The 72089-nt window shown below is 39.4% G+C and overlaps 3 protein-coding genes across 9 annotated transcripts in view; 2 read left to right on the top strand and 1 right to left on the bottom strand.

Moving 5' to 3' along the window:
• Window positions 1-26978, top strand: part of LOC133647072 (helicase ARIP4-like) — a 44881-nt gene extending 17903 nt beyond the window's left edge. For all 3 annotated transcript variants that reach the window (XM_062043158.1, XM_062043139.1, XM_062043148.1), the window contains exons 15-22: window positions 951-1050; window positions 1143-1348; window positions 1452-1627; window positions 7388-7584; window positions 22226-22410; window positions 22568-22657; window positions 22730-22822; window positions 23878-26978. In XM_062043158.1, the coding sequence (XP_061899142.1) occupies window positions 951-1050; window positions 1143-1348; window positions 1452-1627; window positions 7388-7584; window positions 22226-22410; window positions 22568-22657; window positions 22730-22822; window positions 23878-24815 (1985 nt within the window). In that variant the 3' untranslated portion in view covers window positions 24816-26978. The remainder of the gene's footprint in view (window positions 1-950; window positions 1051-1142; window positions 1349-1451; window positions 1628-7387; window positions 7585-22225; window positions 22411-22567; window positions 22658-22729; window positions 22823-23877) is intronic.
• Window positions 26979-30552: 3574 nt separating this feature from the next.
• LOC133653002 (transmembrane reductase CYB561D2-like) lies at window positions 30553-38973 on the bottom strand. Of its 3 annotated transcripts, XM_062052081.1 has the most exons (4): window positions 38792-38971; window positions 37527-37671; window positions 37396-37433; window positions 30553-31430 (listed from the first exon to the last, which is right to left on the bottom strand). In XM_062052081.1, the coding sequence occupies exons 2-4, from the start codon at window positions 37657-37659 to the stop codon at window positions 30927-30929; spliced, it is 675 nt and encodes a 224-aa protein (XP_061908065.1). In that variant the 5' UTR covers window positions 37660-37671; window positions 38792-38971; the 3' UTR covers window positions 30553-30926. The 3 variants fall into 3 exon arrangements, with proteins under 3 accessions (XP_061908065.1, XP_061908128.1, XP_061908001.1); XM_062052144.1 differs by lacking the exon at window positions 37527-37671 and having other exon boundaries at window positions 38792-38973; XM_062052017.1 differs by lacking the exon at window positions 38792-38971 and having other exon boundaries at window positions 37527-38113.
• Window positions 38974-41839: 2866 nt separating this feature from the next.
• LOC133652754 (ras association domain-containing protein 1-like) lies at window positions 41840-69320 on the top strand. 3 transcript variants are annotated; one of them, XM_062051912.1, is made up of 7 exons: window positions 41840-41977; window positions 45430-45831; window positions 56406-56530; window positions 56734-56838; window positions 62539-62743; window positions 62818-62933; window positions 68816-69320. In XM_062051912.1, the coding sequence occupies exons 2-7, from the start codon at window positions 45564-45566 to the stop codon at window positions 68963-68965; spliced, it is 969 nt and encodes a 322-aa protein (XP_061907896.1). In that variant the 5' UTR covers window positions 41840-41977; window positions 45430-45563; the 3' UTR covers window positions 68966-69320. The 3 variants fall into 3 exon arrangements, with proteins under 3 accessions (XP_061907896.1, XP_061907807.1, XP_061907816.1); XM_062051823.1 differs by having other exon boundaries at window positions 62461-62743; window positions 68816-69318; XM_062051832.1 differs by having other exon boundaries at window positions 41908-41977; window positions 45495-45831; window positions 62461-62743; window positions 68816-69318.
• The last annotated feature ends 2769 nt before the right edge of the window (window positions 69321-72089 follow it).

Below are 72089 nucleotides of genomic sequence, written 5' to 3'. Positions count from 1 at the left end.
CTGTGACTCACTTTACTTCCGATACGATAACGATCTTGAAACTTTGATTACCTGCCTATACCGACATTGATCCAATAAACCAGAGCAAAAATCATGCATACTTTAATTATTATGTGATTTGGAATGTTAGAAAATGTTTGATCAAGTGAAATTAGTCAAAGAGAGAACAATGGTAGGTATGAAAAACAATAACCTATTCATTATTAACCGTCTGGAATGGACTTATGCTTTATTTAAGTTGAAGTGGAATGGCAATTTTTTTTGTAACAGTTAATTTAGTTCAGCTTTGACGCAGTAAGTTAAATGATGCAGACACGTTTGCTACTGTATATTTTGTACCACACTTTTCTGCCTTGAAGACTTTGTATGTGTAAGTAATATGCAACTATAATTACTTGATACTTGTTTATATTGACACATTTCAAATATTGATTTATGAGGGACACTTACCACGTATGTCTATCTTGTGTGCGTAACTGTTGTGTAGCTGCTAGCTCCTATATTTACTTTTTAGACATCAACTGACTAAAATACAAGAAAGGACCACCAACCTTCTGTCCTTATTGGAGGACATTTAGATGTTAACTGGCTGTCCAGCTTTGCACAAGTAAACGCGCTGCAGGACTGCTTGAGAATTTAGATGGATTATCCGATACTTTTTCTTGTGCTGGTATCGGAACGATATCAATGTCGGATCAGGACACCTCTACTTACTGTACTAAAGTTGTATAACACTAAAAACTACAAACACAATAATTCATACAGTATCAATCAAAACCGAGCAAAGTTAAACGTGTCATAGCTAATTGTAGTCTAGTATTTTGTTTATTAGGTACAGTATGTTCCTAATGGATGTTTCTGCTATCTGTAAAGCTTCATTATCGGTTAATCTTAATGATTGGCAGGATTGGCTGCCGCTTCCATGTTAAAAAGACATGTTTTGCTTGTAGGACTGGATGGGAGTACATCTGCGTCAGAAAGAGAGCGGCTAATCAATCAGTTCAATGACCCAGAGAACAGCAAAGCATTGCTCTTCCTGCTTTCTACCAGGTGTGTGTCACAGTTTTTCTTGCAACATTTTATTCTACTAACAGGAACATAATCTCGTCACATAAATAAATCTACTTTTGTCCTTCTACCAGAGCGGGCTGCTTGGGAGTGAATCTCATAGGAGCCAATCGCGTTGTTGTGTTTGATGCCTCCTGGAACCCGTGTCACGACGCCCAGGCGGTATGCAGGGTGTACCGCTATGGTCAGAAAAAACCTTGTTACATTTATCGCCTGGTTTGTGACTTCACCCTAGAGAAGAAGATCTATGATCGACAGGTCTCCAAACAGAGCATGTCTGGTAAGAAGTTGCTGCTAAAGAGGAGCAGAATTACTTCCTGCAGATAACAATTTAGATTGACTCGATAACTCTTATTAGATATAACACATTGTCATGGTTACAGACCGCGTGGTGGATGACCTCAACCCGGCACTGAACTTTACTCGTAAGGAAGTGGAGTCACTGTTGCACTTCGTGGAGGAGGAACCTCAGTCAAACAAGATCGACCTAAGGGCTTTGGCGGACTTTGAGGGAGCCATATATGGAGTGTGTCAGCTTTATCCACACCTCATCACCAAGGTACAATGCTAAGATTATCGTACAGTAGTACCTCAACTTGCCAGCTTAATTGGTTCTATGACGCAGCTTGTAACTAAAAAAACTCTCAAATAACATTAAAATGAATTGAAATAAATGTAATCAGTGCTTTGCCCTGCCCCCAAAACAGCACAATTTAACATGCCTTTCAAAAAGAAAAACAAACTTTTAAATAAGAAATATTGTTTAAAGTACCAGTAGAGTGAAAAAACAAGTTGACTTTGTATGCTTATTTGTGTTTATTTTGCACAGGGGGGCCAAATTTACAGAAAAAACTGTGTCTGGGGGCCGGTATATCTATCTATCTATGTATACATATGTATGTGTATGTGTATATATAATAATGTGTGTGTGTATGTATGTATGTATATATATATATATATATATATATATATATATATATATATATATATATATATATATATATATATATATATATATATATATATATATAATGTATGTATGTATGTAAATATGTATGTAAGCTGTGAAAATATGCTGTACAGCAGGGGTCTCAAACTCAATTTACCTGTGGGCCACTGGATGCAGAAACTGGGTGAAGCTGGGCCGCAAGAAAAGATTTCTTAAAAAAATCTAACATACACTTTTTAATTAATTCACCTTCTTTGAATGGCTATCCCGCCCTAGCAACATACTTGCCAACCCTCCCGATTTTTCCGGGAGACTCCCGAATTTCAGTGCCCCTCCCGACAATCTCCCGGGGCAACCATTCCCCCGAATTTCTCCCGATTTTCACCCGGACAATAATATTAAGGGCGTGCCGTGATAGCACTGCCTTTAACGTCCTCTACAACCTGTCATCGCGTCCGCTTTTTACACCATACAAAACAGCATGCCGGCCCAGTCACATGTTGTATCAGGCTTCTGCAGACACAGTAAGTGAGTGCAAGACATAGTTGATCAACAGCCATACAGGTCACACTGAGGGTGGCCGTATAAACAAGTTTAACACTGTTACAAATATGCGCCACAGTGTGAACCCACACCAAACAAGAATGACAAACACATTTCGGGAGAACATCCGCACCGTAACACAACATAAACACAACAGAACAAATACCCAGAACACCTTGCAGCCTTAACTCTTCCGGGCTTCAATATACACCCCCGTTACCACCAAACCCTGCCCCCGCCCACCTCAACCGACGCACGGACGGGGGGTGGTTGATGTGTGGGGGCGCAGGGTTGGGGGGCCGGGGTTTGGTGGTAGCGGGGGTGTATATTGCAGCCCGGAAGAGTTAGGGCTGCATGGGATTCTGGGTATTTGTTCTGTTGTGTTACGGTGCGGATGTTCTCCCGAAATGTTTATGTCATTTTTGTTTGGTGTGGGTTCACAGTGTGGCGCATATTTGTAACAGTGTTAAAGTTGTTTATACGGCCACCGTCAGTGTGACCTGAATGGCTGTTGACCAAGTATGTCTTGCAGTCACTTATGTGTGTCAGCAGAAGCCAAATACAACATGTGACTGGGCTGGCACGCTGTTTGTACAGGTTGTAGAGGGCGCTAAAGGCAGTGACATCACGGCACGCCCTTATTATTGTTGTTTGGGTGAAGACATTCGAGAGAATGGTTGCCCTGAAATTCGGGAGTCTCCCGGAAAAATCGGGAGGGTGGGCAAGTATGACGCTGTCAAGCGGCATTCATATAAAACTTGCGTGCTGCACTAACATTAAATTTTCATATTAAGGTGCGGGCCGCAAAATAACGTCTCGCGGGCTGCAATTGACCCGCAGGCCGCGTGTCTGAGACCCCTGCTGTACAGTATGTGTGCTTGGGTCCTATTTTTAGGAACACTAATACAAAACCTCACATTAATGTCTGATTAGCTGAGATAGGCTCCAGCACCCCCCGCGACCCCGAAAGGGATAAGTGGTACAAAATGGATGGATGGATGGATGGATAAATGCTAAAAACGTTATGACAGACCACCTTAAAAAACAGAATGGAATTTTAAATTTTTTTACTGAATGAGACACCCAGAATGTACATGAAAATAAAGAATGTGGGATTTACAATATTAACTATGAAGGATAAAACACTGAATATTGACAACATATGAATGTCACACCCCTTCTCAATTGACATATTTTACAATCAAGTGAAACGCAACAAAAATGCAAAAACACAGCGAAATATGAACGTGAAGGGTAAAAAAAACCCACCTACAGTCTGATATATCACTAAGCTTTAGAACTTTGTTGTAAACATCTCCTTCCGTGTCTGTTCCTGACACCCGCATTTCAGGCTGGCCGCTCTGGAAACACTCTGTGGAAACGCTCCCCACCCACACTGCTTGGTGCCTCGTCTGAGCTGCTGTGATGTAGATTATTACCATAGTAACTACAAGCCCTGTTTCCATATGAGTTGGGAAATTGTGTTAGATGTAAATATAAACGGAATACAATGATTTGCAAATCATTTTCAACCCATATTCAGTTGAATATGCTACAAAGACAACATATTTGATATTCAAACTGATTAAAAAAAAATTTTTTTGCAAATAATCTTTAACTTTAGAATTTGATGCCAGCAACACGTGACAAAGAAGTTGGGAAAGGTGGCAATAAATACTGATAAAGTTGAGGAATGCTAGTCAAACAGTTATTTGGAACATCCCACAGGTGAACAGACAAATTGGGAACAGGTGGGTGCCATGATTTGGTATAAAAGTAGATTCCATGAAATGCTCAGTCATTCACAAACAAGGATGGGGCGAGGGTCACCACTTTGTCAACAAATGCGTGAGCAAATTGTTGAACAGTTTAAGAAAAACCTTTCTCAACCAGCTATTGCAAGGAATTTAGGGATTTCACCATATACGGTCCGTAATATCATCAAAGGGTTCAGAGAATCTGGAGAAATCACTGCACGTAAGCAGCTAAGCCCGTGACCTTCGATCCCTCAGGCTGTACTGCATCAACAAGCGACATCAGTGTGTAAGGATATCACCACATTGGCTCAGGAACACTTCAGAAACCCACTGTCAGTAACTACAGTTGGTCGCTACATCTGTAAGTGCAAGTTAAAACTCTCCTATGCAAGGCGAAAACCGTTTATCAACAACACCCAGAAACGCCGTCGGCTTCGCTGGGCCTGAGCTCATCTAAGATGCACTGATACAAAGTGGAAAAGTGTTCTGTGGTCTGACGAGTCCACATTTCAAATTGTTTTTGGAAACTGTGGACGTCGTGTCCTCCGGACCAAAGAGGAAAAGAATCATCCGGATTGTTATAGGCGCAAAGTTGAAAAGCCAGCATCTGTGATGGTATGGGGGTGTATTAGTGCCCAAGACATGGGTAACTTACACATCTGTGAAGGCGCCATTAATGCTGAAAGGTACATACAGGTTTTGGAGCAACATATGTTGCCATCCAAGCAACGTTACCATGGTAACCCTGCTTATGTCAGCAAGACAATGCCAAGCCACGTGTTACATCAACGTGGCTTCATAGTAAAAGAGTGCAGGTACTAGACTGGCCTGCCTGTAGTCCAGACCTGTCTCCCATTGAAAATCTGTGGCGCATTATGAAGCCTAAAATACCACAACGGAGACCCCGGACTGTTGAACAACTTAAGCTGTACATCAAGCAAGAATGGGAAAGAATTCCACCTGGGAAGCTTAAAAAATGTGTCTCCTCAGTTCCCAAACGTTTACTGAGTGTTGTTAAAAGGAAAGGCCATGTAACACAGTGGTGAACATGCCCTTTCCCAAGTACTTGGGCACGTGTTGCAGCCATGAAATTCTAAGTTAATTATTATTTGCAAAAAAAAAAAATTAAGTTCATAAGTTTGAACATCAAATATCTTGTCTTTGTAGTGCATTCCATTGATATGGGTTGAAAAGGATTTGCAAATCATTGTATTCCGTTTATATTTACATCTAACACAATTTTCCAACTCATATGGAAACGGGGTTTGTAGTATATGATGCAAAAGCGCAGATTCCAACCATTTTAAATACTTTGTATATTGTTGTAGACTTACAGTAATTTTGAAAACATCACAGCTACAGTTTCGATGTTAAAGATCTAAAACAAATATTTGGGAATTGTCCGGCGGGCCAGATTGAAAAGCTTAACGGGTCGCATGCGGCCCCCGAGTCTTAATTTGCCCAGGTCTGTATTAAACCATTTTCAAAAGTATTTACAATCCGCAAAGTATGTGAAAACACTGTTTAAACATCACAAAATGCCACAAATTCAGTCAGCCATTTTGAATATTACGCTCCGAATACCTTCGGCTATTTTCGGAGATTGACATCACAGTAGTAACTCTTTTGCACTCTGACAATGTTATCAGATCAGTCATACTGGAAGTATGCAAAAATTGGAAAGAGATGTGGTGTTTATCATTCACAATCCTTATATAAGACAAGAACACATATGCTTATCTTTTTTATGCATTCAAAATTGTAAATAAATAGCCTAAAAACAACCAGAAACTGCCAACAATATTCCATTTACATGTTGTGACCTAAAAATTAACCAAATATGAATGAGTTATTTTTAGTGCCAATGCAGACGGACAATTTTGGCGGTGCATTGATAGCAGTGAGCTAATGCTAGTTTACGCTGCTATGGTTGACACACTGAGACGACAGCTGCTTTTGCTTTGTCTCAAACTTGCTAAAAGTAAATTCTAGATTATGATTCATGCAGCTCTCACCTGGTAGTAAACACATGTGGCCATAGTACGACATGGTGGTCGACTTTGACATCCCCTGAGATGGCGAAATAGACCCCACAAGACGCTTTCTGCAGGAACTTTTTTTTTTTTTAACCCTTCGTGAGGATTGCAAGGATTATGAGGATTATCTTTATCCAAACGGAATTACGTGAGCGTCCCGTCGGTCGGCATCCTAGCGAGAGTGGAAATATTACACTGTTGGTTTCATTCTGGTTTGTTATTGTTAGTTTGTATGTTTAGCACATAGCAATGCTGCGGATGCTCGTGTCACAATGAATTATCTCTCATAATGACTCGGGAATCTCCGTGAGATTGATACTATTTTGATCATATATAACTATTCGCAAACTTTGGAAATCTTTCAGTCATAAATCAGACTTATATGATAATAGCTTCATTATACAAGCAACTTGTTTTGTACTGGTACTTTAAAAGCAATACAATATTTCACAGGACCTCAGAAAACATTTGGCTCTCCAAGTACCACCATAATGACCAACATTTGTACTACAAACAACTACAGTAGTTTAGTTAAGTTAATGTAGTAACAATGTACAGCATTTACCTTGGAGAGCGGACTTTTATGGTATGTCCTTCCATCTGCTTCTCCAAATTTTTTTTAACGGATAAATGTCTGTCGATTTACTGTTCCATTAACGTTCCTACTCTCACATATGGGCACAAGTGTAACGCTTGTTGTTCTGTTGTTTAAAATAAAATATAATTGCTGACTAAGCAGCTAGTACAACATTGGTTCTGTCGCTGTTGTGTTGAACAACATATTGTTAAAAAATGACCATGAGAGCTACCTTTTACTTTTTAATTTCTCATGCACTCCTCATCATTATTATAGGTGAAAAAATGACTTGTGTGTATATAATTACTTTAATTTCATCGTTCCTGTAGTTTATACCCCCTGCTTCCAATTAACATCCTCTTTGTTGTAGATATTTGGAAAAAAATACGATATTTTGGGTCGACACCATTTGCTTTCAATAAAATCCTCAACTGTTTTGTTCATTGTGTCCCAATAGCACCCGTTTCACCACGAGTCCCTTTTAGCGGACCGGAAGGAGACCAAACTGACCAAAGCGGAGAAGAGAGCAGCCAAAAAGAGCTACGAAGACGAGAAACGAGCCTCCGTGCCGTACTCGCGTCCCTCGTATGCCACTTATTATCCAACCAGCAACCACACGCTTGCTAACATAGCGGCGTTCAACCAACGTGGCTGGTGAGTTTCACATCACTCTTGGAATTATGTTTATGTCAGCTGTATACCATAATCAGACCCTGCAGGAATTTGCTGTGTCGCAATAGCGCCAATTCACCCAAATGATGCGCGCCTGTGCAGCTTTTATTTACCCTGGATAAATAAATAATCTCTCATCGTGTCTCAACAAAAACGCTCTTAACAGTTTACAAATGCTTTCAAAGCATGGCAGTAAGTGTGTTGGAACATACATGAATGCTTCATATAGACAAACACTTTTCAAGTGTAAAACATATACGGAGAATGTCTCCAACTTGTAGACGATAGAGCAGACAGTGGACAATAAGGAAGCTTTTGGTGGTGTTTATTTTTATAATTATAATGAATTATAACTATTGTTAGTTATAATGAACTCAAACAGCAATTTGGCAATATGAGCTGTGAGTATGTGCTTTTACAGCGGCTACGTTTATTTGTGTGGTTTAAAAGGAGTAAAACATCAATACAGTATTTGTTTTCCAATGTGTGTTGAAATCTTTGTGTTTTTGAGGTTAAAACTATATAGTAGAGTTAAAACATTGATAACAAATCCCTTTAATCAAGTTCATTCAATGCGTTTGAAAAAAACAAAACTCAAAACATGGCACCTTTTGCCATGTCTCTGTAAAAGCTGCCACAAAGTCAGACATTCAAGGCCGCAACTATCGCAAAAAAAGCCAGCAAAATGCATAATTCTGGTTTGTCACCAATGCCATGGTCGTAACTGGCGTGCTAAAAAAAATTGATTCACATCGAAATCGTGATTTACATTTTTTTCGATTCTAAATAGATTCATAATTTTCAAAAATGTATTTTAAAAAGTAAATATATATATACACTACCGTTCAAAAGTTTGGGGTCACGTTGAAATGTCCTTATTTTTGGAGGAAAAGCACTGTACTTTTCAATGAAGATAACTTTAAACTAGTCTTAACTTTAAAGAAATACACTCTATACATTGCTAATGTGGTAAATGACTATTCTAGCTGCGAATGTCTGGTTTTTGGTGCAATATCTACATAGGTGTATAGAGGCCCATTTCCAGCAACTATCACTCCAGTGTTCTAATGGTACAATGTGTTTGCTCATTGGCTCAGAAGGCTAATTGATGATTAGAAAACCCTTGTGCAATCATGTTCACACATCTGAAAACAGTTTAGCTCGTTACAGAAGCTACAAAACTGACCTTCCTTTGAGCAGATTGAGTTTCTGGAGCATCACATTTGTGGGGTCAATTAAACGTTAAAAATGGCCAGAAAAAGAGAACTTTCATCTGAAACTCGACAGTCTATTCTTGTTCTTAGAAATGAAGGCTATTCCACAAAATTGTTTGGGTGACCCCAAACTTTTGAACGGTAGTGTGTGTATATATATACATATATATATATATAATATATTTTTATTTTTTATTTTTTATTTTTTAAATTATTATTATTATTATTTATTTTATTATTTTTTTTAAAGAATATATCTTGTATTAAAAATATTAAACAACTATTCTTGACATTACTTTTATTATTGATACTGTTGCTTTTATACATTTTTGGTTTTCCTGTTTTTAGCGTCATATTTAAAGGCCTACTGAAATGAATTTTTTTTATTTAAACGGGGATAGCAGATCTATTCTATGTGTCATACTTGATCATTTCGCGATATTGACATATTTTTGCTGAAAGGATTTAGTATAGAACAACGACGATAAAGATTGCAACTTTTGGTATCTGATAAAAAAAAGGCTTGCCCCTACCGGAAGTAGCGTGACGTAGTCAGTTGAACATATACGCAAAGTTCCCTATTGTTTACAATGATGGCCGCATGAAGTGAGAGAGATTCGGACCGAGAAAGCGACAATTTCCCCATTAATTTGAGCGAGGATGAAAGATTTGTGGATGAGTAAAGTGCAAGTGAAGGACTAGTGGGGAGTTGAAGCTATTCAGATAGGGAAGATGCTGTGAGAGCCGGGGGTGACCTGATATTCAGCTGGGAATGACTACAACAGTAAATAAACACAAGACATATATATACTCTATTAGCCACAACACAACCAGGCTTATATTTAATATGCCACAAATTAATCCTGCATAAAATCACCTGCGTGTTTGTTATGCTATCTCCTAGCTCCTCTGCTAGCTCCTAGCTCCATAGAACACGCCAATACAATTCAAACACCTGATCAACACACACAATCACTCAGCCCAAAAGACCGTTCACCTAACCCAAGGTTCATAAAGCTTATATATTTTAAAAAAGTTACGTACATACGCAAAAAAAAGTTGCGCACATACGGTCAAGCGATCAAATGTTTAGAAGCCAAAGCTGCATACTCACAGTAGCACGTCTGCGTCTTTGTCATCCAAATCAAAGTAATCCTGGTAAGAGTCTGTGTTGTTCCAGTTCTCTACAGGCGTCTGTGTATCGAAGTCAAAAGTCCTCCTGGTTAGAGTCTCTGTTATCCGAGTTCTTCCATCTTGACTGCATCTTTCGGGAATGTAAACAAAGAAGCGTCGGCTGTGTACTGTTGTTGCTGACTACGTTCGAAAAATACGTCCATTTCGCACCGACAACTTTCTTCTTTGCTTGCTCAGCTTCCTTCTCCATAATGCAATGAACATGATTGCAACAGATTCACGAACACAGATGTCCAGAATACTGTGGAATTATGAAATGAAAACAGAGCTTTTTCGTATTGGCTTCAATGTGGAAGGCATACCCGTGTTCCCCGGTCTACGTCACGCGCATACGTCATCCTCAGAGGCGTTTCGAACCGGAAGTTTAGCAGCAAATTTAAAATGTCACTTTATAAGTTAACCCGGCCGTATTGGCATGTGTTATAATGTTAAGATTTCATCATTGATATATAAACTATCAGACTGCGTGGTCGGTAGTAGTGGGTTTCAGTAGGCCTTTAAATATTGTATTTGTATGGCTTCCTCCATTGCTTTGTAAATTTTCTATCCTCTGTATTGTTAAGCAGAGACTGGGTTCAAGTTGGGGTTGCTCTATTATTTGATCTTTTATTAGATTGATTAACGGTGTGATTTTTGTAAATAAAAAAAAATTAAAATACCGTACTATTTTAGGCCAACACTGCACGTTTAAGTCGTACGTCAGCAACCAAGAGGAGCTTTTGTAACATGTGACCGTTTTTAGTAATTGATATATGGAATAGGCACTCTTTCAATCAATCAAAGTTTACTTATACAGCCCTTAATCACAAATGTCTCAAAGGGCTGTCTGATCTTGGACGTATTTTCAATATATTGTATGATGTTCCTGCTCTTAACATACCTTTAACAAAGTTTTATTTTACAAAAAACACAAACATCCATCCATCCTTCCATTATCTACCGCTTGTCCCTTTCGGGGTCGCGGGGGGGTGCTGGAGCCTATCTCAGCTGCGTTCAGGCGGAAGGCGGGGTACACCCTGGACAAGTCGCCACCTCATCGCAGGGCCAACACAGATAGACAGACAACATTCACACTCACATTCACACACTAGGGCCAATTTAGTGTTGCCAACACATTCAAAATGTATCTATGTACCTCAAGTAGAAAGTTAAATGTGCATATGAAAGCGACACAAGCATTATGAACAAAGTAATATGGCAGAAACAAAATAATACTATAAATAAATAAAAATAAATGTGAAAATTACGCAAGGTGGCACCCTTTTGACATAAGACGCGACTGCACTTTTTGTGCATATAGATAAAAATAGTGTTCATATGTGAGGATTAGTCTTACATATAGGACTGCACTATTATGGGCAAAATGTAAATGGTAAATGGGTTATATTTGTATAGCGCTTTTCTACCTTCAAGGTACTCAAAGCGCTTTGACTCTATTTCCACATTCACCCATTCACACACTGATGGCGGGAGCTGCCATGCAAGGCGCTAACCACGACCCATCAGGAGCAAGGGTGAAGTGTCTAGCTCAAGGACACAACGGACATGACGAGGTTGGTAGAAGGTGGGGATTGAACCAGGAACCTTCGGGTTGCTGGCACGGCCACTATCCCAACTGCGCCACGCCGTCCCACGCACCAAAATAATAAATACGATTATTTTTAAATCAATATTGAAATCAGGATTATTAATCATGATTATTCATAATGTTAGGTAAAACAATGTTGGGGTGTGAACGTGACGCCATCATGTAATTTGTAAAATCTAATAAAAATGCTCTAGATAAACATTATCTATATATTTAAAGACAAATATTTGTGTTTTTGTTCATTAATAGTAGCAGCGTGTCAGATTTTTCTTACATGATGCCTTTATCTCTATTTTTACTAGGGCTGCAACAACTAATCGATTAAAATCGATTATAAAAATAGTTGGCGATTAATTTAGTCATCGATTAATTGGATCTATGCTATGCGCATGCGCAGAGGCAATTTCTTTATTTTATTTTATTTTTTTAATTTTTATTTTTATTTTATTTATTTATTTTTTTAAATAAACCTTTATTTATAAACTGCAACATGTACAAACAGCTGAGAAACAATAATCAAAATAAGTATGGTGCCAGTATGCTGTTTTTTTTCAATAAAATACTGGAAAGGATAGAAATGTAGTTTGTCTCTTTTATCCGATTATTAATCGATTAATCAAAGTAATAATCGACAGATTAATCTATTGTCAAATTAATCGTTAGTTGCAGCCCTAATTTTTACATTTTCATAGCAAGAGGTATTTTTTAAGTTATGTATATACATTTACATGTACTAATGTGTGTACATGTACATGCTGTATCTGGACAGATCCATTGAACGTTTGAGCAGAAATCTGTCATGTAGGTATTAATTATACACCATAAAACCTTAACAAAATGCTATGTCACATGAATGGTTATTAAAGTAATTACTTTGTGGAATGAAAAAATACACAAGTATTGTAAAAAACATGGTGTTTACTTTTTGATAGCAATATAAAACACAAAGCAGTTTGGCTAATGAAGATAAAGTCTAATAAACAAGCTTTGTTCTTCTCCAACAACCATCTACTTCAGTGCAACAGTTTGGCCAACAAAAATAAAGTGGAGTGATACATCGAACACACAATCTTTGTGCCTCACTGACAACTCATCCAGCGTTCAATTCAATGAGATGACAAAACATTTGAGCTAGTATTTATGTTATTAAAACACTAACAAAGTTAACAGTTAAAATGCGTCACTTCCTGTCAATGAGAAAGGATGCAAAGAAAAAAGCTCCGCTTCTGCTACCGGAGTTTTTGTTAAGTCTGAAGATTTTGACCACTGATTTGACCACTGATTTGCGATCACAGCCACAGGAGAGTCACCTGGCATCTTCGATCTGATTTTGGTCAGTTGAGAGGCACTGATACGCTGAAATAAGGCGAGTGGAAGAGCCGTTAGCCTCAAGCCAAAGGCGCCTCCCGCAGTTCAAAGCGGTTGCCTAGCAACCAAAATTTACGGCGAGTTTACAGCTGTTTTAAAGTGATCCCGACGTCGCAGAGTGATATAAGTTGACAGGCTGACACCTCAAATTGATCTCTGAGCGGCGCAAGGTACGAAATTGTTGAAAAAACAAGTTAAAAGTGCCGCAAGTCGCTAAAGAAGTAACTGCCCTTAAGACATAAGAGGCGCTGACGTCAGTGACTGCCGCGATGCCAAAAGTTAAAGGATTGACTGGAAAGACTGATTTGAAGCTGGGCACAGGACATGATGGGATTCAAGAAGGGAAACTACAAAAAATACTCCAGGAATTTAAAGAAGAAATGATAGAAAAATTGGAAGAATTGATGGATGGATGGAAAGAGGATATGAAAGAAATGAAAGAAGAAATTAAAGAAATGAAAAAAGAGAACAACTCCAGAAATAAAGAAGCCACTGAAATGAGCAAACAAATGAAGATCCTTCAAGAAGACAACAACATGCTGAGGAACATCATAGATGAAATGGATCAGGATAAACGAATGAATGATATCATTGTGACAGGGCACCGAATTAAACCAAGATCCTATGCGAAAGCTGTGAATAATGAAGGTGAACCAGATGAAATGGATATGGTCTCAGCAGAACAGCAAGTGGTCAACTTTTTGCAATCAAAAGAAATTGAAATTGACATTAATACCATCGAAACATGCATCCCACTGAACGGAAGAAACAACAACGCCACTCCAGTCGTGCTTGTGAAACTCGTAAACAGAAAATCTAAAATGGCATTGCTGAGACAGGGAAAGAAGCTGAAGGGAACAAATGTGTACATGAATGAGCATCTCACAAAACGTAATGCTGGAATCGCCAAGAAAGCACGCGACTTGAGAAGGCAGGGAAAAATCCAGGGAACTTGGAGCGCCAACTGTAAAATCTACATCAAGCTGAATGGAGGTCCAGAAGCAAGAGTAATTGTTGTCCATGACATCAAGGACCTGGACAATTTTTAAAGTTTACACAGCTACCACAACAACAATGATAATGGACTCTGAAAGAAAACAAGCACCTAAATTCAGCATCGGCACTACTATGTTCCAAGGGACGACTAAACAAGAGGACCTAGATTCAGGATTGCATCCACCTACACTTATAGAGATTATTGAAACAACATCAAAGTTTGTTGAACAAGAAAATATGGAACTAAAAAATTTCTGCAACAAAGATCACAAAAACCAGGATTTGGAAAATGATATAGATCCAGATACAATTTTTTTCTCCCAAATCAGTAATAGTTGTTTTTATTATACAGATGATCAATATAATAGCAACATTGAATGTGATAACAAATTGTCAATTATTCATTTTAATAGTAGAAGCTTGTATGCAAATTACAACAACATTAAGAACTTTTTGGAACACATCAACGGACCCTTCAAAGTGATTGCTGTCACAGAAACATGGATTGATGATAAAAAAGGAATAGATTTTGATCTGGAGGGATATGAACTAAACTACATCAACAGAACCAACAAAAATGGAGGAGGAGTAGCTGTGTACGTGATGAAGAACCTGAACTACAAAGTGGTAAAAAACATGTCATTTGCCATAGATAATATCTTAGAATGTATAACCATTGAAATATGTCAGGAAAAAAGCAAAAACATATTCATCAGTTGTATATATAGATCACCTAAGTCAAGTATAGAAACATTTGAAGAATGGATCAAGGCAACTTACATGGACAATGGTCAAAGAATAACGTTCTTATGTGGTGACTTTAATATTGACTTATTGAACCCCAACAAGCAAAATACAATGTACAGCATCAGTCTATATCCTAAAATCACAAAGCCAAGCAGAATCACAGGACAATGTGCCACGCTTATTGATAATATTTTTACCAATGATTTTGATAATAACACTACAAGTGGTCTACTTATAAGCGACGTTAGTGATCATCTGCCAGTTTTTACAATATATGATGGAAACTACAAGAAGAACATGGAAGACAAAAGGACATTTCGAAGACTATGCACAGAGAAGAGGATGACTGCCTTCAAAATTGAACTACAAAAGCAAGATTGGGACAATGTGTATAATGAAAAAGAGGTTGATGAAGCATATGAACATTTCTTAAACAAGTTCATAATACTTTATGACAAACATTGTCCATGGATACAACTCAGTAACAAGCAGAGAAAGAATAATCAACCATGGATGACAAAAGGATTAAAAAATGCTTGTAAGAAGAACATTTATAGCACAAATAACTATAGAGGCAGAAATTAAGTACAAAAAGTATAAAAACAAGTTAACAGACATACTACGATCATGTAGAAAAGAATATTACAGTGAATTATTGGACAGGAACAAAAATAATATGAGAGCAACATGGGGCATCCTCAATAGCATTATTAAAAATGGAACTAAGAGGGACTACACTCGATACTTCTTAGATGAAAATAAAAAAAATGACAACATAAAGGAAGTAGTTGAAAGCTTCAATAATTATTTTGTAAATTTTGGACCAAAATTGGAAGAAAGGATTCCAGACCCAGTTCCAATTGAGGACTATAATGATACCATAGAGCGAAATCCCAACTCCATGTTCCTCAGTAATGTGACACAGGAGGAAATAGTTACAATCGTGAAAAAATGTAAATCTAAGACTTCAACTGATTGTAACGGAATTGCTATGGAAACGATAAAAAAGGTTATTGAAGAGATCTCAGGACCATTAATGTATATTGGTAACCTATCATTTCAAACAGGTACATTTCCAAACAAAATGAAAATAGCTAAAGTTGCACCAATTTATAAGACTGGAGGCAAACATCAATTTACAAATTATAGACCTGTTTCTCTACTTCCACAATTTTCTAAAATCATTGAAAAACTGTTCAATAACAGATTAGAAAGTTTCATAAATAAAAATAGAATACTCGAAGAGAACCAATATGGATATAGAGCTAATGTTTCAACTTCAATGGCTTTAATTGAAATTACAGAAGAAATTACCAATGCAATAGATAGTAAAAAATGTGCGGCAGCGGTTTTTATGGATCTAACTAAAGCATTTGACACAATTAATCACAATATTTTAATCAAAAAACTAGAACGATATGGCATCAGAGGGTTAGTCTTAAACTGGATAAGAAGTTATCTAACGAACAGGAAACAATACGTGAAGCTAGGCGAACACACATCTACAACGCTAAATATATCCTGTGGTGTACCTCAGGGATCAATACTAGGACCTAAATTATTCAATCTCTATATAAATGACATTTGTAAAGTTACAAAATATTTAAAGTTAGTATTATTTGCGGATGATACAACAGCGTTTTGTTCAGGAGAGAACGCACAGGAGATAATACAAATAATAACAGAAGAAATTAACAAATTAAAAAGATGGTTTGACAAAAACAGACTATCGTTGAATCTTAGTAAAACTAAAATAATGCTATTTGGTAACAGTAGAAGAGAAAGTCAAACACAAATACAAATAGACGGAATAGAAATTGAAAGAGTAAACGAAACCTAATTTCTAGGTATAATGATTGATGATAAATTGAACTGGAAATCTCACGTAAAAAATATACAACATAATGTTGCAAGAAACACGTCAATAATGAATAAAACAAAACATGTTCTAGACCAAAAATCCCTTCATATTCTCTACTGCTCACTAGTGTTACCATATCTGAGCTACTGTGTAGAAATATGGGGAAATAATTACAAAAGTACACTTCATTCATTAACGGTGTTACAAAAAAGATCAGTTAGAATAATACATAATGTTGGATATAGAGAACATACAAACCCTTTATTTATTGAATCAAAAATACTGAAATTCCACGACATAGTGAATTTGCAAACAGCTAAAATTATGCACAAAGCAAACTATAACCTGCTACCCAAGAATATACAACAATTCTTCTCAAAAAAAGAGGAGAAATATAATCTTAGAGAAAAACGTAATTTAAAACATTTGTTTGCACGTACAACACTTAAGACCTTCAGTATATCAGTATGTGGAATTAAATTATGGAATGGATTAAGCAAAGCAATCAAACAATGTACTAATATGATACACTTCAAGAAACTCTTCAAACTTAAAGTGTTTACAAAGTACAAAGAAGAAGAACCATGACAAACATTCTCAATTTATTTCATCCATCCATTCATTCATTCTTAAAGTAATCTTACTTATCTCATCATATGAAATATGACTTACTTCACCAATTATTATTATTAAATTCTTACTATTATTTATTTATTTATTTTTATTGTGATTACTTATGGAGTTTATTGTGAAAAAATTGTGAACCGGAAGTGAACAAAAAGTTTTGCAACTGTTATGTAAAGAAAAGGGGTAGGATTAAATAAGCTCTGCTTCTTCCTACTCCTTTTCGAACATGTTGAAAAGAAACTGGGAATTGTGATGTATCATGTTGTATGCTTGCATGTTCGAAATAAACTCAAACTCAAACAGTTAAATAAAAGATGAGTGAGCATCCCAGTAAATAAACTATAGATACCGTATAAACTAAAGTTTATAAACAAGTTGTGGCAACGTTCCCGACACATCGTCTGCTGCATGGTAACTCTGTCACAGCAGCTGACGGAAGGACACCAGCTGCACGTTCAAAATGAAACTGCAACATAAAATATTTTTGTCCTAAAACAGCATTGCGCTCTTAATCGCACACCGATACGCCACTGAAATAGAAGCGAGTGAAATGAAGTGAAACAAAGCGATCGGCTCTCCGTTACCTCGGAGGGAACATTTTTAAAGCAAAAGTCTATAAAGTCGGCGCCATGTTTCGCAAGCCGAACGGCTCTAGTGCACATTCGCAGACGCTGTGGCGCTTCAGTATTCAGGAAGTGAGCAGTGTTGCCTAAAATGCATTAATAAATGACTTTTTTTTTGGTAATTAAAAATGTTAACGTTATTACTACGTTAGTCTGGAATTTTACCGTGGTTTATCATTATAGACTTAGACTTAGACTTAGACAAACTTTAATGATCCACAATGGAAATTGTTCAACACAGTAGCTCAGTTACAATGATGGAAAGTGTAAGGATGGAAAGGACAATGCAGGTATAAATAGACTAAAAAAGCTATAAAAAAAATCTAACATATATACGAATATATACATAATATGTGTACAGAATAATTTATATACAGATATATTATATTATGTCTATAACATATATACAATATACACCAATGACCATGTACAATATTACAGTATATACAGTATATATGACAGCAGCAGCATAAAATAGAGAGTACGTCCAGCAGGAAATAGAAGATAGACATTATAAACATTATAAACGAGAAGTAGCTAACATGTCAGGTGTCAGGTAATAGGCAGATGTCATCTATTGCTGTATGGCGAGTGATTATACAGCTGGATGGAGTACGGAATGAAGGAGTTCTTGAATCGCACAGTGCGGGAAGGAAGTTGAAGGAGCCTGTTGGAGTATGAGCTCAGCTGTCCCTTAATTGTCAGGTGGAGTGGGTGGGCAGGATTGTCCATGATGGCGAGCAGTTTGTCCAGTGTCCTCCTGTCCCTCACTGACACAAACGCCTCCAACTGCGTGCCAATAGTTTGGCCGGCTTTCCGGATCAGTTTATCAATCCGGTTTGAGTCCCTTTTGCTGGCGCTGCTCCCCCAACCAACCACTACAAAGTACAGTGCACTGGCCACAACAGACTGATAAAAGATCTCCAACAGCTTGCTGCACACATTAAAGGACCTAAGCTTCCTCAGGAAAAAGAGTCTGCTCATGCCCTTCTTGTAAACAGCTTTGCAGTTGTCCTTCCAGTCCAGTCTGCTGTTCAAGTGGACTCCCAGGTACTTGTACTGCTCCACTACTGCCACCTCCCGGCCCTGGATCTTGATGGGTTCCACCGGGGTCACTCTCTTCCTGAAGTCGATGACCAGCTCCTTGGTCTTGTCCACATTAAGGACCAGATGGTTCGCCTGAGACCACTCCACAAAGTCAGCGATCAGTGTCCTGTACTCCAATTCCCGTCCCTCTCCGATACACCCGACCACAGCAGAGTCATCAGAGTATTTCTGCAGGTGGCAGGACCTTTTACCGTTTATCGTTACATCCTTAGTCCATTGACAAGTAAAAAGTAAAGGGGGGTCACGGCATACACTCGCCGTCGAGGCTGGTCAATTTTTTAGAGCATTACGGCAAGTGACAAGAGCGGTTGCGGCACTTGCCGTGGTTAAATTCGAACCCTGCACTCTTCTATACTTCCGTTTTTACGAAAAATCCAATAGTAAAAACTTCATTCAGAATTTTGGTTCAGTTTAAGCGCTATTTTGGTTTACAGATTATTTCTTGGTTTACAGATTATTTCTAGTCTTGCACCCATCACTGCTAACCATACTTTCCCTCCCTCTCTTGTCGATAGTGCCTTTTTAAGATGGTGAAGTCTGGGGATCAACATCATTAAAGATGTATACATTGACAACATTTTTGTTTCTCTCCAGCAACTCTGTGATAAATTTTCACTCCCTAATCAACACTTTTTTGGATATCTACAAATCCGCAGTTTTGTTCATAATACTTTTCCCAGGTTTCCAAAGTAATCGACTGACACAGTTTGAGATGCTTTTTTGACACCACTTCCAACTTTAAAAGGATCAATTACATGTATATCGCTGAATTCAGTCAAACCACTGTGGGAGGGTGACTTAAGAGTGACTCTATTTGAAGAGAGCTGGACAGATATTTTTAGTAGTAGACTTATGAAAGTATTCTATTTCTGCTAGACACAGCTTTATTCAAAGCAAGCTAATAGATCGTAGCTACTATACCAAAGTCCGGCTAGCTAAGATGTACGACGGAATATCTGTATTATGTGAAGTGTGAACAGTCTCCAGCTAACTTAATACATACTGTATGTTTTGGCTTTGCCCATCTCTGTGCAGTTATTGGACTGAAATGTTTATTAATTTGTCTTTGGTGATTGGCGAAAAGATCAAACCAAATCATTAGGCCTGTGCGATATGGCCTAAAAATTAAATCTCCGATTTTTTCCCAAAAATATCGATTGATCAAAAACAAGTAGATTGAAATGATGCTGCATACACTGCATCTTACTCTTAACAAAGTTCTAATTTATATAATGTTATTTTTAGACCAGATAGAAATTGTACTTTTTAGGCAACATTTTCAAAGAACTAAGTTAAGAGCTTCCTATGGGTGACAATACTTCTGTCTTAGATAAAAAATAAATTTGTTAAAAAAATTGTAGCATTGTACATTGCATGCCAATAAATAATAATCTTCAACATTGAGATCAATAAAGTGCAAACTTAAAACTTCTGTCTTGAAAAAAAATACTTCTCCAAATAAAAATGTAGCATTGCACATCACATGCTAGCGTCCTTTCTTTCTGCTGCTCGATCACCGTTTTCTGCTGCATATTTCACTACGTCCAGCTTGTAATCTGCAGTATATGATTTCCTTTTCGGTGCCATTTTTGTTCAGCCCTTCTCAGTTTTTATAAGTTATTGCTAATGTTAAAATTATCAATTTTAATAGCTACCGCAGTAGCATATAGCATATAGCAGTTAGCATCCAATGACCCACAATGCATTTCTGCCATGACCCTCCCCCGCCGAATTCTTATTGGTTGACGTGTGTATGACGATTGCTGACGTGTGTGTGACGATTGCTGACATTTGCTTCGTCTCTTCCGTGAATGAGATAAATAATATTATTTGATATTTTACGGTAATGTGTTAATAATTTCACACATAATTTGCTCCGGAGTATATGTCGCACCCACGGCCAAACTATGAAAAAAAAACTGCGATTTATAATCCGAAAAATACGGTACTGTAAGTAAAAATTTAGTATTGTACATTGTATGCAAATAAACAAGTAAAACGTTGAGATGACTATATAGTTTTATTAGGAAGGAAGCTCAAGGCGGCCAAAAAATATGCTGGAGAATGAGGAGAAAAGCATTGATTTTTTATTTTGTAAATCGTCTGCAACAAAAAACTCAAATTTATCGATAAAATTGATAGATATCCCAAAGCATTGATTTTTTATTTTGTAAATCGTCTGCAACAAAAAACTCTAATTTATCGATAAAATCGATAGATATCCCAGGTTTACGAATCATAAAAGCGGACTATTTGGGGTAGCCCCTTTGTCATCTTCTCTTAGCAAATTCCAAAAGAACCTGGTAGCATTTACTACTTTGTTGGCTAGATAACTCATTGTGCTAAATTGGAAGGCTGCAGCGCCTCCCTGCCACACCCGCTGGATTAGAGATATTCTGGGACGGTATAGCTCGGTTGGTAGAGCGTCCGTGCCAGCAACTTGAGGGTTGCAGGTTCGATCCCCGCTTCCGCCATCCTAGTCACTTCCGTTGTGTCCTTGGGCAAGACACTTTACCCACCTGCTCCCAGTGCCACCCACACTGGTTTAAATGTAACTTAGATATTGGGTTTCACAATGTAAAGCGCTTTGAGTCACTTGAGAAAAAGCGCTATATAAATGTAATTCACTTCACTTCACTTCACTTTATTTCCTTAAATTAGAAAATTAGGCTGACATTGAACGGTTGTTCTGTGAAGCTTCAGGAAAGTATGGGGTGGGTTCCTAAAATATGTTTTAAAAAAAAATCAAAAATTTAACCCTGATTGAAAAGTAATTGAAATGTAAATAATTGATGAGGCTTTTGTGTATTGCTGCACCATGTTGGGGACATTGAGGGGTGCAGTTGTCTGTGGCTTCATGTCAACATTTGCCTGTACTTCTTTGACTGATGCATGTGTTTTTTTGTTTATGTATATATATATATATATATATATATATATATATATATATATATATATATATATATATATATATATATATATATATATATATATATATATATATATATTTTTTTTTTTTTTTTTTTTTTTTGGGGTTTACTTGTTTGCGGGAGAAAAACAAATATTTAAAAAAAATAACAATAATAATTGATGTACCAAAAATATATTTTGAAAATCGGGTTGATTTGTTCTGAATCCAATCCTCACCCCAAGAATCGTAAAATGCCCCAAAATTCCCACCTCTAGTGGTAACTGATGTCGTAATAGACCAAGGACTTCCTGTATTCTGTTACGGCCTTCCTGACTCTTTCACTTCAAACAACAGCTCATTAGTTGTAACTTTTCTTGTTACTTCCAGGCGGCCTATGATTCGGCCCGACGAAAAGCCAGTAGCGAGTGTCAGGCCCATCCAGTCGACGCCGATCCCAATGATGCCTCGCCAGGTGGTCATGGGCGTGGCCGGATCCAGCTCTCCCGGCAGCTTACCTGTCAATTTTTTGCAGAAGGCCGGAGTGCACGTCCAGAGGATTGTCACCTCTACTGGTACCAGAACATACCAACCGTATTTATAAAGCCCTCTCACAGAAGGCGGTATATCAAAATATGTCAAACATAAGTATTGTTTGTCTCGCCGGCATGCCACAAATATAATTTAATGTTTTTGTTTTTTTTTTCATGTTCCCGTTATGCAAATTTGCAGACATCGTCATCCCAGGAGCTAACAGCACAACAGACGTACAAGCTCGAATCAGCGCTGGCGAGAGCATCCACGTAATAAGAGGTTCTAAAGGTACAGAGAAGTTCATTCTGTATTTATTATTTTAGTGTACTAAGTTCCTCATCATTGCTTTCTTGTCCAAAGGTACCTACATAAGGACCAACGACGGCAGGATTTTTGCTATTAGATCGGGAAAAATCAGTAGACCGACAATCAGGAGCGCTGCTGTTTCAAGAGGTACAAAATAGTAGCGTTTAATTTTCTTAACCTTTGTGCACCCCTAGGGCCCAAAACAGGCATGACATGTGTTCTTTATGTGATAGGATTGTAGAGTTTGACAGTTAGCGGTCTGAAAAATAAAATGTTATAAAATTGCATTGTGTTTTTAATTGCAACATTGTTAGAATAGAATATACTGTAAACATAGAGTATGCACACTTTGTTTAAAGGGGAACTGCAGTTTTTAAAAATTCTGCCTATCATTCACAAAATCCCAATGTGAGATAAGAACACAAATGTTTTTGACTTTTTTTGTGTATTCTTATTTGTGAAATACGGCTCGTACTTGACTACTTCATATATTGTGCCCATAAAAGCCCTCTGAAAACAACATACAATTATGATTAATTCATGATATAATCGGGGAACACAAGTCTTGTGCTGAGCAATGGAAACATCCCTTCAGTCGACATACCAGTGAAAGCGAACGTTGTGATTGTTTTATTATGTTCATAGTTTGTATTTCTTGTTCAGCACTGATCACTACATGATGCTTAGTATTTGTCCAAAAGTAGTCGTCTCTCATGAAGTCTGCCATGATTAGCAATAGTAGTTGTCAGTGAAGGAAATAGCAAACGTTATGTGCTCTGTCAAATCAATGTGCTGCTGTAATCCTTAAAATGACCAAAATACGTATATGTTACATGTTTTTATAAATGTGCCTGTTACTACGTTACATACTGTACATGCTGGTATTTATTACGTTGATGGAGGGTTTTTTTACGGCGTGCATTGCTAGCGGCCTCTTGCTAGCATTTATTTGTGATTTAAAGAGCATAAAAAACAGAAAGACAATGTGTTTTGGCCATGACATTATGTCCTTTTGACCACGACTGTATGTGTAAATATTCTATCTGCTGTTGTAGTTCTGTTGTAGTTGTAAGCCAGTACCGGTATACGCCAAAATGCCAAATATCGGCGTCAATAATCGGTCGTTTTCTAGTTCATATTTATCTTGAATTGTGGATTCTATGTTTTTTTTCCTGACTTTTCTTCATCGTTTGGCTCCACAGACCTCCAGCATCCGCTCAGTAATGGCTGTGCGTCGCCTGTGGAGCAGCAGCAGCATTCGCCCGATGTGGATCCGCAGTCGTCCTCTCCGTTAAGCTCTGAGATTCTCCGCGAGATCAGCCGCTACACCGCTTCGGCAAGTGATGACGCCGTCGCGGGGAACAGCATATTGTCCCAATCGGCGGTGTCCGCCGCGCGGGCGAGGGATGGAGGCAGTCGGATTCCACTCAACATTGACATCTTCAGCTCCGCTTTAGAGACGCAAGGCGTGAAACGCAAGCACGCCGACAGTCAAGGCGGCGCTCAAGCGGGCAGCAAGCGGACTTCGGCCGCGTCGCATTACCCAGGACTCCCACTGAGCTCCAGCGGGCTGGGTTACCCGCCAGTGGGTCTCAACTCCTCCTCGCTGTTGGGCCACATGACTCACCCTCTTCTGATGGGCGGGAGCAGCGGATCCTCGTACCTTCAAACGCCGCTGTCCGACCTACAGACAATGTTCCCTTCTGCACCCGGGAACGGACAACTTCCTCCTCCGTCCTCGTCGGCGCTGTCCACCATCCTCTCCTCCTCTGCATCCTCCGCCCCCATGTCGCCGTCAGAATCATCCGCCACCACTTCCTCCTCCCTGCCGTCCGGCTCCATGCCGTCATACCTGATGAACCCCAACGTGGCAGGTCTTCTGTCCTCGGGCTTCCCTCTCAACTACAGCCAGTCCTTGCTCCCCGAGCCCAGGATGTTCCCGGCGCCGCTTCTCTCCAGCTCAGCGGGGTTCTCGGCGCCAAATCCGTCTTCCGACACGTCCAGCTACTTGTCCCATTTTAACAACCCCACCTCCAGCCTGTTGGGGGCGGCGCTGACCCAAGCCGACAGACGTGAAGGCACGGGCAACGGCGGCGAGAGTTCTGATGATGATGATGTCATCGAGGTAACCGGACACTAAAGGCTCGCGTAGGCACCGCCACTCACACACATTCATCAATTCTTGTTAGAAATGGGACATGATTCGATGAATATTCATAGGGTGCACCCCGCCTTCCGCCCGAATGCAGCTGAGATAGGCTCCAGCGACCCCCGTGACCCCGAAAGGGACAAGCGGTAAAAAATGGATGGATGGATAATGGTAAAATGACCCTAACATGCTTATTAGGTTCATCTGTGTCTTGTTATTGTGCAACCATGTTGCTTTTTTTTATACACCAGCTAGCCTCACATTGCAACATTTTATTATACATTCTCAAGAAAAGAAAGTTGGGTATTCTTTAGAGTAGTCCATGTACAGCATGTGAGTACATGTCAGGTGTGTTTGGACTAACTGCCATCTGCTTCACAAGGTACATGCTGGAATGTTTCACTCTGTGAACAGCAACTCAGCAGCACTCACAAACCACCGTTTTTGACTGTATCTAAAAACACAGATTTTTCTGCACATGCGTTGCCAGAGGTTGTTTTTTTCCCCCTGCTTTTCAAGCTGTACATTGACTACTCTAAAGTATGTTTCTGTAGAATTGTCCTTTGGGAAGATATGCTGTAATAAAACCGGTTGCTGAAATGTGAGGTGTGTGAGCTACAGTAAATACCTCCTTTTTTTCTTATAAATACACAATTTACATTGAGCGTTGTCTTTTTTATATTATAAATATTTGTAACAACTGCTCCTGTCTCACATCATTCCAGCAACTTGTAATTAGAGGAACATGACTTGAAAACATGTTCATTGTTTTATAACGAGAATTACTTACAAAAATTAAAATGACCCTGTTGTTTGTTTGTGTCGTAAAAAAACCCCGTTTTAAAGTCATTCTAAAGTACATAGTATTTTATCAGCCACCAGCACAAACACACGCCTTGTCTAAATGTCTTTAAATGTTAGTGCTGTCCAAAAAAAACTATGACATTTGTGCAATTATACAAAGAGGTTCATTAGGTCTTCAAAAATGGTCAACCTCTGAGGAAGGCAACAGTTGTAGCTGAAACCGTCAGGTACGGAAATAAACGCACAGGTCTGGCCATAACAAATTGCTTGTGCAATTATATATTTTTTTTACTATTCACACCTTTATTTATACTGAAATATCTATTAAATGTTTTTGTAACATCATAGGTCAGACTTAAAACAGCACAAATTGTTATGGCACAAATGAACAACAGTTGTATTTTAATATTTTGCCATTTTCACACAGTACCTGGCAGACAAGATGCTCCTATTGTACTTTCAAGCCAGAATTTAAAAAAAAACATTTAAGTAAATATTCTGAGGCCGTCCCTGCTTTTCCATTTCACTTCTTCTGTACGGCGACTAAATAAAACCCTCACGTTGGATTTGCTGTGAGAAACCTTGGAAAAAAACTAAGGAGTATTTCTGTGTGTAGCATCCCACACTGCAAGGCTGTGATTCACCGTGTAAATATTGCAGTGTTTATGGAGATAAATGTTGCTTTTTTGTGGGTTGGGGTACTTTACATGTATTTTTTTGTATAATTTCTTAAAGCTGCAATGAATGTAATATGCGTTCTGTCATATTTAGCCTTAAACTACACAATGAGGTCTTCTTTTTTTTAAACTAATGGACACATTTCACATCAGAGCTGACTTTTCCATCACAACACTCCAGCAGGAACTGCAGGCCAGGGGGCGCTGTGGCCTTAGCTCACCAGTGTGGTCCTATGTCCTGTCAGTGTGTGTGTGTGTGTGTGTGTGTTAGATACAGGGATGTGTTCGTAGACTTAAGACAAAAAAAACCCCACAAACAGGATGGCCTGAGTTAACAACTTTGTAGTTTTTGTACAGGCTGACTCAACACTTTTGTTTTTGAATCTTGGAGTTGAATTGTCGCTTGGATATAATACTGCTTTATAAATACAGTTATTCCTTGTCCAGGAAGTTCATTTTTATGCGGTGTGTTGGTTTTTTTTGTATTATGTATAATTTTTTTGATCTCAATGGTAGTTTCCTTCATCTTAGCGTCTGAAATTTATTTATTTATGCATTTTTATTGTGTTATTTTATGTTCTCCAGTATTAATAATGTATGGACATCCCATCTAAATACAAGCGGAATATGACTGTGTTGTCAATGTTATTTTCAAAATAAAACACCTCTTCTATTGCAGTGTCAGTGTGCATTTTTGTCGAAGATTAAACTCCGATGACACAACTACAAAGTCGATCATGGAACCGCGGCCTAGGGTGTCCTGGTGCCAAGTGCACATATGGACACCCTTATGTTTGAACATGGTGTTTGTTATGGACAATCTGTGACGAGCACAAAAGTCCAATAAGAAAACACCACTCGGGTTCAGATCCGGGCGGCCATTCTTCCCAATCACGCCTCTCCAGGTTTCACTGTCGCTGCCAACATGAGCGTTGAAGTCCCCGAGTAGAACGAGGGAATCACCCGGGGGAGCACTCTCCAGTACTCCCTCGAGTGAATCCAAAAAGGGTGGGTACTCTGAGCTGCTGTTTGGCGCGTAAGCGCAAACAACAGTCAGGACCCGTCCCCCCACCCGAAGGTGGAGGGAAGCTCCCCTCTCGTCCACTGGGTTGAACTCCAACATGCAAGCTTTGAGCCGTGGTGCAACAAGAATTGCCACCCCAGCTCGTCGCCTCTCACTGCCCACAACGCCAGAGTGGAAGAGAGTCCAGCCCCTCTCAAGAGAACTGGTTCCAGAGCCCTTGCTGTGCGTCGAAGTGAGTCCGACTATATCTAGGCGGAACTTCTCCACCTCACGCACTAGCTCAGGCCCCTTCCCCCCTAGCGAGGTGACGTTCCACGTCCCAAGAGCTAGCTTATGTAGCCGAGGATCGGACCGCCAAGTGCCCTGCTTTCGGCTGCTGCCCAGCTCACACTGCACCCGACCTCTATGGCCCCTGCTATGGGTGGTGAACCCATTGGAGGGGGGACCCACGTTGACTCTTCGGGCTGTGCCCGGCCGGGCCCCATGGGGACAGGCCCGGCCACCAGGCGCTCGCCATTGTGCCCCACCTCCGGGCCTGGCTCCAGAGGGGAGGCCCCGGTGACCCGCGTCCGGGCGAGGGAAATCTGGCTCCTTAGTTCGTGTTCTTCATAGAGGTCTTCGAGCTGGTCTTTGTCTGATCCCTCACCTAGGACCAGTTTGCCTTGGGAGACCCTACCAGGGGGCATGGAAGCCCCCGGACAACATAGCTCCTAGAATCATTGGGACACGCAAACTCCTCTACCACGTTAAGGTGGCAGCTCAGAGAGGAGGGCCTGCCTGCTCTGCTGTGCAGTGAGACCGTATTGCTATATGAATTATATTATACATTTCCATAGTTTAGTTAGCTGAGGTATATAATGTACAGTGTATTTTGTCAACAACTGTATGTGTGTAACGTATTTATTGTGCTGAGCAATCATAAAACGGCTGCGAAGACGCACTGGGGGAGGCTCGCAGTAATCCCGCCTCCTGGTGGTAGAGGGCGGTAGTGATCCCAGATATCATTCTTGCGACTACTCGGCTGCAGAAGAAGTGACAACAAGCAGCAACAGTTAGCAGCGATCGTTTATTTTTTCCTCTCGCCTGAGCTTTTAACATGGAGGATTACATATCTAAAATAAAACTGTTTTCTAAACTGGACTTTCAATCGAAGCAGGAGGTAATAATTAAAGGAAGATCTCCATCGAGACAGAGAGACTTTTAAAACTGAAGAAAGATAAGGAAGACTTCTATAAACAAGTTATCGATGCTTTTGTTCAAAAGGAGCGGCGCATGGACTTCATTTATAAGTAAAGGTAAGGCCATAATAACGTTTTTTTTAATTAAATGTGCTTTTTTGTGTGGTACAGTTTGTATGTGTAAAGTTAAAGTTAAGTTAAAGTACCAATGATTGTCACACACACTAGGTGTGGTGAAATTTGTCCTCTGCATTTGACCCATCCCTTGATCTCCCCCTGGGAGGTGAGGGGAGCAGTGGGCAGCAGCGGCGCCGCGCCCGGGAATCATTTTGGGTGATTTAACCCCCAATTCCAACCCTTGATGCTGAGTGCCAAGCAGGGAAGAATGCTGGTATGAGCTTTTAAACATAAAACGTTAACTGCTACCAATCAAATGGTGAATAAGATACTCTTTAGGGTTCATATGTTTGTAAATCTGACTGTGATGAAGTCAGTGCCTCACCAGCCATGAACCTCACCGCACGTCACTCACTGCTTTGGAGTTCATGAGGCCAATGAGGTATGAATCTTTCTGATATGTATGTGAAATCAATGTGTTTTCTTTTCTTGGATGTCAGACTAATCGTAAGTTATGTTTGCTTATTGTATTAGTTCTGACACCATTATATTTGGCATCGTTGGTAACGTGGCTGAAATAAATGTCTGTGAGCAAAACGAACGACTTGAGCCTTAATTAAGACCTCGGAGGGAGTAACAAACAGTATAGGATTTATTTAGAGGTAGGATAGTATCTCGGCGAACTGGCCTAATTAAGAGTTTTTCGAGGTATGAATGGCGTCACAGAACCAATTAAACTCATAACCTTAGTAACTATGTAATGCAGAAGTCATGTTTCCCAAAAGTCTTTTATGAGCATCAAATGTTTCAAAAAATTAACTTCCTCACTTTTGAGAGAAGAGAATCAGAATCAGAAGTACTTTATTAATCCCTGAGGGGAAATTAAGATTTTCAGCACAAACCCATTCAAAGAGCAGACAAACATTACAGGGAGACAAAACAGGATCGCTGACGGGTCTGCCAACTTCCGGCACCCCTTACAAAAAAGGTGAGACACAGGTAAACACAAAGGGGTTGAGAAAAAAAAAATCAGTCTGGAGAGGGGGTCCAGACTGAGACCAAGGGGGGGAAAAAAACTCATAGCCATAGCACACAAACATGTGTGTAAGAGGGAAACATCAAAGAACACAAGGGACAATAAAGACATTAAAAGACCAGAGCTGATGCAACCAGCTGCCGCTTCACCAGTGCCACTTCTACACAGCCACAAAAGTAAAACACCAAAAAAATAATAATAAATCAACCGATGATATACATATTGCACACACGATTACACCATGCATAGACAAGCAACCAAAGAAAACATTTCAACACCCACACACACTGGGGTGGCCTCTGCGGTGTTCTACGCCATCGTCTGCTGGGGTGGGGGGAGCATGGCCAGAGACAGGAGCAGACCCAACAAACCAACCAAGAGATCCGACTCCACTCTCGGCCGCCCACCAACTCTCGGCCAGTGTCCAGTCTGCATGGTTGAGCGAGGATGCGTCCAAGGAGACAGAGGCGTCCGATACACGCTCATTCAGCCAAGACACTGTGAAGCCCGTCCGTCCCGGCGTCCAGCACTAGCTCCGCAGCCCTGTCTCTTCATCCGCATCTCCTCTCCTCCAGTCTCTCCAAACGGACTCTGGTGTGGCAGAGACTCAGCAGCTGGTCCCCATGATCAAAAGGCTCCTGGGAGGCAGACCCAGAAGCCCACAAAAAAGCACCACAGGAGTCACGAAAGTGCCACCCCTTGTCACACAGTCCCAAAGGGTCTCGAACCAAAAGGCAAAAAAACCCCACAGAAAAACAAGAGGGAAACACCAGGAAAGCAAAGGATGACACAAGAGCACAGAGATCCTGCCACCAGCAACCAGAGGTGGCTTTTTGTGACATCATGAAGGGTGGGGGGGAACTCCCTGAGGCTTCATTTAAATACACAAAACTGTAGATCAGTTCTTTAATTTTTTGCACCTGTAAGCAGAATAGACTCGTGGGTCAGAGCTGACCGGCCCATATAAACACTCTCATTTCAAATTATGGGTCACTTCATGAGGCACAGTCGTACATGGAATACCAAGAACTTATTATAATGTGGTGCAATTGTACAAATAAACATATAGTTACATTAATACCTTGTCAATCAAAACAAGGAGGCAGGATTCATGGATACAGTTCTTGCATTGGTTGTCCCTAATAACACAAAACATAGCATACTGCAAACATAACATTGATTGTCCATCTACGAAGTGTATTATCACAACCAAAAAGAAGAAAAAAAAAGATCCCTGCAGAAAAGATGTCCACATCACAGCCGTCATTAAGACTGTAGGCGTTTTTTGGCCACATAAGCGCTGGTGACTTGATTCATGACGATCAGACCACAGATGGTGGGGCAGAGTGCCACCAGGTACCAGACGCCGTCGCTGACAGATGCCGTGAACCACACGGAACTCATCCCCAGCAGCAGGCTGACGGCGCCCAGCAGGTAGGCGACGAGCCCGGAAGCCGCGTGGTACCTCTTGAGCTTGGCCAGCGACCAACCTTTGGCCAGGGAGTGGTAGACCAGGGGCAGGGCGGCCGCGGACTGGACCCCCACCGCGCACACTGTCAGCAGGCCTATCAGCCCGTGCCAGGAGGTGAAGTGAGGCTTGCCTTGCAAGTGTTTGTTGTATAAAATGGCGGCCAGGCCCAGCACAGCGCACAAGAGGCAGGCGCACTGCAAGAGCCAGTGAACACGAACTTTGACCTTGTGGGAGAACCGCCTCATGGGGGATCCGTGGGGGGAGAAGACCAGGATGGCTTCTGTCATAAAGAGGGAGAACTGGGGAGGGAGAAGGAAAACAATATTCAATATTTAATTACCTGTTGGCAGAGACTTCTGATTAGAGCAGGGGTGTCAAAGTCAATGAATGATCTACGGCCCCCGGGATGATATTTGATTAGTATCAGAACCGGCCCGCAGGCCACAGTCGCCTGTTGCTGTTTTGCAGGCATCAATACTCCATCAGTGTTGGCGCTAGGAATTTTCAAAATGGGGTCCCAGGGACCCCATCAAGTCATAAAAATTAGGTCCCACAGTAAATTTTTGGGGTCCCACTTTTTTGTAACCGTTTTGAAAACAAATGATAAATGTATGCATTATCCTGTTATATCTCACATTCTATATTGTGTTTTGGAAAAAGATTGTCATAAATGTTTAAAAAAAAAAATACAAAAGAAAACACATTTGTATGCCTTGGTAAATGTATTCAGTTATAAACATTCATTCACTTTCTTCTTTACTTCATGGATCTAAACTTTACCGCTGCACGTTTTCTATATTTTTATTGTAATATTTTCAAAATGTGTTTGTTCTATTTTTGGCTAAAGTAAGACAAAGAAAACAATCTGAAGTTGTCTTTATTTTTTAGTTTTAATGCCATGATTTTAATAGTCCGGCCTGCGTGTGCACAGATTTTTCTAATGCGGCCCAAGAGCTAAAAATGAGTTTGACACCCCTGGATTAGAGGGTTCTTTTATAGAGAAATAAAATAAATAATCACAGCAAAAAATACCTGCATTAGTTTGCAATGCAGTAAAAGTGCTCAGGATTTTCTTGAAAATTATTCATTAAATGTTTGTTAAAGTTAAAGTACCACTGATAGTCACACATAAAAGGTGTGGTGAAATTCCCCTCTGCATTTGCCATCCCCTGGGAGGTGAGGGGAGCAGTGAGCAGCAGCGGTGGCCACGCTCAGGAATGATTTTGGTGATTTAACCCCCAATTCCAACCCTTGATGCTGAGTGCCAAGCAGGGAGGTAACGGGTTCCATTTTTGTAGTGTCCAAAGATTCAAAAATAATAATACATTTGTATACACTCTTAATTAATCACTATTATGAAAAATAATAACCCATCCATTTTCTACTGATTGTCCCTCTCTGTGTCGCGGGGTGTGCTGGAGCCTATCTCAGTTGCATTCGGGCGGAAGGCGGGGTACACCCTGGACAAGTCGCCACCTCATTGCAATTACCCCAAATAGTCCCCTTTGCAAGTTATTACTTATATGTGTTACTTGTTACAAGCTCAGTGGCCTTGTGGTTAGAGTGTCCGCCTTGAGACTAGGAGGTTGTGAGTTCAAACCCCGGCCGAGTCATACCAAAGACTACAAAAAATGGGACCCGTTGCCTCCATGCTTGGCAGTCAGCATCAAGGGTTGGAATTGGGATTTAAATCACCAAAATGATTCCCGAGCGCGGTGCACGCTGCTGCTCACTGCTCCCCTTACCTCCCAGGGGGTGAACATGGGGATGGGTCAAATGCAGAGGACAAATTTCACCACACATAGTGTGTGTGTGACTATCAGTGGAACTTTAACTTGTTAGGGGGTGCACTATTATAAATGATAAATGATAAATGGGTTATACTTGTATAGCGCTTTTCTACCTTCAAGGTACTCAAAGCGCTTTGACAGTATTTCCACATTCACCCATTCACACACTGATGGCGGGAGCTGCCATGCAAGGCGCTAACCAGCAGCCATCAGAGGCAAAGGGTGAAGTGTCTTGCCCAAGGACACAACAGACGTGACTAGGAAGGTAGAAGGTGGGAATTGAACCCCAGTAACCAGCAACACTCCGATTGCTGGCACAGCCACTCTACCAACTTCGCCACGCCTGACGAAAATAGCGTAACATCCATCCACCCATTTTCTACCGCTTGTCCCTGTCAGGGTGCGGGGGGTGCTGGAGTCTATCTCAGCTGCATACAGGCGGAAGACGGGGTAACCCATAACACACCTGCTGTGAACCTGTTCTTATGTTTTATTTTTTTATCGTGCTCTGTCTGTGTTGTGTTGTGTTTGCTCGGTTCTCTTATTATCTTTTAACCAGCCCATTGTACAGCACTTTGGCTACCCCTGTGGTACATTTTAAATGTGCTATATAAATAAAGTTGATTTGATTTGATTTGCTTGTCCCTCTCGGAGTCGCGGGGGTGTTGGAGCCTATCCCAGCTGCATTCAGGCGGAAGGCGGGGTACACCCTGGACAAGTCGCCACCTCATTACAATTACCTCAAATAGTCCCTTTTGCAAGTTATTACTTATATGTGTTACTTGTTAGGGGGTGCACTGTTATGACAAAAATAGCATAACATCCGTCCATCCATTTTATACCACTTGTCCCGTTCGAGGTCGCGGTGGGTGCTGGAGCCTATCTCAGCTGCATTCGGGCGGAAGACAGTAAACACCAGGGGTGCTCACACTTTTTCTGCAGGCGAGCTACTTTTCAATTGATCAAGTCGCGGGGATCTACCTCATTCATACATATATAATTTATATTTACTTATTTATGAAATATATGTTTTTGTTAACAAGTTAAAGGTGTTTAATGATAATGCAAGCATGTTTAACACATATAGTTAATATTGTTAACAAGTTAAAGGTGTTTAAAGATAATGCAAGCATGTTTAACACATATAGTTAATATTGTTAAGAAGTTAAAGGGGTTTAAAGATAATACAAGCATGTTTAACACATATAGTTAATATTGTTAACGAGTTAAAGGTGTTTAAAGATAATGCAAGCCTGTTTAACACATATAGATTCCTTTCTTTCATGAAGACAAGAATATAAGTTGGTGTATTACCTGATTCTGATGAATTGCATTGATAGGAATCAGACAGTAGTGATGATAACGTCCGCATTTTCAAATGGAGGAGAAAAAAAGTCCTCCTTTCTGTCCAATACCACATGAAAGTGGTTGGTTTTTGGCATCTTATTTGTCCAGCTTCCGTACTCCTTTGTATACACTTTACAAGAAATACATTGGCGGCAAACTCCGTAGCTTGCTAGCTTGTGCACGCCAGCTTTCTGAGACTCTTATTTTGTTAGCGCAGGCAGCATGAAACAGCGCTTTTATTGTGCAACTGTGCAGTCGGTCTTTGGAGTTTTGACGACAGGTACGGCGCCAGAGTCTGTTTAAATAAAAAGAGTTTCTCGCCTTCCTGTCGGTAATTTTTTCTTAATAATGAGCTGGCAGCAGCCAGCGTCATCTCAGAAGACCCTCGGGTACAGTGAATGTCAATCAAGTGACGAAAGTGACGTCATAGTGAAGATTTATGATCGCTCATTTTTAGGTCTATTTTTTAAATTCCTGGCTGGGGATCGACTGACACACCCTCCGTGATCAACCGGTAGATCGCGATCGACGTAATGAGCACCCCTAGTGTACACCCTGGACAAATTTCACCACACCTAGTGTGTGTGTGACTATCATTGGAACTTTAACTTGTTAGGGGGTGCACTATTATGACAAAAATAGCATAACATCCGTCCATCCATCTATTTTCTACCGCTTGTCCCTTAGCTGCATTCGGGCGGAAGACGGGGTACACCCTGGACAAGTCGCCACCTCATTACAATTACCCAGAGGTGTGGACTCGAGTCACATGACTTGGACTCGAGTCAGACTCGAGTCATGAATTTGATGACTTTAGACTCGACTTGACAAAATGTAAAGAGACTTGCAACTCGACTTAGACTTTAACATCAATGACTTGTGACTTCACTTGGACTTGAGCCTTTTGACTTGACATGACTTGCTACTTTCCCCAAAACCCAAAGCTTAAAAAGTTATTTGGGAGCGCTCCGTATCTTTCATTTTGTACGTGTGTGTCTGTCTATCAGCGTGTGTGCTGCTTGTCAGCTGGTGCGCTCTCAGTACAACAGCCAATCAAATTAGTTATACGTTGTTTTCATCACACAGCATTCATCCAATCAAATTGCAGGACAACCACAGAACAAGAGTTGTCAAACGATGCGGCAGAGAGAAACAATTATGCCAAAGTTGGTTTCGTTCGGGTATAAAAACTACGACTTGGTCAACAAAAAACGAATTGCGTATGCAAATCACGCAGTTCTAATATTAGAGACGGAGACGCAACAACTTCCAACTTCGTTCGACATTTGAAGTTGCACAAAGAAGGGTACGTTTTGAATGTAAGATAACGTTTATTGGCTAAGTAACATGACTTTTATTTGCTGTGTAGTTAAATCAGTGAGGCTGTAAACTCACTGCTAACGTTATAACCATAGACATGTTCTAAGGGTACGCAGCATCGAGCGCTACTGCCTACTGGCGCAGACGAGACGCGGGGCCGCCATCTTGGAGTGGTGATCTGCTCCACTCAGTGCAATTCATTTGGCAGGAGCAATGAACTGTCAGCGCATTTAATTCATTTTACCTCACTGAATACCACTGATTTTCACGTGGTTTTTTGTCATACGTGTAGCTATGATAACGGACACATGTTTTGGCGAGTTTTATTATTCATAGTTTGCTTAACAGTAATATAATATTCTTATACACTATAAGTGACCAGACGTCCGAGATCAAAACTGGGAATATAATCCCAGAGAAGGGGGAAAAAACGGTAAACTATTTTTAAATTGAAGAAACAATATGATTAGGTTATATATACATGCGTATATCCTACATAAACAATGTATGAATACATTAGATATCTATATATCTTAGGGACCTATAGACTGTATCTCTGTTGCTGCAACAGCAGAGAGTTTATTCTGTCTTGACACTTTGTATTGATATTTTGTATTACATTCTTCCCTTAAATGATCATGTTTACAGTGATTGTTATGTATGTATTTTTTATGTATGTCGCTTTGGATAAAAGCGTCTGCCAAATACTTAAACATATATAAACACCTGAAAGTCATTATACCAGCTAAAACCACCAATCTGTTTCACTGGATTCAGAATAAAACCAAATGCTGTTTTACCCAACAATGTTAGTATTTGAATATTGTTACTTGAAGACTTATTCCTGGTTACAATTATACTGTTAAGAAAGTATTGTCTTATATTTTTCCTAAAATGAGAATGCATCATAATCAGCTGGTGAATTTTGTTTTAGGTGGGGCTGAAAGTTTGTAAACCAAACCCCTGTAGGGTCGTCATCCTCCCCCAGAAGATTTATTTGTGATTTTCACATACAAATATTGAAGATATTTGCTCCTTCTCAACTCTGGTAATATTATTTTCATAAAATACAACCAATAGTATGTTAATGTTTGTTTTTGCAAATGTGTTTATTCTGTAAAGGAATGAGTTAAATGTTTAAAATTGTTTAAACTATTAAAATGACTGGTTAATAGTGCTATTATGAATTGCAGTGTCAGCACTATTTTTTTTCCTGCAATTTCAAATGCACTCGTTTTAATAAATAAATACAGCGTTTTAAAAGCATACACAATCTGTGTAAAAATTTTAGTCTATGGTTAAAAAGACTTGAAAGGACTCGAAACTCAAAATGCAGGACTTGGGACTCGACTTGAGACTTTCCAGTCTTGACTTTGGACTTGACTCGGGACTTGCCTGTCTTGACTCGGGACTTGACTCGAGACTTGAGGGCAAAGACTTGAGACTTACTTGTGACTTGCAAAGCAATGACTTGGTCCCACCTCTGCAATTACCTCAAATAGTCCCCTTTGCAAGTTATTACTTATGTGTTAACTGTTAGGGGGTGCACTATTATGACAAAAATAGCATAACATGTAAAAAATTAAAAATACAAATTAAATAATACTAAAGTCCTATTTGTGTTCCGAGGGTCCTAAAGTGTGTGTTATTCTTTGTGTCCCAGAAAAAAGACAAATAAACCTCAATAAAACACAATGTGTCAGTATATAAATTATTACTGTTATAACAGCGCTTATCAATCTTGACCAATCAGAGCAGGGTGTTGATGTCACGTGTTTGAAGTGTTGTTTCGAAAGGACCCACTTACTGCTAGAGTCATGAGGAGAGGATGCCAAGAAAACCAACCTGTAGAAACACCAAAGGTGACAATTGACAACATTATTTTACAGACCTAAAAATAAGGTGATCGTGTGTGATGATATAAAGCGGACCACTCACTTGTGCCGGGTCGAGCCAGAACAGCGACAAAAACTGTGAGGGCGACGCCGAGAAAGTGTGTCAACATCGCAGACGCTACTCGAGTAAAAGCGTATAGTCGAGATTCCGGTTCTGACTCTTTGTTCTGCGCCATACTTTATTTCACCTTCAATTCCACAAAAATACAAATCTGTGCTGAAAGCTTTGGTTGTGAAAGGTAAGAGTCCCTGAACTGAATTAAAAGTGATCGTCAACGAACCCTGAGTGTAAAAACGGTGTCACTTAAAGCATCTCGGATTAAATAAAGTAAACCCACACGAGTAAATAATGATTTTCTTATAAATAAATTACATATTTGTTGTTTGGATATGATGCCGTGTTGGCGGGCAAACCTCCATGCTAGCATAAAAGACTAACTTCCGGTTACTTCCGGTTAGTCTTTTTCACAACAAACTACAACTTTTGCTAAACTAGACTAGTTTAGCAAAAGCAAAACTAGAGTATCACTCAAAGCAACACGTATACCATTTAAGTTAACCCGCACAGGAACACAATAGTCACATAATAACGTTATTGTGAACAATGGGTTGTTTGGATGTGATTATGTGTTTAGAAAAACGACTACCGCCAGTAACTTCCTGTTATCACCGGCTAGTTTTTCACAACAAAGTGCTGATTTTGATATTTTTCTAATTTACCTAAACCAGAGCGTCACTCAACGCATCGCCTGTGTCATTTAAGTTCCCTAAAATTATGAAGTATTTGCCATATAACAAAATGCAATAAATAATGGACTTATTTCTTGTTTGAATGCGATGTGTTGGCACGAGGCAACACGGAAGTCTATGCTAACATGACGACTACAGTAGGTACTTCCGGTTTGTTTTATCACAACAAAGTAACACTTTTGGCGTGTTCACTAATTTGCCGCACGATCGGTTACTTAATGTAATGTACGTAAACACACGAGTGAACGTTGGTCATACAAAAATATATTGTGTGGATTTAATAATATGTTGGCAACTGACAGGAAACACTCATTCACTCTAGCAAAATGACTAATATAACTTATTGTTACATCCGGTTTGGTTTTCCAAACCAAAGTACTTTTTTTGATAGTTTTCATTTTTATCCTTTGTCACCTAAAATGCTTCAAATGAGTCACATTACAAGTGTCAAACATGATTACATTTTCATTGAAACTGGTGTTAGTTGTGCAAATAAAATACAGACTGTTGAATGAAAATGAAAATTGCACTCATCCCACAACCATCAACTCAACTGACCTTCATTGTGCTCCAATTACTCTCTAACAGCAAGCCTTTTTTCCTCATGCTTTTGTCTTCATGTGCTCAATTGCCTTCAGGTGTGAATGTGACAGGCTTGGCTCCTCTATCACCTTCACCTTCCACAGCAAGACACTTATCAGCTCATGAACGTCATGTTTCCATCAATGAACCACAGCTCCTCAGTGACGGCAGTGCTCATGCAGCCTCCAGAGGCAAGATTCAATTCTCTTGGTACTCACACATATTCACATAATAATGGTTGTGTGTTGACGTATTTTCCCCGAATTTTGGGCCCCCTGGCTAAATTGGGGACCGAAGCATAAATTTATCTCAATATCTCAAGAATTGTTCACATTTTTTTGCAACAATTTGTATACTTTTTTGATCAAACGTGTATGTAATTTGATGCTTGTTTTGTACTAAAACAAATTAATGGGAAATAAAGTATTACATTTTTTTGTGTGTGTGCAAAATAACAATTTTAACACAATGAATACATAAAGTTGTATACGTTCCTGGCCCATCTACGGCCGAGATTTCATTCTGGTAGTTCTAATTGTCAGCCCAGCACTAACTCTGTGCGACGCAATGAAATATTTATCGATGACGGAGCAGGAAGGATTTATGAAAACACTTGTAGTAAAATTTCTTATGAAGCTCCCTGTCATTCAGTAATTGACATTTTACATGAGCTTCTTCACACAAAACGGGGACCCTCACAGGTCGCAGGGCTCACTACGCACAGTGCGTGATCTGCTTCTCAATTATTTTCTGTCACACCCCCTCATAGAAGGAAGGAAACATTTTGCGCCTCCACTCTCTGCACAACTGTAAATAGTATAATTTGTCTATAAGATTGTTATAAGTACACCTCTGTATAGCATTGTGTTCTTATTAACATTAAAGAAAACAAAACTAGACGAAAGAAAGAAATATAGATCAACTTACAAAATATAATAACTTTATTAACATTGTTTTTAGTCTGTAACAGAAAATATATATATATATATAAAAAAAAAAAACAGTATCGAGAAAAGTGCATCTATTTGCCTGAAGTTAAAATAAATAATAAATCCTTGTTTAAACCGTAAAAATCTTTCACCGACTTGAACCATTTGATTCTGTAAAAATATAAATAAAGAAACAAACACAACAAATAATAATGTTTTCAAATTGATCAGGAGCACAATTAATAAAACACTTTACAAAAATTAATGAAACAATCTATGTTTTTTTTTTCTAATCAAATTGAGGAAGTCAGGATTAATGGCTACAGTGAGCACGTTTTGTAGTGCACAGCTTTTCGAAGCGGGGTTCGAAGGATGATATTGCATGGTACTGATAAAACATGTTCCCTGTGGTCCCTCCCAGGGGCGCCGCTAGGGATTTTGGGCCCCATGAAAATAATCTTTACAGGGCCCCCAACACAGCGGCAACATTATAATTTCATCATCATTAGGGGCCTCTCTGGGCCCCCTCCATCATGGGCCCCTAGAATCCATGTCCTTTACCCCCCCTTTTCGGCGCCCCTGGTCCCACCACCCGCCCCTGACATTGGACCATGCCACACCAGCTGAACACTGACTACTCTAAAGTATGTCCAGGTTTAGGTTCTGTAGGGGTGTGCAATTTTTTTCCCTCTGAGGGCCGCAGGCTAAAACGTTAAAGTATGCAGTTGCAATTTTGATCTCTTTCACTTTCAAAACTGATATTATATATAGATTTTTTTGTCAGAAAAAAATAGCAGCTTCCATGTCAGCTTTACTAGCGTCAACCTTTCAACTTTTTCTAAGTACATTTCAGCTGTTTGCTCTGTCATTAAACTTTTTATATTTGTAACATTATTTTTAGAATGTATTGTGTGCCGTTAAAATGTTTTTCTGCATTTTATTTTTGTTATTCTTTTTATTATTATTATTATTATTAGTTATTTATTCAGACAAAACTGCTCCTAGGAAGAAAACACAGACAAAACTGCCTGTAACTTCCAGTAGGAATGTCGTAGAGACATGAAACAACAACCTCTATGTAGGTCTTACTTAGACCTACATTTCATATATTGACAACCCCCAGCAAAAATCTACAGGAAGTTTGCAATTCCCCCTTCAAAACAAAAGTTTTGTAAAAACCGGTCACCTTTTTTCAAACATTATCTCCTCTGAGCGCGTTTGTCGTGTCGGCTTCAAACTAGCACAGGAGAGAGATTGAACCCTTCTGATTAAAAGTTGACGAAAGAGTTGTAATTACTGCTCCGGTTTGGATTTGATGTGCCGTCAAAGTCGGTCCCGTCCATCGCTGCTTGCAGCTTTAATTATTATTATCATTTGTTATTTATATATTTATTTTATTTATTAGTATTTATTTTTTCTGCCTCTGTCTCTTGCTTTTTTATGAGTGTGTGTGTGAATGTGTATGTTTTTCTTGTCTTATTTGTTGTAGGTTTGTGCCATATGTCCATTGTTGGTTTGACCTGAGTGTTTGGGGCGTGGGTTTAAGGGAAAGTGGTGTGAGGAATTTACTTACTTCAAAATTGTTTCGACTTGCACTCTTTTCTGTTTATTTGAAAATGTCGATAAAAACAGTTGGAGAAGAAAAAAAAAAGGTTTTCTGCAGGCCACAAATGTCCCCTGGGCCGAACATTGGACACCCCTGGTATATTTAATGGATTTATGTGGGGGTATCAATCAATCAATGTTTATTTATATAGCCCTAAATCACAAGTGTCTCAAAGAGCTGTACAAGCCACAACGACATCCTCTGTGCTTCTCTACATTGGAGCCTGGAGGGGGCGGGGGTGTTTGCCTGTTTGAATGGGGCCAAATTAAATGTTTAACTGTTTTTTATATATATTTACTTGAAAAAATATGCCAGGCCTATTTTTACTGCAGCATCATTTTCATTTAGTTTTTAATCATTATTATAATTGTGACTTAATAAAAATTAAATAGAACTGTTTTTTGTTTTTTTTGGTGATGCAAGACCACGCGAGAAACTGCTGTTATTTTCGGACAGAAGGGCTTCCCCTCTCCGTGGACATGACAGATATACAGGATTAGAAGGTAATCCTGCGTGCTCTCATTGAGCATGCGCAGAGTGAGGCGCGTCGAAGGCAAGCTCCGTCTGCAGTTGGGAACTCCTCGACAAAATCTCATCCTCTTCACACTTAGTGATGAACTAAAGAAGGTAAGATGTTTTTTTAATTATTATTATTTATCAGATGATGTGGTTCTGGTTCGTCCGTGCATGCGTTATGATTGTCACTCTTTCATCAGTTCAAAACCTTATTAACCCGGGTTGTTCATTAAAGAGACAACATGTCAGCATATTCTACATGTCAGGTTGGGTGTTTTTGTGCACAAAAACAATGATAAAAGAGCTTCCCCGACCACAATGTTCTAGTGTTGGCTGCCTTAAAATGCTCTGTGCACTGACCCACTTGGCACTCATAGAGCCTGACTTGTTCATATGCAACTCACAATGCAGCTCAACTATGCACTAAGTTGGAAAATGTACAATTAACAACAGAATGTATGAAGTATGTATTTATGTTCACTCATTTACAGCACATTGTCGTAAATATATTTGAACTAGTTAAACCAGGGTTCGGCAACCCAACACGTTGAAAGAGCCATATTGGACCAAAAATACAAAAAACAAATCTGTCTGGAGCCACAAAAAGTGAAAAAACGTGTATAAGTGTTACAATGAAGGCAACACATGATGTACGTGTCTATATTAGCTATAATAGCCTACTATCAAAATGACTATGTGTCGCAGACTGAAGCAAATCTTTGTTGACAGAAATGTTGAAATTTAAGATTTATTCTACACATTTTTACAACATTAGAAAACATTAGTAAATCAGAGGCTACTCAGAAGATGAGATAACTCCTGGAAATTCCTGGCTTTTAATGGCCAAAGGTATACATGAGTGTGTCCATGTTAAAGGAAACGGCAGGCTGTCTTCTTCTAATAGATTTATTACAATCTTTGGCAAGCTAGGTAATGTTTGCTGTGGTCTGGAACAACATGGCACACAAATCAGAAATACAGCCGATATTACATACAGATAATTTGTCATGAGACATGTAAAACTAAATTATATACAAAGAGGATAAAAGTAAAGGATATTAAATGATCTCAAATATACCTACAAATGAGGTATAATGATGTAATATGTACATACAGCTAGCCTAAATAGCATATTAGCATTGATTAGCTTGCAGTCATGCACTGACCAAATATGCCTGATTAGCACTCCAACAAGTCAATAACATCAACAAAGCGCACCTTTGTGCATTTACGCACAGCATGAAACTTTTGGTGGACAAAATGAGACAAAGAAGGAGTGGAAGATTTTACATGTAAACAAACTGTTGCGTCACAGTCCACGCTATGGTGAGTTCAAGAACTGCCGAAAGTAGTAGGACAAAACGATGTTCACCAAATACTCTCATCAGTGAAGCGTACACACAAACATATTAAACAGTGGGCTTTCTAACAATTGGGAAGGTTTGTGTCATGTTTGTCCTCAAACAAAAAACATGCTATAAACAAAAATAATATTTCCCCCCCATCTTTTTCCATTTTCAATCCTTTTTTTAAAAATGGTCCAGGGAGCCACTAGGGCGGCACTAAAAAGCCGCATGCGGCTCGAGAGCCGCGAGTTGCTGACCCCAGAGTTAAATCAATAAGGAATATTGTTTAGGTGTACATTTTCTTATAAAGGATCTACAAAATACTGAAAATATGCTTTTTGTCTACATTTTACACTATTAGAAGCCAATTCCTTGATTATAATGAAGCGGAAAAAAATCCCCAAAACCAGTGGTGTGTAATTCATGAATTATTTTGTCTACATTTGTTGATTTAATGCAGGGATTCATAACCTCTTTTGACTACGGGGCCCAACATTTCCACCACAGAGGGGCTGGGGGCCCACTCAATAATTAACACTGAATTAGTAATCTTGCTTTTGATTTCAATCAAATTCAATGATTAAATCTAACCTCCTTACAGTCTACATACAACCTTATCAAATGATATGAAACCGTGTGTAAATTACAAAGTAAATTTTTTTAACATATAAACCTTAGGTTTAGGTCAGGCTGATTGGAAAAATATATACTAACTAAATATAGTGCATAAGAGGCACAAATAACGCATAAAGAAGCATAAATAACGCATAAATAACTGACAAAAATGAATTCATAATTATGTTGTGCTAAAATTGATGAACTAAATTAATAATGTATATGTTTTTAACTAAACGGTCAATAAAATTAAAGTGCAAAAGAAAATACAGCCTAACTACTTTAGATTTAATTTTTGCGTTTAAAAAACTTCTCAATGACTTTAGCGTTTGAGATAGTCATTACTGCCACAAGTGGTGGAAAAGTGCATTACAACTGAGTCCCGCTGCAGCCCACATAGACCACACCTTAGATATTTTTTGCCTGCCCTCTAGGTCGGCGGTGGTGGCTGTGGTTAAGAAACAATAATTTAATAAATACATTTAATTAATTAATCATCGTTTATTTGAATTTAGTCATTAATAATCTACATGTATTTTATCAATGTATTTGTAAATGTATATACCGGTCGTCCTTTGCCACAATTAATTAATTTTTGTCATGTATTTACAAAAATAAAAAATGTACTATGCAAATATATTTTTAAATAAATAATTGTATGTATTCATAATAATAATACATCAAAATCCATAATAATAAATGTACTTGTGATTTTCTTAATATTTTTTCAGATTTTTGTAATTTTGTAGTATGATGCGTAAAGTATTACTAATAGCTAAATCAGAATTCATTTGACTGTTGTGATAAACATAATTAATTATAATAATGCATTTGTTTATATATTCTTTATTATAATTTCTAATATTGTAATAATGCATTTGTTTATAAATGCATTATTACAATGCATGTATAGTAATGATACGGCATTTTAAATACATATACATATTCATAATACAGTAATGTTACATGTAATAATTTATATAATTTTACTCAGAGAAGTAGGATTATTACTGCTTTTTCTTTAACAAGAAGAACGCCACAATCCTTAAATATGTGAATTACACTTAGAAAAATAGCAGTTTTGTGTAGTGTGAGATATTGGTCCTCATTTGAAATATTGTTTGCATCTTTATAAAGTATAATAGTCAGTAAAGGCCAGTATGGATGTGCTGGTATTTTTCCAGAAGGGCTTTATAGATTAAGAAAGTAATCCTATTACTCTTAAACAAATAGAGAGAATAGCCATCTTGCAGTGTTTTTAATAAAATTAATAAAAGTAGCAGTCATCTTGCTGCTATTTTTTTATATACCTATAGTATTTCTGAAATTATTATTATTTCTTCATTTTCTGGTGTTTTTGTGTGACAGTCACATGCAATAGAAACAATTCTGGATCGCACAGGATTATCTTCACGTCATCTTGTCCCACTTTTTTCAGCATGAATCTAATATCAGACAGCTGGGGTTAATCTCATGTTTTTGCACGTGTCGAGCTTACGTTATCGGTTTATGTTTTAAGTATCCACGTTTTTAATATTGTGGCGCATCACAAGTGCACTCTTGCATGCACAAATTCAAGCGCCTGCGCTTCCTTCTCTTCAGGCCTGACGGTGACCTCTTCCTCCTAGAAGCCATCGAGGCAAAAAAACAGACTTTCTTTTCCTCAGATGCCCGACCGTCCAGCTCATGGACAGGGAGAGTGGGCGTGACATGTCCACGAGTGCATCAAGAACAGGATGTCCAAATGTGAGCTGATCGAACTGAAGGACCTCAGCGTGAATGATCCCATCAAGCTGGTGGCCCCCGGGCCTCGCGGCGCTCCGAGTCGAGTCGGCCACTTCCACCTTGTCCGTCTTGTCGGGAACACCGTCCGTATCGAGGCCCTGCCTACAGAGACGGGAAGCGGCCACGACTTCCAGCCCTACGGTCATACTCACCTGAGCTGGTGTGACCTGTGTGGAGAATTCATCTGGGGTCTTTATAAGCAGCCTCTACGCTGCGCCAGTGAGTACGCTTGTATTATATACTCAAGGATGATATTATAGAATTATATACAAAACCCAAAACCAGGGAAGTTGGCACGTTGTGTAATTCGTAAATAAAAAGAGAATACAATGATTTGCAAATCCTTTTCAACTTATATTCAATTGAATAGATTGCAAATGTTCGAACTGAGAAACAAAATAAAAAATAAATCATTAACTTAGAATTTAATGACAGCAACACATTGCAAAAAAGTTGGCACAGGGGCATTTTTACCACTGTGTTACATGGTCTTTCCTTTTAACAACACTCCGTAAACGTTTGGGAACTGAGGAGAACAATTTTTGAAGCTTTTCAGGTGGAATTCTTTCCCATTCTTGCTTGATGTACAGTTTAAGTTGTTCAACAGTCCGGGGTCTCCGTTGTCATATTTTACGCTTCATAATGCACCACACATTTTCAATGGGAGATAGGTCTGGCCTACAGGCAGGCCAGTCTAGTATCCGCACTCTTTCACTACGACGCCACGCTTGGCATTGTTTTCCTGGAATAAGCAGGGGCGTCCATGATAACGTTGCTTGGATGGCAACATATGTTGCTCCAAAAACCTGTATGTACCGTTCAGCATTAATGTTGCCTTCACAGATGTGTAAGTTACCCATGCCTTGGGCACTAATACACCCCCATACCATCATAGATGCTGGCTTTTGAACTTTGTGCTCATAACAATCCAGATGGTTCTTTTCCTCTTTGGTCCGGAGGACACAACATCCACAGTTTTCAAAAACAATTTGAAATGTGGACTTGTCAGACCACAGAACACTTTTTCACTTTGCATCAGTCCATCTTAGATGAGCTCAGGCCCAGCGAAGCCGGCGGCTTATCTGGATGTTGTTGATAAATGGCTTTCGCTTTGCATAGTAGTAGTTTTAACTTGCACTTACAGATGTAGCGACAAACTGTAGTTACTGACAGGGGTTTTCTGAAGTGTTCCTGAGCCCATGTGGTGATATCCTTTACACACTGATGGCACCTTTTTATGCAGTACCGCCTGTACTACCGTGTAGTGATTTCTCCAGATTCTCTGAACCTTTTGATGATATTACGTACCGTAGACGGTGAAATCCCTAAATTCCTTGCAATAGCTCATTGAGAAATGTTGTTCTTAAACTGTTCGACAATTTGCACACGCATTTGTTAACAAAGTGGTGACACTCGCCTCATTCTTGTTTGTGAATGACTGAGCATTTCATGGAAACTGCTTTTATACCCAATCATGGCACCCACCTGTTCCCAATAAGCCTGTTCACCTGTGGGATGTTCCAAATAAGTGTTTGATGAGCATTCCTCAACTTTCTCAGTCTTTTTTGCCACTTGTGCCAGCTTTTTTGAAACATGTTGCAGGCATCAAATTCCAAATGAGCTAATATTTGCAAAAAATAACAAAGTTTTCCGATATCTTGTCTTTGCAGTCTATTCAATTGAATATAGGTTGAAAAGGATTAGCAAATCATTACATTCTGTTTTTATTTACGATTTACATAACGTGCCAACTTCTTTCCATCGATAACGTGATATAATCGCGCTCTGAATATATATATATATATATTTTATATATATATATATATATATATATATATATATATATATATATATATATATATATATATATATATATATATATATATATATATATACAGCCAGGCCCCCGGTCAGATTTTTTTAACCCAATGCGGCCCCCGAGTCAAAAAGTTTGGGGACCCCTGATCTAAAAGTTCTCCAATAAGCACAAAAGTTTCTTCTATTTTAGTCAAGTCGTTTAATGTAAACATGGTTGGGCATAGGCTGCTGGGAGCTTGCAGCTACACAACAGCTAAGCACAACATAGCACACAAGCTAGACATACATCATAAGTGTCCTTTATTGAACAATATTGCTGTCTAAACCAACACCTTTGTCAATATAAACAAAAACTATAGTTGCATATTACTCACACATACAAAGTCTCCAAGGCAGAAGTGTATTAAAAGGTATCCAGTAACAAACGTGTGTGCATAATTCAATTTAAAGAGCCTAAATTATTGTAGCTGTTGCAAAAAATAAAACACAACTCCACTTCAGCATAAGTCTATTCCAGATGGTTAATAATAAATAGATTAGTGTTTTTTATACCCACCATTGTTCTCTGTTTGACTACTATCACTTGATTAAGCTTTTTCTAACGTTCTACACTGCAAAATAATAAACGTATGTATGATTCCTCCTGATATCGTATGAGGTCAATATCTGAATTGGCCAATGCTCAAGGTTCCGATATCGCTATCGTATCAGAAGTTAAAGTTATTTCTGTAGACCCCTTGTTTAAACAACTATTGTTTTATTTTGATTTTAGTTTGATTTAAGGACATTTTTATATGACATCGTATATTAAATTCCATGTTATTACAGGTGCTTGATGATAAATGGTATGAGAAACGTTGTCTATGACACAGACAAATACTTTGTCATGTTTTGATCTTTTAGTGGGAATTTATTGAGGAAAAAATGCAAATGACAACAGCATTTAGGTTGTTTATATGGTGAGCATGTTGTGTGTGTGCACTCGAGGCGATGACCTATAAAACACAGAAGCAGTAAATCTGCCTCCAACACGACAGCATGACGAGCTTGTGTGTCAGCCTGTGTTGAATCATCATGTTCCTGCAAATCGGAGCAGTGATGATGATGGTGATGAGGATGGTAATGGTGTGAAATATGCTTATTGAAAGTGTTACCATGACTAGAAATTGCAGGAGGTTTGTGTTCATGTCAACCTGCAGCAAGATTACTCAGGTTACCAACATTAGTAGCAAGTTACTTTGGTCAGATGATTACACAATTCAACATGTTCGAAAAGGAGTAGGAAGAAGCAGAGCTTATGTCTCAGCACTTATCAGTAGTTTGTTAACTTCCTGTGTCTGAATGTCACAATTTCCTAATAGATATAGAAAAGAATAGAATATGTGTAACAATAGATAAGTTGATTAATAACCACCATGTTGTGGCACATTAGTGTGCCGTGAGAAATCATTAGGCATGCAACCAACTCTACTTAACTGCTACATAACTCATTGCTTATTTACTACAAATAATGAAAGTGTGTTCATCTATCCATGCTGGCAATGTATTGTGACAGGCAGAAGCATAAAATAGTCTTCCACGAGATAGCAGAAGGTACATACAAAACTCAAAACCAGTGAAGTTGGCACATTGTGTAATTTGTAAATAAAAAGAGAATACAATGATTTGCAAATCCTTTTCAACTTATATTCAATTGAATAGACTGCAAAGACAAGATATTTAATGTTCGAACTGAGAAACAACATTTTTTTTTGCAAATAATCATAACTTAGAATTTAATGGCAGCAACACGTTGCAAAAAAGTTGGCACAGGGGCATGTTCACCACTGTGTTACATGGCCTTTCCTTTTAACAACACTCAGTAAACGTTTGGGAACTGGGAAGACCAATTTTTGAAGCTTTTCAGGTGGAATTATTTCCCATTCTTGCTTGATGTACAGCTTAAGTTGTTCAACAGTCCGGGGTCTCCGTTGTGGTATTTTAGGCTTCATAATGCGCCACACATTTTCAATGGGACTGGACTACATGCAGGCCAGTCTAGTACCCGCACTCTTTTACTATGAAGCCACGCTGTTGTAACACGTGGCTTGGCATTGTCTTCCTGAAATAAGCAGGGGCGTCCATGATAACGTTGCTTGGATGGCAACATATGTTGCTCCAAAACCTGTATGTACCGTTCAGCATTAATGGTGCCTTCACAGATGTGTAAGTTACCCATGCCCCCATACCATTACATTACATAAACTTTGCGCCAATAACAATCCAGATGGTTCTTTTCCTCTTTGGTCCGGAGGACACAACGTCCACAGTTTCTAAAAACAATTTGAAATGTGGACTCGTCAGACCACAGAACACGTTTCCACTTTGCATCAGTCCATTTTAGATGAGCTCGGGCCCAGCGAAGCCGGTAGCGTTTCTGGGTGTTGTTGATAAATGGCTTTCACTTTGCATAGTAGAGTTTAAACTTGCACTTACAGATGTAGCGACAAACTGTAGTTACTGACAGTGGTTTTCTGACGTGTTCCTGAGCCCATGTGGTGATATCCTTTACACACTGATGTCGCTTTTTGATGCAGTACCATCTGAGGGATCGAAGGTCCGTAATATCCTCTCTTACATGCAGTGATTTCTCCAGATTCTCTGAACCTTTTGATGATATCACGGACCGTAGATGGTGAAATCCCTAAAATCCTTGCAATAGCTCGTTGAGATATGTTGTTGTTAAACTGTTCGACAATTTGCTCACGCATTTGTTCACAAAGTGGTGACCCCATCCTTGTTTGTGAATTACATGGAAACTGCTTTTATACTCAATCATGGCACCCACCTGTTCCCAATTAGCCTGTTCACCTGTGGGATGTTCCAAATAAGTGTTTGATGAGCATTCCTCAACTTTCTCAGTCTTCTTTGCCACTTGTGCCAGCTTTTTTTAAACATGTTGCAGGCATCAAATTCCAAATGAGCTAAAATTTGCAAAAAATAACAAAGTTTACCAGTTCAAACGTTAAGTATCTTGTCTTTGCAGTCTATTCAATTGAATATAGGCTGAAAAGGATTTGCAAATCATTGTATTCTGTTTTTATTTACCATTTACACAACGTGCCAACTTCACTGGTTTGGGGTTTTGTAATTAACCTGTGTGTCCACCTGTTGCCATTTATACAACAGAATAAGTCAATGACCACTTGGTGGTTAAAAGAAGAAGAAAGAATAAACAAGTGTTAAAGATATAAAAAAGTAAAGATATAAGACCTAGATTTAAAAAACAAACAAACTATTTATTAAATAAAAACAGTAAAGCTGCAAGCAGCGTTGAACAGGTCGACGCATCTAAATTAAAGTTTACTCAAATCGATGTTTATACGCGACGCAGGACTAACAGCGACCAGGTGGCGTAGTAATTATTTAACACACCAATTATCACAGAAGTCTAACCAGGTGGAGTCAAATTCCCCAGGTTTTGTGTTGCTTAGTGACTTATCAAACGTTCCTCCCACATCTAATGGGGCAACCTGAAATCCTTCAGATTTGATCATCGCACATCTGTTTAATATCTGTAATTTGAATTTGGGTTTATTTGGTCAAAGTCCCTATTAGTGTTAAGTCAAAGTAAACCCCTGGTTTTTGTACAAAATGGCCTGTCTAAACCAAGATGGCCGATTTCCTGTTTGTTTTCAAACATAGGTGTTTGAGACTTTTTCATGTGTCCTGTCATGAGAGACGTCTCCACCAAATTGTGTGACACTTGTGGCAGGGGGTCCTTTTTGTTAGACTTAGACTTAGACTTAGACAAACTTTAATGATCCACAAGGGAAATTGTTCCACACAGTAGCTCAGTTACAATGATGGAAAGTGTAAGGATGGAAAGGACAATGCAGGTATAAATAGACTAAATATAGCGATATAAAATATAACATATATACGTAATTCAATTTAAAGGCGGCGCTATCGAGTGAAATGTGGAGGGTCTGTTACAGGGCGGCTGAAAACGATTGTATTTTTTTTTGTTTGGAATGCAAAGAATAATAATGTAAACATGGCAGTTATAATAGTGCCTTTGCTAGCTCGATGCTCGGGCTCCAATGGTAAATGGTCTGTAGCGCTTTACTATACCTGAAACGATACCCAAAGTGCCTTACGTTATAAATGACATTCACCCATTCACATTCACACACTGATGGAAGAAGCAAAGTGGGTGAAGTGTCTTGCCCAAGGACACAATGGCCGTGACTTGGATGGCGGAAGCGGGATTCGAACCGGAAGCTGGATTCGAACCAGGAACCCTGAAGTTGCTGGCATGGCCGAGGCCCGCTCTACCATTTGAGCAATGCCGTCGCCCAATAATGTATTGAAAAGAAAATAAGGTAACACTTTAGTATGGGGAACATATTCACCATTAATTAGTTGCTTATTAACATGCAAATTAGTAACTTATTGGCTCTTAATTAGTCATTATTAAGTACTTATTAATGCCTTATTCTGCATGGCCTTATTATACGACCAGTAAGCCATTAACTAAGAGTCTTCCCTCAATAACCTCAAAATGATTGCTTATTAGCAACCCTAACCCTAACCCTAACCCTTATATGTTCCCCTAGTGTCTAAATAACTCTAAATTAAGTCTTTGTTACTGAGAATATGTTCCCCATACTAAAGTGTTACCGAAAAATAAACACAATAATAAAATATTCAAAACTAATGGATTCATAAAACAGGACTAAAAATACAGATAAATAAATGCAGAATATTGACCAAGCAGTAACTTGTAAAATAATTACAAAATAGAGCTATATTGTTGATAGTGGCATTATACCTACCTACTCAGTGGCCTAGTGGTTAGAGTGTCCGCCCTGAAATTGGTAGGTTGTGAGTTCAAACCCCGGCCGAGTCATACCAATTGTAATGGTTTACTAAGGGGAGGTGACGGCAAACATACACCAGGGGGGAGTATGAACAATGTTTTATTATATATATAGACTATATATATATATATATATATATATATATATATATATAGACAATATATATATATATATATATATATATATATATATATATATATATATATATATATAGACTATATATATATATATATATATATATATATATATATATATATATATATATATATATATATATATATATATATATATATATATATATATATATATAGACTATATATATATATATATATATATATATATATATATATATATATATATATATATATATATATATATATATATATATATATATATATATATATATATATATATATATATATATATATATATAATAACCAATACAACTACACTATAGAATGAAGTGTGTGACCAAAATACCAGAGTGTGTGATGTAAGACTATGTGTGTAGTTAGCTGTTGTGTATTACCGTGATGTTGGATGAGGAAGTAGACAAGTCCAAATTGGGCAAGGCAAAAGGGGTCCAAGATGCGCGAGGGGTCCGTGGGGCAGAGAGAGACGTCAGAGTCCGGGGGGGCGAGCGAGAAAACAGCGTGGCGTGGAAACAGCGGGCGTCATCGGCGGCGTGGAAGCAGCGGGCGTCATCGGCGGCGTGGAAGCAGCGGACGTCATAGGCGATGCAGGCGTGGAAGCAGCGGACGTCATCAGCGATGCAGGCGTGGAAGACGGCTGAGGATCAGGCCGAGGCGCTGGGGTGGGCGCTGCTGGCCGAGGTGCAGAGGTCGGCGCTGCTGGCCGAGGTGCAGAGGTCGGCGCTGCTGGCCGAGGTGCAGAGGTCGGCGCTGCAGGACGAGGGGCGAAGGTCAGGGCCAGCCTGGGAGCTGGTGGAGACGCGGGGGCTCTTCTGGGGACTGGTGCTAGCTCGGAGGCTAGCGCTAGCTCAGAGGCTAGTCGAGGGGCTGGTGCTAGCTCAGGGGCTAACCGAGGGGCTGGTGCTAGCTCGGAGGCTAGTCGAAGGGCTGGTGCTAGCTCGGAGGCTAGTCGAAGGGCTGGTGCTAGCACGGAGGCTAGTCGAGGGGCTGGGGCTAGCTCGGAGGCTAGTAGAGGGGCTGGTGCTAGCTCAGGGGCTAGCCGAGGGGCTGGTGCTAGCTCAGGGGCTAGCCGAGGGGCCGGTCCTAGCTCAGGGGCTACCCGAGGGGCCGGTGCTAGCTCAGGGGCTAGCCAGGGGGCTGGTGCTAGCTCAGGGGCTAGCCAGGGGGCTGGTGCTAGCTCAGGGGCTAGCCAGGGGACTGGTGGCTGTGGCTGGGAAAAACAAAAAATAGGTGGAATAAGTCTGGCCGAGGGAAGTCTGTCTGGTTGCAGCTGCGCCCTCACACCAGCACAGCCACCAGTACCATCCCCCCCCTCCGAAAGCGGATGCCAGACGCTTCCAGCTGACTGAGGGACAGTCACTAAGGGTGGGAGGTGGGTGGCCAGGCGGCGGGTAAATTCCTCTATCCCTACAGCACTGCTAAACAGTCCAAGATTTTGCTGAGGTGGGCTAGAAAAATTGTCCAGGGTGGATTGAAAAGAAAAAGACATAATGAGAAGGGGGGAAAAAGGAGGAAGAAAAAAAAAAAAGTCACTGGGGGCGGAGCTAAAGTCACTGGAGGTGGGGCTAAAGTCACTGGGCCGTCAGGTCCCTAATCAATTGGCGGGAACTTACTGTAATGGTTTACTAAGGGGAGGTGACGGCAAACATACACCAGGGGGAAGTATAAACAATGTTTTATTATATATATAGACAATATATATATATATATATATATATATATATATATATATATATATATATATATATATATATATATATATATATATATATATATATATATATATATATATATATATAATAATAATAACCAATACAACTACACTGTAGAATGAAGTGTGTGACCAAAATACCAGAGTGTAATGTAAGACTATGTGTGTAGTTAGCTGTTGTGTATTACCGTGATGTTGGATGAGGAAGTAGATAAGTCCAAATTGGGCAAGGCAAAAGGGGTCCAAGATGCGCTAGGGGTCCGTGGGGCAGAGAGAGACGTCAGAGTCCGGGGGGGCGAGCGAGAAGTCGGGAAACGAGGAAGCCAGTCCGAAACACAGGGGAAGATCCAGGGAATAGTGTGACGCACAGCTCACAATCCAGGCGACGGAGGGTACTGCGGGGACACGGGAGAAAACAAGGGACAAGTAAGCCACGGAGAGGGAAAACCAGAATAGAGCATAAAGCTTGTTGCTTACTGAACACCATGAGAAAACTAAGTTCCCGCGCCGATCCTTGGGTCCACCCTGCCTTTATCCGGCACGCCCTCATCAGGATCAGGTGTGCAGATAGCCGGTGAGTGTTTGCAGCTGGTGGCTGCTGCAGGGCGGAGACGCGCATGGCGCGTCCCTGGATGTGCGCACCCGTGGGCGTGTGCCGAGGTGCGCACAGACGGCAGGGGTCTGAGCCGTAACACCAATGACTATAAAAATGGGACCCATTACCTCCCTGCTTGTCACTCAGCATCAAGGGTTGAAATGGGGGGTTATATCACTAAAAATGATTCCCGGGCGCAGCACTGCTGCTGCCCACTGCTCCCCTCACCTCCCAGGGGGTGAACAAGGGGATGGGTCAAATGCAGAGGACAAATTTCACCACACATAGTGTGTGTGTGACAATCATTGGTACTTTAACTTTAACTTTAACTTTATTATAATAATTGATCATTTATGGTCAGAGTGATGTGTACAGTACCTCTTACATTTGAACCGATATGGTACCACTTTCCGGTATCTGGGAATCGATAAGAACAGTACCAATTTTTGTTACTTTTGTGTGTTTATGTTAATTGTTTAATAATGAAATGCATATTTTTTATTTATTTATTTGTCATTTAACAGTGAGCTGATATTGATAGTTGTGCAATCAGTTGTTATATCTTGTTTTCTTACACTTCTGAGTTCCATTTGCAAGTATGCATTCTTTTCACTTTGTCCTGGTTGTGTTGCCATAGTATGGGAGTAAAAATATCGCTAATGCTAATCAGTAGCATGTATATGTCATATCCCAGCGGTGTCCAACTCATTTTAGTTCAGGGGCCGCATTGAGGAAAGTCTGTGCACATGCGGGCCGGACTATTAAAATCATGGCATTAAAACAAAAAAATAAAGACAACTTCAGATTGTTTTTTTTGTCTTACTTTGGCCAAAAATAGAACAAATACATTCTAAAAATATTACAATAAAAATATAGAAAAAAAATACTGGCAGCGGTAAAGTTTAGATCCATGAAGGAAAGAAGAAAGTGAATTTATAACTGAATACATTTACATATGCATAAACCTTTTTTTTTTTTTTAAATGAATTAAGTAACGTTTATGACAACCTTTTTCCAAAACACAATATAGAATGTGAGATATAACAGGATAATGCATACATTATCATTTGTTTTCAAAACTTTTACAAAAAAGTGCGACCCCCAAAATTTACTGTGGGACCCCATTTTTATGACTTGATGGGGTCTCTGGGACCTAGCGCCAACACTGATGGAGTATTGGTGCGTGGAAAACAGCAGAAGGCGGCTGTGGCCTGCGGGCCGGTTCTAATACTAATCAAATATCATCACGGGGGCCATAGATAATTCATTTGCGGGCCGGATCATTATCTATGGCCCCCGGGCCTTGACTTTGCATCAAGCTAACACATTTTAAAAAGTGGAGCCTTACTTTTGGTCGCTTTCTATCAGCCATGCTTGCTTTGTTAGCATGGAAATTGTACTGGTACTTAAAGGCAGTCTGCTATGAATATGCCTGTTTGCCCGCCAAATGCTTAAGCCGACATGATATCACGTGGTATTGAAATAGGGTACTAATTAAATTTACATAAATCTGTACCAAGTAATAAAAAAGTATCAAATTCAGTACTCATACCCGGTTAGAATATCCTTCATTTTAGACGTGTCTGTGCTGTTACCTCTCATGCAAAGACATGTTCTTCCTTTATTGACACCTCCACCATGCTTCCCATCCTCAGATTGCAGCTACACTTGTCACCACAGATGTCGAGCGCTCATCCAGCTGGACTGCAGCACAGACACAAGTTTTCCAGCAGAGCAGGTGGATTTCTCTGTGGACTCCATCGAGACGGACACCAACGTGGTGAGGAACTGATGCAAGCAAGGCTGTGGTAGAAAATATGTCTAAACAAAGCAGTTGGTGGAAAAGTAGGCAGACGACCTGGGGAAGCAGCACAAACTCTAGAGTGTATTTTACCGCATGTCAATCTTTCACCAGGTCAGACTGCAACCTCAGTTTTCTTGTCTTCTTCTCGTGACACGTTGTCTCCTGTTGTGTTTTGGTAGGATGAGCAGACTGACTGGCCCAAGCGGGAGTTAAGTGTTGGAGAAGTTCATCAAAAGGTCCAAGAGTACAACGCTCAGATCAACAGCAATCTCTACATGCTGCTGGTAAGTGACAGACTCTCACTTTATCTATGCTTTTTAGAGGAGGAATAATGGTGGGCGTCAATCCCCCCAGTAGACTAAAGACAAGGAGAACAGTAATCGAGTAGGAAATACTGATCGTCTCCTCCGACTGCAATGCAATCTCACATGTTTGTTCTATTGTATGACTTGCATTTTCTGGTCATGCCACGTTATTAATATAATGTGTTCATATGTATAATGTAGGGTTGTACGGTATACCGGTATTAGTATACTACCGCGATACTAATGAATCATATTCGGTACTATACCGCCTCTGAAAAGTACCGGTCCTGCCCCCGCCCTCCCAACGCCATTGGTGGATCTACACCTGACATCCACTGTAATGATACCAAGTACAGGATTGTGTCTAGTTGATACCACTATGATTACGTCGATATTTTTTGGCATCACAACGTCTTCTTTCGGTTTTTTTTTAATTTATATTATTATATTAACTCAGGAAATACATCCCTGGACACATGAGGTTTTTGAATATGACCAATGTATGATCCTGTAACTACTTGATATCAGATTGATACCAACATTTAAAGGCCTACTGAAACCCACTACTACCGACCACGCAGTCTGATAGTTTATATATCAATGATGAAATCTTAACATTGCAACACATGCCAATACGGCCGGGTTAACTTATAAAGTGCAATTTTAAATTTCCAGGGGAACTTCCGGTTGAAAACGTCTATGTATGATGACGTTTGCGCGTGACGTCGATAGTTGAAACGGAAGTATTCGGACACATTGTATCACAATACAAACAGCTCTGTTTTCATCGCAAAATTCCACAGTATTCTGGACATCTGTGTTGGTGAATCTTTTGCAATTTGTTTAATGAACAATGGAGAATGCAAAGAAGAAAGCTGTAGGTGGGATCGGTGTATTAGCGGCTGGCTGCAGCAACACAACCAGAAGGACTTTAGTCGGATAGCAGACGCGCTATCCGACGCTAGCCGCCGACCGCATCGATGATCGGGTGAAGTCCTTCGTCGCTCCGTCGATCGCTGGAACGCAGGTGAGCACCGGTGTTGATGAGCAGATGAGGGCTGGCGTAGGTGGAGCGCTAATGTTTTTATCATACTTCTGACGAGGTCTCGAAGCTAAGTTAGCTTCAATGGCGTCGTTAGCAACAGCATTGCTAGGCTTCGACAGGCGGCACAGCATTAACCGTGTGGTTACAGGTCCAGTGTTTGGTTCGGTGTCTCCTGATAGTAGTATTGTTGATCTTCTGTCTATACTTCTAGTTCTAGGCTTATTTCTTTTGTTTCTATCTGCATTTAAGCACGATGCTATCACGTTAGCTCCATAGCTAAAGTGCTTCACCGATGTATTGTCGTGGAGATAAAAGTCACTGTGAATGTCCATTTCGCGTTCTCGACTCTCATTTTCAAGAGGATATAGTATCCGAGGTGGTTTAAAATACAAATCCGTGATCCACAATAGAAAAAGGAGAAAGTGTGGAATCCAATGAGCCCTTTTACCTAAGTTACGGTCAGAGCGAAAAAAAGATACGCCCTGCACTGCACTCTAGTCCTTCACTCTGTTGTTCCTCATCCACGAATCTTTCATCCTCGCTCAAATTAATGGGGTAATCGTCGCTTTCTCGGTCCGAATCGCTCTCGCTGCTGGTGTAAACAATGGGGAAATGTGAGGAGCCCTTCAACCTGCGACGTCACGCTATTTCCGGTACAGGCAAGGCTTTTTTTTATCAGCGACCAAAAGTTGCGAACTTTATCGTCGATGTTCTCTACTAAATCCTTTCAGCAAAAATATGGCAATATCGCGAAAGGATCAAGTATGACACATAGAATGGATCTGCTATCCCCGTTTAAATAAAAAAAAATCATTTCAGTAGGCCTTTAAGGTATTATCCAAAACTAATGTAAAGCATCCAAGAAGAATAGGTGATTATTACATTTTAACAGAAGTGTAGATAGAACATGTTAAAAGAGAAAGTAAGCAGATATTAACAGTAAATGAACAAGTAGATTAATAATTCATTTTCTACCACTTGTCCTTAATAATTTTGACAAAATAATAGAATGATAAATGTCACAATATGTTACTGCATATGTCAGCAGACTAAATTAGAAGCCTTTGTTTGCTTACTTACTACTAAAAGACAAGTTGTCTTATATGTTCACTATTGTATTTAAGGACAAACTTGCAATACAAAACATGTTTAATGTACCCTAAGATTTTTTGTTAAAATAAAGCCAATAATGCAATTTTTGTGGTCCCCTTTATTTACAAAAGTATCAAAATAATTTTGGTACCGGTACCAAAATATTGGTATCGGGACAACACTAGTATAATGATATAATGTAATAATTTGTGCCGCCACGATCAATGGATTAATTAGCCCACTAGGCTGCACACTCGCATGTCAGACAGACACAAGCTATTTCCAGGATGCACCTTTATTTGTTTATTTACAGTCAATCCCTGAATTATTCATACCCCTGGCAAATTGTGACTTTTTTTAACCAGTGATTTTTTTGTTGTTGTTGTTTGGAAATGACTCAGGTGTCTGCTGGAAGACCAATTACTAGAGGCAATGTTAAAGAAAAATAATAATTCTTATTTACATTTAAAGGTGCCATATGTAACAATTTCATGTCAAGTCATCATTAAATGGCCCTGATATGTCAAAAAGCATTAATTAATCATGTTCTTTTCGAATACCTTTATAACTGATAACAGTAGTTCAGCCGGGATATGCTCATTTCAAAATTACATTTACAGCCCTGAAATCTTATTGTTTTAATTCCGATGCCCCGCCCTCCACCGATAAAATTTCTTAGGCTGTTGATATATGTTGTTCCTTGTCGACCTGGAGCTTTCTTTCCTACTAGTTTTCCTGTTAATATCAGCTTTTCTAAGCTGTCTTTTCTAATGATATATCCGTGGGATTTCAGCTGCCTATTTCGAATGGTTGCAAATAGAGATCTTCTTGTTTTTGCCCCTGCCAATACCTCTTCATTACTTTTCTTTTCAGTCCACGATATGCAGAGTATTTTTCGGAAGAACCACATTTCAGTTACCTCTAATTTTCTCAGTTTTTGATTGTTTAAAGTCCAGCATTCACAGCCGTAAAGTAGGACGGACCATACATACGTTTTGAGGACTCTGAGTTTGGTGTCAATTGAGATGTTTCTATTTTTAAATATAATACTCATTTTGTTGAAGCTGTCTTTTGACATGGCAATCCGTTTGTTTACCGGTATCTCTTTTTCACACCTACCATCAGATGTTACTGTGACACCGAGGTATTTGAATTGATCCACTTGTTTTATTTTGTTGTTGTTGCATGTGATGTTACATGCAACAAAAGAAATTAACAAATTAAAAAGATGGTTTACCAAAAACAGACTACCTTTGAATCTCAGTAAAACTAAAATAATGCTATTTGGTAACAGTAGAAGGGAAAGTCAAACACAAATACAAATAGATGGAGTAGATATTGAAAGGGTGAAAGAAAACACATTTTTGGGTGTAATAATTGATGATAAAATGAATTGGAAATCTCATGTAAAAAATATACAACATAAAGTAGCAAGAAACATATCAATAATGAATAAAGCAAAACATGTTCTAGACCAAAAATCACTTCATATTCTTTCTGCTCGCTAGTGTTACCTTATCTGAGTTATTGTGTAGAAATATTGGGAAACAACTACAAATGTGCGCTTCATTCATTAACTGTGTTACAAAAAAGATCAATTAGAATAACACATAATGTTGGATACAGAGAACATACAAACCTTTTATTTATTAAATCACAAATATTGAAATTCAACGATTTGGTGCATTTGCAAACACCTAAAATTATGTACAAAGCAAACTATAACCTGCTACCCAAGAATGTACAACAATTCTTCTCAACAAAAGAGGAGAAATATAAGGTCTGAAATATAACCTTAGAGGAAAATCTAATTTAAAACATTTGTATGCTCGTACAGCACTTAAAACCTTTAGCATATCAGTATGTGGAATTAAATTATGGAATGGATTAACCAAAGAAATCAAACAAAGCACCAATATGATTCAATTTAAGAGAATGCTCAAATTACAAGTGTTCACAAAGTGGGTCTGCCTCACAATACGAAGGTCCTGGGTTCGATCCTGCGCTCGGGATCTTTCTGTGTGGAGTTTGCATGTTCTCCCCATGACTGCGTGGGTTCCCTCCGGGTACTCCGGCTTCCTCCCACCTCCAAAGACATGCTCCTGGGGATAGGTTGATTGGCAACACTAAAATTGGCCTTAGTGTGTGAATGTGAGTGTGAATGTTGTCTGTCTATCTGTGTTGGCCCTGTGATGAGGTGTCGACTTGTCCAGGGTGTACCCCACCTTCCGCCCGAATGCAGCTAAGATAGGCTCCGGCACCACCCACGATCCCGAAAGGGACAAGCGGCAGAAAATGAATGGATGGACAAAGTACATAGAACAAGAATTATGATGAACATCTTCAACCCTTTTTATTTTCTTTTTCTTTTTTATTGAGACAAAGATTATTTATTTATGTATTTAATATTTGTATGCTTACTATGGTTTATTATTTATTTATTATTTATTTCTTCACTGTTCTGTTACAAAGAACAAGGAAATTGGATATAAAACTGCTATGGTATGAAAATGGGTAGGATACGCTCTGCTTCTTCCTACTCCTTTTTGGACGTGCTGTATGAAACAACTGGAAATGTGTGATGAATTACATTGTATTATATGCATGTTCCAAATAAACTGAAACTGAACTGAACTGAACTGAACATGCTGTTGGATGTGGTTTCTTGGAAACTGTCATGCATTTGGTTTTGTTGAGGTTTAGAGCCAGTCCATTTGCTTCACTTTGGGCTACTACTGTGTTCAGGATGTACTGTAGTTTTTCTTCAGAGTCTGCCACTAGCACAGAGTCATCTGCATATATGAGGTTGTTAACATTAATTGCTCCAATTTTTATACCATCTTGATGAATGATGTTGCGTAAGATCATTTCACTGTAGATGTTAAACAGATCAGGAGATAGTACACAACCTTTGAATGGCTTTGAATTGACTGCATTCACCATCTATTCGGACTGCTGCTTCTTGTTCCCAGTATTTTATATACTGTATTAAAAATGTTTTTCTTTTTTTTGTGTTGAGTACAGAATCTATAGAGTAGTGTACAATAATTTCTGCCCCATCGACAATTTTAAAAAATGGGTTATGGTAGAAGTCACACTCAATGCTAAATAATACAAAATGTATATCCAAAATGTTTGTAATCAAGTCACTTCTCTATCAAATATAAAATATTTCCTATAAAGATCTATCAATCAATCAATCAATGTTTATTTATACAGCCCTAAATCACAAGTGTCTCAAAGGGCTGTACAAGCCACAACGACATCCTCGGTACAGAGCCCACATACGGGCAAGGAAAACTCACCCCAGTGGGACGTCAATGTGAATGACTATGAGAAACCTTGGAGAGGACCGCATATGTGGGTAACCCCCCCCCCCCCCCCCCCCCCCCCTCTAAAGAGAAAAGGAGATACCGTTCCCTTGATGCAGATTCACCACTAAATGACTTATGTCCTCCTTTCAGAACAAAGATGGCTCCTACACCGGTTTCATCAAAGTCCACTTTCAATTAGTCCGTCCTGTCACCCTGCCGCCTCCTCAGGACCCAACACAGGATGAGTACGAGCACAGCCGGCGGTTGCAACGGCGGACGTCCTTCTATCTCCCCAAGGACTCTGCGAAGCACCTGCATATCAGCTCCCGCACACGAGTGCGAGAAGTCATCCAGGCTTTGCTCAACAAGTTCACGGTGGTGGACAACCCTGCCAAGTTTGCTCTCTTTGAGCGCGCCGACAGACACAGTCAAAGTAGTCTCATCGTCGTCGTCATCATCGCACCAAAACAACACTAGATGATGAGTTGACGTTTTTTTTCTGTTCAGTGTACATGCGGAAACTGAGTGACGATGAGTGTCCCTTACGGCTGCGCTTGTGTGCGGGACCCAGTGAAAAAGGCCTGAGTCTGGTCCTCAAGGAGAATGAAACTGGGGAAGTTAATGTAAGTAATTTACAGTATCTTAAAGGCTTACTGAAACCCACTACTACCGACCACGCAGTCTGATAGTTTATATATCAATGATGAAATTTTAACATTGCAACACATGCCAATACGGCCGGGTTAACTTATAAAGTGCAATTTTAAATTCCCCGGGGAACTTCCGGTTGAAAACGTCTAGATATGATGACGTTTGCGCGTGACGTCAATGGTTGAAACGGAAATATTCGGACACCATTGTATCCAATACAAAAAGCTCTGTTTTCATCGCAAAATTCCACAGTATTCTGGACATCTGTGTTGGTGAATCTTTTGCAATATGTTTAATGAACAATGAAGACTGCAAAGAAGAAAGCTGTAGGTGGGATCGGTGTATTAGCGGCTGGCTGCACCAACACAACCAGGAGGACTTTGATTTGGATAGCAGACGCGCTATCCGACGCTACCCGCCGACCGCATCGGTGATCGGGTGAAGTCCTTCGTAGCGTCGTCGATCGCTGGAACGCAGCTGAGCACGGGTGTTAATGAGCAGATGAGGGCTGGCGTAGGTGGATAGCTAATGTTTTTAGTATAGCTCCGTGAGGTCCCGTAGCTAAGTTAGCTTCAATGGCGTCGTTAGCAACAGCATTGTTAAGCTTCGCCAGGCTGGAAAGCATTAACTGTGTTGTTACAGGTCCATGGTTTAATAGTATTGTTGATTTTCTGTCTATCCTTCCAGTCAGGGGCTTATTTCTTTTGTTTCTATATGCAGTTAAGCCCGATGCTATCACGTTAGCTCCGTAGCTAAAGTGTTTCGCCGATGTATTGTCGTGGGGATAAAAGTCACTGTGAATGTCCATTTCGCATTCTCGACTCTTATTTTCAAGAGGATTTGGTTTAAAATACAAATCTGTGATCCACAATAGAAAAAGGAGAAAGTGTGGAATCCAATGAACCCTTGTACCTAAGTTACGGTCCTGCACTGCACTCTAGTCCTTCACTCTAACGTTCCTCATCCACAAATCTTTCATCCTCGCTCAAATTAATGGGGTAATCGTCGCTTTCTCGGTCCGAATCGCTCTCGCTGCATTGAAAACAATGGGGAAATGTGAGGAGCCTTTCAACCTGTGACATCACGCTACTTCCGGTACAGGCAAGGCTTTTTTTATCAGCGACCAAAAGTTGCAACTTTATCGTCGATGTTCTCTACTAAATCCTTTCAGCAAACATATGGCAATATCGCGAATCGATCAAGTATGACACATAGAATGGATCTGCTATCCCCGTTTAAATAAAAACATTTCATTTCAGTAGATGTAATGTAACCCTCAAAATTGGACATTTTCTGACGTATTTGTTGCAAGGCAGAATTTGTAATATGTGCACTTGCAAGTCTCACCCAAAAGGCTACACATAGGAAGTCATACAGACACACTATAGAAATGACTTGAAATTGATACATAAATAATAACTAATAGTGTGCCGATACAGGTTTTTCACTTTTGATACGATGCTAGTATTGGAGTCTTGAATAAATAAATATATGTACAGTTCACCCCATAAGTTTGGACACACCTTCTTATCCAATAGGTTTTCTTTATTTTCATGACTATTTACATTGTAGATTGCCACTGAAGGCATCAAAACTATGAATGAACACATGTGGAGTTATGTACTTAACAAAAAAAAAGGTGAAATAATTGAAAACATGTTTTATATTCTAGTTTCTTCAAAATAGCCACCCTTTGCTCTGATTACTGTTTTGCACACTCTTGGCATTCTCTCGATGAGCTTCAAGAGGTAGTCACCGGAAATGGTTTTCACTTCACAGGTGTCATAGTTTTGCTAAAGGGGAACTGCACTTTTTTAATTCAAAATTGCTTATCATTCACAATCCTTATGTAAGACAAGAACACATATGTTTTTCTTTTTTTATGCACTCGAAATAGTAAATAAATGCGATCAAAAGTCCACTCACAATGGAGCCGATGAGAGTCGCTCTATTCGGCCTTAAAGCCCTTAAAAATATCCAATCACCCTCATTAAGGTTTTATTTACATGCTGTAAGTATATATGAAAAATATAATATTGTAATATTTATGTATTTTAAGCACATTCATTTCAAAAACGCATCACGATGTTGGCTTTTTTCAAACATAATAAAACATCACTTACTGTACACGGTCTGCTGTCATTAGGATGCCGACTGATAGAATCTTGCTATATTCCGGTTTAGATGAAGAATGATTCATAAACCTTGCGAAGAAAAGGGGGTTGGAACCAAGCGTCTTTTCATGTCGTTGTCGCCATTTTCAGGTCTGAATTGGCTGTCAAAGTGTACAAACTTGTCGGAATACATCCTCATCCTTCTACTATTAGGGTGAGAGGCATGATTTATGATCTACAATAAACTTCCACAAGCAAGGAAGCAAGGTAGCAGTTTACCACTCGATGATGTCACTATAGGCACACAAGCTTGTGATCAATGCGCCGCTATAAATACAAACCCTGTTTCCATATGAGTTGGGAAATTGTGTTAGATGTAAATATAAACGGAATACAATGGTTTGCAAATCATTTTCAACCCATATTCAGTTGAATATGCTATAAAGACAACATATTTGATGTTCAAACTGATAAAGTTTTTTTTTTTGCAAATAATCATTAACTTTAGAATTTGATGCCAGCAACACGTGACAAAGAAGTTGGGAAAGGTGGCAATAAATACTGAGAAAGTTGAGGAATGCTCATCAAACACTTATTTGGAACATCCCACAGGTGAACAGGCAAATTGGGAACAGGTGGATGCCATGATTGGGTATAAAAGTAGATTCCATGAAATGCTCAGTCATTCACAAACGAGGATGGGGCGAGGGTCACCACTTTGTCAACAAATGCGTGAGCAAATTGTTGAACAGTTTAAGAAAAACCTTTCTCAACCAGCTATGGCAAGGAATTTAGGGATTTCACAATCTACGGTCCGTAATATCATCAAAGGGTTCAGAGAATCTGGAGAAATCACTGCACGTAAGCAGCTAAGCCCGTGACCTTCGATCCCTCAGGCTGTACTGCATCAACAAGCGACATCAGTGTGTAAAGGATATCACCACATGGGCTCAGGAACACTTCAGAAACCCACTGTCAGTAACTACAGTTGATCGCTACATCTGTAAGTGCAAGTTAAAACTCTCCTATGCAAGGCGAAAACCGTTTATCAACAACACCCAGAAATGCCGTCAGCTTCGCTGGGCCTGAGCTCATCTAAGATGGACTGATACAAAGTGGAAAAGTGTTCTGTGGTCTGACGAGTCCACATTTCAAATTGTTTTTGGAAACTGTGGACGTCGTGTCCTCCGGACCAAAGAGGAAAAGAATCATCCGGATTGTTATAGGCGCAAAGTTGAAAAGCCAGCATCTGTGATGGTATGGGGGTGTATTAGTGCCCAAGACATGGGTAACTTACACATCTGTGAAGGCGCCATTAATGCTGAAAGGTACATACAGGTTTTGGAGCAACATATGTTGCCATCCAAGCAACGTTACCATGGACGCCCCTGCTTATTACAGCAAGACAATGCCAAGCCACGTGTTACATCAAAGTGGCTTCATTGTAAAATAAGTGTGGGTACTAGACTGGCCTGCCTGTAGTCCAGACCTGTCTCCCATTGAAAATGTGTGGCGCATTATGAAGCCTAAAATACCACAACGGAGACCCCGGACTGTTGAACAACTTAAGCTGTACATCAAGCAAGAATGGGAAAGAATTCCACCTGAGAAGAAAAAATGTGTCTCCTCAGTTCCCAAACGTTTACTGAGTTTGGTAAAAGGAAAGGCCATGTAACACAGTGGTGAACATGCCCTTTCCCAACTACTTTGGCACGTGTTGCAGCCATGAAATTCTAAGTTAATTATTATTTGCAAAAAAAAAAAAAGTTTATGAGTTTGAACATCAAATATCTTGTCTTTGTAGTGCATTCAATTGAATATCGGTTGAAAAGGATTTGCAAATCATTGTATTCCATTTATATTTACATCTAACACAATTCCCCAACTCATATGGAAACAGGGTTTGTAGTTTGTCTGCGTTAGCGCTTATAATAACAATAGCATTAATACTTGGTTAATATTCAAATCACGAAATGTAAATAGAGTATTGTTGGTGGTTTTGGGATGATTATATATTTCATTTTATGGGCGGAAAAGAGGACCTCCCATTGGCTTCGTTGTAAGCTTACTTTTATTTACATTTATTTACGAGTTAATGTATTAAAAACAAAAATATATCCGTCTTCTGGTCTTTCATAAAAAAAAACAATGAAAGTGTCAACTGTACATGGCTTGTATATATGCATTTTTATGAAAGGAATAAAAAGAAATTATGATGATGATGATGATGATAATGATTGTGAACAATAGGCAAAATTCCAAAAAAAGTGCAGTTGCCCTTTAAGTTGAGTGGAGTAGTAATTTGTGTTTTGGCGAGAAGTTAGGCTCATAAGGCAGTAAATTGAATGATGCAGACACGTTTGTTTCTGGATACTTTTTAATACATACTACCTTGGAGACTTTTTATGTGTAAGTAATATGAAACTATAATTATTTGATATTTGTTTATATTGACAAATGTGCTGTTTTAGACTGCCATATTGTTTAATGAAGGATAACTATTACGTATCTCTCACTTGTATGCTATTGTGTGCTTAGCTGTTGTGTAGCTGCCAGCTTCTAGTAACCTATAGCATACCATGTTTACCTTTTGTAAATGACTTGACTAAAAGTAAAGAAAAGTGTGCTAATTGGAAGACATTAAATGTAAACTGACCCTTCAGTTTTGCACAAGTAATCACGCTGCAGGACTGCTTGTATCGGATCTTATGTCACAGATTTTAGACTCAAGCCAGCAGCTTGTTTTTTTGCTGATGCTGGAGCAATATCTGATATCGATATCGGATGGGGACACCCCTAAAATTATAATTAATTAGTAAAACCGCATTCTATTGTGTTGGGTTTCAACTTGAAATTTCACAGGTGACACAAATAATTCTGAAATATTTAACATTACTTTTATTGAATTGTTATTTTCAAAAATATGTTTAATAGAAGTGTCCCGATCAGATAACGGTCCGATATCAGCAAAAAACAGGTATCATAATAAAATATGTCAGTATAACTTACATGAGACACAAAATAGCTTCTCTGTGACATTCCAACAAAAAATAAATGCATTAAAACAAACATGGTAGCTTGATGCTAATTTACATTGGATATGCTATATACATGCTACTAATTAGCTTTAGCGATTTTACATGGCGATTTCAACACCTCCATCTTTGACAATGAAAATAATAATAATAATATACTGTAATAATAATAATAATAATAAGATGCAAGTTTCAATCAGACAGCTGGTGTGTAATAAGTACAATACTTACAGTATGAACACTTTGTGGAGCTAAACAAAATACAAGACTGGAACATTCAACTCAATGGCAAAGACTACTTTATTTCCTGACTGCGGCAACACACTTAGGACAAACTGAAATGAATGCATACTTGAAAATGAGACTCAGAAGTGTAAGAAAAGGAAATATGACAACTTCCAATAAATACTTTACGGTCTATTTCAGACTCTGCTCAAGCTTTCTATCAGTATTGAGCAACAGCCAATGCTGCAATATCGGTATCAAAAGTGGAAAAAGCAGAGACACCTCTAGAACGTAACATAATTTCTATATCAATATTTTTCAAGTAATGTTTAATTGAATATTATTTTTCGTTTCACATATTAATTTTAGGGAAAGTACGCAAAACTTACACAAATATAATAATGTGAGTAAAGTGGAAATGTCCAAATTGTACACAATATTAACAGTATGTGAATTAAATGACGTTCTGATTCTTCACAGTGGGATGCCTTCAGCTTTCCCGAGCTGTGCAACTTCCTGCGGATCCTGCAGCGTGAGGAAGAGGAGCATTTACGGCAAATAGTGAAGCGCTATGCTTATGCTCGAGACCTGATGTCGAGGGCCATGGCCAGGATTACTGCTCCTGCTTGACTTTGGGCAAATCCACAATATATACGGAACTCCAGTGTCAAAGGGAACGACTTGTTTTAATAAAGTTTACCAGAGGTACTGGATGTACATTTAATGTGAATGTTTTTGTGACAGCAGTGCCAGTGTAAATAAGTAAATAACTGGATTGAGAGTCATCCTGCTTTGTTTAGGTTATTTGTCGTGGTTTCACAAGCACACCAGTCATAAAGAGTAGTTTTATTTCATCAAATGTTTCAATTAAAACATGTTGGCACTTTAGTGGCGGTGACTGTGGAAATGTGTTTGATAAATTGTGTTTATAGTGTAATCTAATAAACTGATGGTTTGAGGGGTTCATGAGTGTCATTTTAAAAAGTAATGTAGAAAAATGAAAATAATTAACACATTATAGAACGAAAAAAACTTGCAGTATTTTCTTTTCACCCAAGACAATTTAATGTAAAAAAAAAAAACATGCAAGTTTGTTTTTTCTGGGTCAACGTATGTTTTGGTCATTTAATTTGCTTTTCATTAACAGAAATTGAATGACTTTTTTTATTTTTTATTTCCAAGATGGAGCCGCTGTAGTGGCTGCTGGTGGCAGGAGCTCTGTGCTCTTGTGTCATCCTTTTGTGTTCCTGGCGTTTCCCTCTTGTTTTTCGTGTGTTTTTTTTTTTTTGCCTTTTGGTTCGGGACCCTTTGGGGGTGTGCGACAAGGGGTGGCACTTTGTGACTTCTGCAGTGCTTTTTTGTGGGCTTTGTGCCTCCCGGAACCCTTTTGGCCGTGGGGACCAGCTGCTGGGTCTCTGCCACACCGGAGTCCGTTTGGAGAGACTGGAGGAGATGCGGATGAAAAGACAGGGCTGCGGAGCTGGCGCCGGGCCGGACGGGCTTCACAGTGTCTTGGCTGAATGAGCGTGTATCGGACGCCTCGGTCTCCTTGGACGCATCCTTGCTCATCCATGCAGACTGGACACTGGCCGAGAGTTGGTGGTCGTCCGAGGGTGGAGTCGGCTCCCTTGGTTGCTTTGTTGGGTCTGCTCCTGTCTCTGGCCATGCTCCCTCCACCCCAGCAGACGATGGCGTGGAACACCGCAGAGGCCACCACAGTGTGTGTGGGTGTTGAAATTATGTTTTTGTTGGGTTGCTTGTCTATGCATGGTGCAATCGTGTGTGCGCAATACATATTATTGGTTGATTATTTTTTTTTGTTTTGTTTTGTTTTACTTTTGTGGCTGTGTAGAAGTGGCACTGCTGGAGTGGCAGCTGGTTGCATCAGCTCTGCTCTTTTGATGTCTTTAATGTCCTTTGTTGTTTTTTATGTTTCCCTCTTACTTGCATGTTTATGTGTGGTATGGCTATAAGGTTTGTTTTCTTCCTTGGTCTCAGTCTGGACCGCCTCTCCAGGGGCCCAGGCTTGGACTGAATATTTTTTCTCATTCTCTGTTTTAAGTAAAAGTAGGGACAATTACTACCGCACCTGTGTGTCTGTGACTCTGGCTTAAATGTATTGGAACCCAACACAGAAATTATTTTTAGACATGGCACGAGGACTGACATCTACAAAACTCTCTTCGGACATATCACACAAAAGTGGGGGAGAAAAAAATCTGCCGCTGTTAGGCAAAACAACCCCTCACAAGAACACTTTCTTCCCCCACTCTGATGAACACTACACAGTCACAGAGTGTCAGACCTGTTGCTAATCTGTCACTGTGAATGGACTAATTCATGTTCGCTTCACCATCTGTTTGCTCTTCGCTCTATTCACCACTGCACATTTACCTTATTAGCCTTGCACATGTTAGTTATTTAAGTACTTACTTGGGGTAATTCATTAATATTTATTGTTTACATTGAGCAAAGAGGGCACAGTCTACCAAGTCAAATTCCTTGTGTGTTAAAGCTGATTCTGATGATCACGTACGATACACCACTATAGTATATACTTTTTTATGATCGACGGTATCGAAAGCAGCGCTAAGATCAAGAAGCAGCAACATAGATGACGCATCAGAATCCATTTTGCGAGGGCTGTCTCCGTAGAGTGATTTGCCCTGAAACCGGATTGAAAGGATTCACAGAGATTGTTAGACACTAAGTGTTCATTTAGCTGCTGTGCAACAATTTTTTCGAGGATTTTCGAAATAAACGGAAGGTGGGACACCGGTCGGTAGTTTACCATGAGGTCAGGATCGAGGTTAGGTCTTTAGAGCAGAGGATGAATAACCGCTTTTTTGAATGCTAGGGGAACAGTGCCGGAGGAAAGTGATAAGTTTATAATATTTAGCACTGATGGATTTAATAATACAAAAAGCTCCTTGATAAGTTTCCCAGGAAGTGGGTCAAGTAAACATGTTGTTTGTTTTATCCCACTTACATGCCGTAATAATTCCTCTAATGTTATTTCATCAAAAAGAGAGAAACTATTTTGGAGGGCGGTATCCGTTGTATATACAGTCGTATTTGTGTTAATATAACCCAGTTGTAGCTGGGATGCGTTGTCTTTAATCTCCTTTCTAATGAGTTCAATTTTCTTATTAAAGAAATTCATAAAGTCATCTGCCGAATGGGTGGAGCTACTGGGAGGAGTCCCTTGTTGGGTTAGCGATGCTACTGTACCAAACATAAATGTAGGATAGTTTTTGTTGAGGCGGATGAGATTTGAGTAATTTTTAGTTTTAGCTAAGGTAAGCATGCGTTTATAAGTTATTAAACTATCATTCCATGCTTGATGGAAAACCTCAAGTTTAGTCGCGCGCCATTTGCGTTCCAGCTTTCTACATGATAATTTATGAGCTCTAATTTCTTCTGTAAACCATGGGGTGCGCCTTTTAGGGGCCCTTTTTTCCTTTAGCGGTGCTATACTATCAATGGTTTCGCGCAGGGCATCGTCAAAGTTGTTAGTGAGGTTATCAATAGAACCGACATAATTTGGGAATGGTGCCATTACCGAAGGCAGTAGGTCAGCAAGAGTCATCGTTGTGGCAGCATTAATGTTGCGGCTGCTATAGCAGTTATTATTATTATTAGCTTGTTGACAATGAGACAGAACTTCGAATTTTATAAGGTAATGATTGGACATTACTTTAGTCTACGGGAGTATCATAACTTTGGAGGTGGTAACACCCCTGACAAGCACTAG

Source organism: Entelurus aequoreus, linkage group LG01, assembly GCF_033978785.1.
Source record: "Entelurus aequoreus isolate RoL-2023_Sb linkage group LG01, RoL_Eaeq_v1.1, whole genome shotgun sequence".
In the NCBI taxonomy this organism is placed as follows: domain Eukaryota; kingdom Metazoa; phylum Chordata; class Actinopteri; order Syngnathiformes; family Syngnathidae; genus Entelurus; species Entelurus aequoreus.
The sequence above is the reverse complement of the archived record's forward strand: the minus strand, read 5'-3'. Positions and strand labels throughout refer to the sequence as shown.

What these genes read in the sequence shown, in the direction of transcription:
- LOC133653002 (XM_062052081.1), bottom strand. Translation starts at nt 37,659, where the DNA reads ATGGCGCAGAACAAAGAGTCAGAACCGGAATCTCGACTATACGCTTTT. An exon ending in TCTGGCTCGACCCGGCACAA is followed by an intron (nt 37,434 to 37,526) that starts GTGAGTGGTCCG and finishes GTGTTTCTACAG; the next exon opens with GTTGGTTTTCTTGGCATCCT. An exon ending in CTCTCCTCATGACTCTAGCA is followed by an intron (nt 31,431 to 37,395) that starts GTAAGTGGGTCC and finishes CTCCCTCCCCAG; the next exon opens with TTCTCCCTCTTTATGACAGA.
- LOC133652754 (XM_062051823.1), top strand. Translation starts at nt 45,564, where the DNA reads ATGTCCAAATGTGAGCTGATCGAACTGAAGGACCTCAGCGTGAATGAT. An exon ending in CGCCGACAGACACAGTCAAA is followed by an intron (nt 62,744 to 62,817) that starts GTAGTCTCATCG and finishes TTTTCTGTTCAG; the next exon opens with TGTACATGCGGAAACTGAGT. An exon ending in ATGAAACTGGGGAAGTTAAT is followed by an intron (nt 62,934 to 68,815) that starts GTAAGTAATTTA and finishes GATTCTTCACAG; the next exon opens with TGGGATGCCTTCAGCTTTCC.